The sequence below is a fragment of the Vigna umbellata genome, chromosome 4 (genome assembly GCF_029865625.1).
Source record: "Vigna umbellata cultivar VRB3 chromosome 4, Vumbellata_1.0, whole genome shotgun sequence".
In the NCBI taxonomy this organism is placed as follows: domain Eukaryota; kingdom Viridiplantae; phylum Streptophyta; class Magnoliopsida; order Fabales; family Fabaceae; genus Vigna; species Vigna umbellata.
In genome coordinates this window covers 5864904-5936245 of record NC_142168.1, presented here as the reverse complement: position 1 = coordinate 5936245, position 71342 = coordinate 5864904, and the positions used below count along the sequence as shown (strand labels likewise).

General features: G+C 35.5%; 5 protein-coding genes, 1 long non-coding RNA gene, 1 other non-coding gene and 3 pseudogenes across 8 annotated transcripts; 6 read left to right on the top strand and 4 right to left on the bottom strand.

Annotated features, from left to right (window-relative positions):
• Window positions 1–2130: 2130 nt before the first annotated feature.
• Window positions 2131–3139, top strand: LOC124820628 (uncharacterized; annotated as a pseudogene).
• A 14214-nt stretch (window positions 3140–17353) lies between these two features.
• On the top strand, window positions 17354–35492 carry LOC124826497 (acyl-CoA hydrolase 2-like). Its single transcript, XM_088113318.1, has 17 exons — window positions 17354–17500; window positions 17663–17755; window positions 18231–18298; window positions 18455–18536; window positions 20165–20211; window positions 20284–20409; window positions 20557–20634; window positions 20732–20819; window positions 27285–27397; window positions 31263–31325; window positions 31399–31454; window positions 31586–31690; window positions 31912–31968; window positions 32411–32512; window positions 32987–33035; window positions 33275–33343; window positions 35193–35492. Exons 1-17 carry the CDS (start codon window positions 17485–17487, stop codon window positions 35268–35270), a joined length of 1290 nt encoding a protein of 429 aa, XP_087969444.1. The 5' UTR covers window positions 17354–17484; the 3' UTR covers window positions 35271–35492.
• Window positions 23078–26843, bottom strand: LOC148199130 (uncharacterized; annotated as a pseudogene).
• A 140-nt stretch (window positions 35493–35632) lies between the features above and the next one.
• LOC148199129 (uncharacterized) lies at window positions 35633–38517 on the top strand. Its single transcript, XM_088113319.1, has one exon. It carries the CDS (start codon window positions 35892–35894, stop codon window positions 36852–36854), a length of 963 nt encoding a protein of 320 aa, XP_087969445.1. The 5' UTR covers window positions 35633–35891; the 3' UTR covers window positions 36855–38517.
• Window positions 38518–39999: 1482 nt separating this feature from the next.
• On the top strand, window positions 40000–40073 carry TRNAV-CAC (transfer RNA valine (anticodon CAC)). The gene has a single exon. It is a non-coding gene; the product is annotated as a tRNA-Val (tRNA).
• Window positions 40074–45700: 5627 nt separating this feature from the next.
• On the bottom strand, window positions 45701–54975 carry LOC124826498 (uncharacterized). The gene is made up of 3 exons (XM_088111959.1): window positions 54729–54975; window positions 46691–46745; window positions 45701–46188 (listed from the first exon to the last, which is right to left on the bottom strand). The coding sequence occupies exons 1-3, from the start codon at window positions 54861–54863 to the stop codon at window positions 45899–45901; spliced, it is 480 nt and encodes a 159-aa protein (XP_087968085.1). The 5' UTR covers window positions 54864–54975; the 3' UTR covers window positions 45701–45898.
• On the bottom strand, window positions 53410–54352 carry LOC148199128 (uncharacterized; annotated as a pseudogene).
• A 140-nt stretch (window positions 54976–55115) lies between the features above and the next one.
• Window positions 55116–57020, top strand: LOC124831199 (uncharacterized). 2 transcript variants are annotated; one of them, XR_015785679.1, is made up of 6 exons: window positions 55116–55593; window positions 55705–55831; window positions 55939–56019; window positions 56156–56234; window positions 56340–56459; window positions 56812–57020. It is a non-coding gene; the product is annotated as an uncharacterized LOC124831199 (long non-coding RNA). The 2 variants fall into 2 exon arrangements; XR_007028243.2 differs by lacking the exon at window positions 56812–57020 and having other exon boundaries at window positions 56340–56724.
• A 2887-nt stretch (window positions 57021–59907) lies between these two features.
• LOC148199127 (seed trypsin/chymotrypsin inhibitor TI5-72-like) lies at window positions 59908–60453 on the top strand. Its single transcript, XM_088113829.1, has one exon. The coding sequence runs from the start codon at window positions 59954–59956 to the stop codon at window positions 60317–60319; it is 366 nt and encodes a 121-aa protein (XP_087969955.1). The 5' UTR covers window positions 59908–59953; the 3' UTR covers window positions 60320–60453.
• A 731-nt stretch (window positions 60454–61184) lies between these two features.
• On the bottom strand, window positions 61185–63673 carry LOC124831200 (uncharacterized). The gene is made up of 3 exons (XM_047305113.2): window positions 63453–63673; window positions 62082–62136; window positions 61185–61665 (listed from the first exon to the last, which is right to left on the bottom strand). Exons 1-3 carry the CDS (start codon window positions 63606–63608, stop codon window positions 61403–61405), a joined length of 474 nt encoding a protein of 157 aa, XP_047161069.1. The 5' UTR covers window positions 63609–63673; the 3' UTR covers window positions 61185–61402.
• Window positions 63674–71342: the final 7669 nt, after the last annotated feature.

Here is a 71342-nt window from a genome sequence, read left to right as displayed (position 1 = left end):
CCACGTCACAGTAAGTTAGGATAGACACATAATGTGTCGAGTCTAGATCAGCCAAATCACAAGTTAAGATAATCAAAATCATGTTTAACTAAGTCGAGTAAACTCAAATCAAATTAATTTGATCGTGGCTCAAATCAAGCCGAGTTAGCTTGGGCTGGAGTCAGATTAGGTCCAAAGTTAGATTGGACCTTAGTCAAAAAATGTTAAATTGGACCTTAGTAAAAAATGTAAGTTAGAATCAATTTGGATTGAAATGAGACTAATTAATATGGATTGGGTTGAATCTATGTTAAGTTGATTTGGGTGTTGTGATTAAATTAAGTTAAGCCTAGTTTAATCTGGACATCCTAAGCTAAATTATTAAGTTGAATCATGTTGAGTGCAAGTGAGATTAGATTTAAGTAAAAAATACATCAAGTTAGATAAGCCTAAACCATTAAAAGTCGAAAGTCGAATCAAAGCTAACTTATGTTAAGTCAAATTCGGTCTAGATAGATTGTGCTAAACCTTAATCTTGCAATTAATTTTCAAATAATAAAAATTAGTCAAAAATCAATTTTTACAATTAATATAAAATATTTAGAGATTAATTTATAGTTTAAAATATTTTTAAAGTTTATACAATTTTAAAAAATATTCATAAATTAATTAAGATTTTGTTTTAATAGCTAATCCATTTTGGTTCTAACTATAAACGAATTTATGTAGGAGATTTGATACTATAACTTTTTTAATTCACTCATCTAACAAATAAAAAAAAGTTTTATTTTAAAGGTTAGTAGAAATTAATCTGTAAACCATGAATCAAATTAAATTATATTATGGTGAATTTTAAGTGCTGTATACATTTCACAATTCGTTTTTCTTCTCTTTGACTATAAATTATTATATTAAACCCTTGGTACTATATTTTGAGTCAAGTTGTTTTATAGGATCCAATTTTGTATTTCTCTTTTTTGGAGATGATATGTTCTGTATTAATTTAACCTCAATTTAAGTTTAAACACAATCAAACCATAAATAAGTATTCCTCTACAAAAATAACAACAACAGTGCATAAACATTAACATTTCAAAAGATATAAAATTGATTTGAAAAATTAAAGAAAAATGTTAGAAAAATTATAAATTCAACTAAATCTAACAACAACTTAGGGATGACAAAAAGATCTGCGCCCGCGAATATCCGCGGATAAAATCCGCGACGGATAGTTGGTACCCGCGGATATTTACTATCCGTAGGTAGCGGGTTTTTTAATACCCGCTTATAAACGGGTTGGGTGCGGGTATTATACTATCCGTACCCGCAGATATCCGTTACCCGCAAAAAATAAAAATAAAAATTTAATTTATATTTTATTAAGTTAAATTTAATTAAAATTAACATTAATTTATATTTTATAAGGTTAAATATAATTAAAATTAAATTTTAATTTATATTTAATATAACATATATTATTTATATATGTTTTGTAATTTTATTTAAGTTTTATTATAATATTTTATAAAAATATAATTTTTTAAATATTTGCGGGTATTCGAACCAGTAACAAGTGAATTTCTTTTTGTCGGGTCGGGTTGCTAGTAGACACTATCCGTGTCCGACCCAATCCGTTGTCATCCCTCCAACCAATAATTACCTATTTAAAAACATAAATTGTATAAATCTCCACATCAAGCTTTCTTTCACGAGTGCTACACACGAGATCATGACCCCTTTCTTTCACTCTTAATGAGATGAACTTTTTTAAACTAGTTTATATAATTCTTTTACAATTTTTTTTATCATGTTATTTTATTTAACTAAGTGAAAGTTTAATTATATTTTTATTTTTTTACGTATTCATATGTGTATTAGTTTTAGTGTATATATATATATATATATATATATATATATATATATATATATATATATATATATATATATATATATATATATTGTATAATTTTATGTAGGGTTAAATATGTTTTTAGTCCCTGAACTATCAAGCGATTTTGGTTTTAGTCCCTACTCAGAACTTTGATGGTTTTTAGTCCTTATTGTTTTGAAACTCTGAGTAATAGTCCTTAAAATTGGACGGTGTTAAGTTTCGGTGGATGTGGCAAACGGCGTTGCCACGTGATCACTGATATGCTTTATTCTCTGTCTGCCACGTTGGATGTTTAAGTGTTTGAACTGAGATTAAGTTAGTTAACCACTTAGTGATCTTTTATAAATCAGATTTGAAGAAGTTGGGTTCTTCTTCGTGACTGTGAGGACCGCCGCACGCTCGGTCTTGTACTCCTCCGCGGCGAGGAGGTCATCTCCATGACCGTCGAGGAACCACCTCCGCCGGAAGAGTCCCACTCAAAGGCCGTCGGTGCCGCCGCACTCGTCGGCCCCGGCATCGGTCGTGCCGCCGGAAGAGGCATTCCTCCCGCTCTCGTTGTCCAGGCCCAACCTGGTCTCGCCGGCCCAGTTCGCGGCGTTGGCGGCCCTGCCCCGGGCATGATGCAGCCGCAGATCTCGCGTCCACCGCAGCTCAATGCACCGCCGTATCCTGGCGGTCCGCCGGTTATGCGTCCACCAGGGCAGATGCCAGGGCAATTCGCTCCTCCCCCCATGGCCAGGGGTCCGCCTCCTCCGATGCCACCCGGACAATTTGTTCCTCCAAGACCTGGTGGCGGTCCACCTCAGTTCTCCGTTCCTCCCCCGCAGTTTGGACAGCGCCCCATGGGACCTCCTCCTCCGGGATAGATGGTGAGAGGACCTCCGGCTCCTCCGCGCCCTAGTATGCCTGCGCCTCCTCCACCTCGCCCCGGCATGCCCCCACCACCTGGCAGCGGTGTTCCGGTGTTTGGTCCTCCTCGACCTGGCATGCCTCCTCCCCCAAACCCTCTAAACCAACAACAGTAACGAAATAATGGATTGGTAGGTTGTATCTGATGTGTTACTCATTCCCGTCTTTTAGATTTTGGTGAGACTGAGTGCCTCTGTATTTGTGCTTGAGTTTGCGTTTGAAAAATTTACTGTGAAAACTGATTTATGCCTGGTCGAGTTTACTGTAACAGTAAGTTTGATGTAAGATCTAATTTTTGTCTTTCTCATTCCTCTCTTTTAGATTTTGGTGAGACTGAGTGCCTCTGTATTTGTGCTTGAGTTTGCGCATTTGAAAAATGTTCAAACTGATTTATGTCTGGTCGAGTTTACTGTAACAGCAACCAGCTGCAGCCACGAAGAAGAACCCAACTTCTTCAGATCTGATTTATAAAAGATCACGAAGTGGTTAACTAACTTAATCTCAATCCAAACACTTAAACATCCAACATGGCAGACAGAGAATAGAGCAGATCAGTGATCACGTGGCAACGCCGTTTGCCACATCCACTGAAACTTAACACCGTCCAATTTTAAGGACTATTACTCAGAGTTTCAAAACAATAAGGACTAAAAACCATCAAAGTTCTGAGTAGGGACTAAACCAAAATCGCTTGATAGTTCAGGGACTAAAAACATATTTAACCCTTTTATGTATTTTTGTGTAACTTTCTTGAAGTTTGAAATATTATTTAAGAGATTTAAAACTGTAAAGAGTGTAAAAAAAATCAATTATGGCAATAAGAAAATGAGATAATTGTAATAAAAAATACTATGGACATTTAAATGTGTGTGCAATTTTCACTCCTAATAATAGCTAACAACCAAAACAGTATAAGGAAGTGTTTTCCGTTATATAAATTTGGCTTAAATGTTTACTTCGTGCTTATGTTAAGAAGGTAGAATTTCTGTTTACTACCCGGTTTTAAAAATGAAGACATTAGAGTTTTTATGTTATGAAAATTGTATGAATAAAACCGGTACTAAACAGAAATTCATCTCTTAATATGAAGACAAAAAAGTAAGCATTTAAGCCTATAAATTTTTTTAATGAGTAATATTTTATTTTAATTTTCAAAATTACAAACATAGAAATGCATGTGCCCTTTTGCTAATGGTAATAAAATATAGGGAAATGATATTTGAACAACAAGTTTTGACAACATTTTGACACGGGACACGTGTCAAAATGCTAGTGGTCCACATGGAAAATTGAATTGAAAATTTTAAATGACGTGAAAAGGGAGTGCAGAAGGGGTTTCAAGTTTGGCGGATCAAATTTCACTTTTCAGATTTTCAATTTGGGACATTCGTAGAGAGAGAAGAGAAGCTTGAGAGAGAGAATCGAACCTAGAGAGAGAGTTCGAGAGAGAGAGCTCCGACGGAGTGCCGTCGGACAACGTTGAACGCCGTCGTCTTTCTTCCACCCCTCCAGCCAGTTCCGATTCAGGGCCGCCGCAGCTCCGACGTTGGCCGACGAAACGAAGATGGCATCGTCTTCCCTCCGACCCAGCCAACTAAGGGCGCGTTCTGAGTCTCGGTTTCTCCCACCCAGCCAACTAAGGGAACAATTACTTAAGATTTTATTAACAAATTCGTGCCACAAAAACCACAATTTGTAAGACTCATGGTGCAGGAACAAATCTGGCACCAAAGGCAAAATAAGTGAGTACTTGGGTTGAAGTTTTTGCACAGCAAGGTCAACTACGTCCACCACACTCATTTTGGGGTGCCTTATTTTTTTTCCCTGATTTGTTCTAATTCTAAGTAATTTTGGAACAATTACTTAAGATTTTATTAACAAATTCGTGCCACAAAAACCACAATTTGTAAGACTCATGGTGCAGGAACAGATCTGGTACCAAAGGCAAAATAAGTGAGTACTTGGGTTGAAGTTTTTGCACAGCAAGGTCAACTACGTCCACCACACTCATTTTGGGGTGCCTTATTTTTTTTCCCTGATTTGTTCTAATTCTAAGTAATTTTGGAACAATTACTTAAGATTTTATTAACAAATTCGTGCCACAAAAACCACAATTTGTAAGACTCATGGTGCAGGAACAGATCTGGTACCAAAGGCAAAATAAGTGGGTACTTGGGTTGAAGTTTTTGCACAGCAAGGTCAACTACGTCCACCACACTCATTTTGGGGTGCCTTATTTTTTTTCCATGATTTGTTCTACTTCTAAGTAATTTTGGAACAATTATTTAATATTTTATTAACAAATTCGTGCCACAAAAACCACAATTTGTAAGACTCATGGTGCAGGAACAGATCTGGTACCAAAGGAAAAATAAGTGGGTACTTGGGTTGAAGTTTTTGCACAGCAAGGCCAACTACGTCCACCACACTCATTTTGGGGTGCCTTATTTTTTTTCCCTGATTTGTTCTACTTCTAAGTAATTTTGGAACAATTATTTAAGATTTTATTAACAAATTCGTGCCACAAAAACCATAATTTGTAAGACTCATGGTGCAGGAACAGATCTGGTACCAAAGGCAAAATAAGTGGGTACTTGGGTTGAATGTTTTGCACAGCAAGGCCAACTACGTCCACCACACTCATTTTGGGGTGCCTTATTTATTCTCCCTCATTTGTTCTACTTCTAAGTAATTTTGGAACAATTATTTAAGAATTTATTAAAAAAAAATCACAAACAAACCATATTTCGTAACAGTCATGGTGTAGACACATAAATTCCAAGGGCAATATAAGTGGGTACTTAAGTTAAAATTTTAGCACATATATAAGTGGGTACTTAAGTCAATTAAACACTACAAACTGAATTTGAACTGCCAAATATATTTGTCAACAATTTGTGAAATAAAAAGTGATGTGCAACCAATAAAAAATATGAAATGTAAGAACAATTGTTCTTTCATCAATATTCCCCAACATTCTACAAAATGCCTAAATCTTGCAACACTTGATTCCTCCGCACGTTGTCGACATCCAAAATCCATTGACAAACATATTGCTCCCTAACTTGTTGTAGTTCTTCCTGCAAAGACAATAATGCACAACACATGAATCAAATGCAACATTTGTATGAAAGATCCACAACATATAAATTTTTACAACTTATAGTTGTGTAAGTGGGTATTGTGTTTCTTTCGTATTTCTCAATGTCATCCCACAAAAAAATAAGGCACCCAAAAATGAGTGTGGTGGACGTAGTTGACCTTGCCGTACAAAAACTTCAACCCAATTACTCACTTATTTTGTCTTTGGTACCATATTTGTTCCTGCACCATGAGTCTTACAAATTGTGGTTTTTGTGGCACGAATTTGTTAATAAAATCTTAAGTAATTGTTCCCTTAGTTGGCTGGGTGGGAGGAATCGAGACTCAGAACGCGCCCTTAGTTGGCTGGGTTGGAGGGAAGACGATGCCGTCTTCGTTTCGTCAGCCAACACCGGAGCTACGGCGGCTCTGAATCGGAACTGGCTGGTGTAAGACCCATGAAAAATATTTAAATTTAATAAATAGTTGTTTTATTTTTATTTTTATAAAGTTAATAAAAGTATGGTAAAAAAAAAATTAAAATTTATGATAGGTAACAATAATAATAATTTCAAAGGAAGGAGTTTAAAAATTTGAGAATTTATTTTAAAAGTTAAAAAAAAAAAAAAGAATGAATAGTAAATAGTAAATAGTAAATAGTGAATAGTGAATAGTGAATAGTGAATAGTTAAAAAAAAAATATTAAAATAAATTGTGGAAGAGGACACTCCACGTAGAATCAATTATTCAGAGATAAGAATGGTGAATAAAAAATAATTTTTGAATAGTAAAAATGAATAGTAAAAGTGAATAGTAAAAATGAATAGTAAAAAAATGAATAGTAAAAATTTTTGGCTATAAATAGCCAAGGGGGGGAGGATGAAGATTTGCACCAAAATTCTAGGGAAATTGTGAGAGGAGAGAGTTGGAGGAAATTCTAGTTGAAGAGGGGAAATTCTGGAAGTTTCTGGAGAACGGTTTGAGAAGAGGAACCTAAGTCTGGAATAGAGGTAAGGGGAGTTACATTTTGTTTGGTATTATTTTGAGTCTTGTATATGTTGCTTTTGGTTGATCTTAAATCTTGAGTGTGAAGTATTTTGTTTCTGTATGATTTTGAATTTTTGATGAGAACATGCTTTTGTGCTTAGATCCAAGTGTGATAGTTGTAAAATGTGATGTTGATTATGTTATGCATATGTATGCTATTAATTGCCTATGGATGGATTAGAAGTTGTCTAACCGGCTCTGCCAGATTCAACTTCTTGTTTCCCCATACTTTATATTGTTTTCCTTTTTCGTTTTTATTTTTTGAAAGGATTAGAAGTTGTCTAACCGGCTCTGCCAGATTCAACTTCTTATTTCCCCAAACCTGTTATTATTCTTATTATTTAATTACGTTGTATTCTTGGAAGGATGAGAAGTTGTCTAACCGGCTCTGCCAGATTCAACTTCTTGTTTCCCCATACTTTATATTGTTTTCCTTATTCGTTTTTATTTTTGGAAGGATTAGAAGTTGTCTAACCGGCTCTGCCAGATTCAACTTCTTATTTCCCCAAACCTGTCATTATTCTTATTATTTAATTACGTTGTATTCTTGGAAGGATGAGAAGTTGTCTAACCGGCTCTGCCAGATTCAACTTCTTGTTTCCCCAAGAGTTTTTATTAAGTTTATTTTAATGATTGTCAAACATTTGATTCTTCTCCGTTGACTATTTATAGTAAGATTTTATTATTGTTAATTTGTTTGTAATACATTTATCTTGTATGATTTCTGTGTTGAATGTATTTTATGATGTTGATATGAAATTATGAATCTGAACATGATATGAGTTTTATGAGGAGATTTTGTAATAGTATGACATGAGTTGAGGAAAATGAGCATGATATGAGTCTTATGGAGAGATTCTATATTGGTATGGTATTAGTGTATATGTTGATGTTGAGGGTCCTGTTGTTGGTGGTTATCCTAAAACTCTAATAATCTTCCAGTATCAATTAGAGAAGGATGTGTTATGTGGTGAGAGTAGTAGGAGGTCCTAGTCTATGTTTATAGACATTAATGGATTAACCTTGTGGGTGATATGATATATTATATTTGGCCAAAATTTTTGTTGTTGAAATCACCACAAGTGCATGACCACCCGAGACTTCCATCAACATTATATCCGGATAATAGAGTCTAGAATGATAATTGCATTTTACATGAATTTATGGTGAATGTATTACGTATAGCAATAGTGTAATGTTTTTCTTTGAATGTTGCATGGTAGCTCACCCTTACTTGTTTGTTTGTGCCGGAAAAATCTTATTTTTGCGATGATCGTATAATGTTTTTGTTATACGGGAGCAGATGAGGGAACGACGTCTGAACCAATTCAAGTGAAGGAGGAAGCAGCAGAAAAATGAAGAATATTTTAAGAAAAAAAAAATAAAACATAAATAAAATTAAGAGTGTTTTATTTATGTGTGAAATTATAATGTATTTCTAGTGTGAACTATGTTACTCCTAAATGGAGGATTGTAATATTGTACGATGTTTTCTTTATTAATGAAATAAATTTGGGTGTGAGATGTTTTATATTTTGGGGTGTTACATTTAGTGGTATCAGAGCGGTTCGTCCTTAAGACGACCTAAGAGTTGTGGATTAATCCTACAAACTCATATTATAACTCATAATAACAAAAATTCTCTGTGTGAACAGAGAGAAATGGCTCGTAGACAACCCAACCGTGAAACCCCTGAGGTACCCAGCCTTGCAAGGGCTTTAGAATCTATCGCATCCGCTCTTCAACAACAAGGAGCTGCTTTAATGCAACAACACACAACGGCCCTACAACAGTTAGAAACGGCCAGACTAAATTCTGAAGCAAGCCAAAGACAACATGTGGAAACCTTAAGACAACTAGCCGAGAATGGAACCCATGTGGAAACTCAACCTCAGAGAGTTCAAGAATGGACCTTAGAAAATTTTCTGCAACATCGTCCAGCTATTTTTAATGGGAAAACAAGTCCGGATGAGGCTGATCTCTGGATAAGGAACATGGAAAAGATTTTTGAAGCGAAAAGGTGTCCACCCGAAACTAGGTTGGCATATTCTGAGTATCAGCTATCTGGGGAAGCAGTACACTGGTGGAACAACACAAAGCTAGTATTAGAGGAAAGCGGTGAGATTATCACTTGGGAAATTTTTAAGAGTAAATTTTATGCTGAGTACTTTCCGGACAGTGTGAGACATTTGAAAGAGGTGGAGTTCTTGCAGCTGGTGCAAGGCAACAAATCTGTAGCTGAATATGCAGACAGGTTCAAACACTTGGTTCGTTTCTACACCCAACCGTCAAATGAAGAATGGAGGTGCAGGAAATTCAAAAATGGATTGAGAGCAAACATTCAACTAGCTGTGAATCCTTTAGTTATTAAGGAGTTTGCTGCTTTAGTGGAACATGCCAAAGCTGTGGAAAAGGTTAATAAGTGAGATTGAAGTTCAGAAGCCACCAAGGGTAGGAGGACCATCTGGGTCACGAGTTGGACAGAACATAAGGATCCGTCTTTATGAAAGACCGCAACCTCAAAGGAATCCTCATCAACAACAACCCCAACATAAAATAATCCGATGTTTCGTCTGCGGAGGACCTCATCTGAAGAGCGTCTGTCCACAAGTTAATATGCACAACAAATGTTTCCTTTGCGGAGCAGAAGGACATTTTGCTAGAAACTGTCCCTCTAAAAGAGAAGCAACTCAACCTCAACAACCGATTCAACAGAGAAGGACTGACAATAGGCCCCAAGCAACTGGAAGGGTCTATGCTTTGACTGGAGCAGAAGCTGCAAAATCAGGTAATCTCATCATTGGATGTTGTATGATAGCCGGTAGAGAGTTAAATGTGCTATTTGATTCTGGAGCGACACACTCCTTTTTGTCTGAAACTCTTATTCAAGAGTTGAACCTACCCGTGAGAGAGTTACAACATGATCTCATGGTATCTGCACCAGCCTCTAAACTGATAAAAACATCGAGGATGTGTCCTCAATGTCCGATAGTTATAGAAGGACGTAGGTTCAAAGTACATCTTATATCTTTACCCTTACAAGGTTTAGATGTAATCTTAGGAATGGATTGGTTATCTGCCAATCGTATCCTTATTGATTGTAGCAAAAAGGAGTTGATTTTTCCTAATCCTGAAGAAGTAGAATTGCTGTCAGTACAACAAGTATTAAAGGAAGTCAAAGAAGGATCTTCGTGTTTCGTTATCTTGACTCATGTGGAAGTCGAGAAAAATGAACAAAATCTCGATGTTCCTATAGTTAATGAGTTTAGTGATGTGTTCCCAGAAGAAGTACCAGGACTGCCTCCTCAACGAGAAATAGAATTCTCCATTGATTTAATACCCGGAGCTGGACCAGTATCAGTAGCCCCATATCGAATGGCTCCGGCGAAGTTAATTGAATTGAAGAAGCAAATTGAAGAACTAATGGGGAAGCAATTTATTCGACCAAGTGTGTCACCTTGGGGAGCACCTGTACTCTTGGTAAAGAAGAAGGATGGAAGCTCTAGATTGTGTATCGACTACAGACAGTTGAACAAGCTAACCATCAAGAACAAATATGTGTGAACAGAGAGAAATGGCTCGTAGACAACCCAACCGTGAAACCCCTGAGGTACCCAGCCTTGCAAGGGCTTTAGAATCTATCGCATCCGCTCTTCAACAACAAGGAGCTGCTTTAATGCAACAACACACAACGGCCCTACAACAGTTAGAAACGGCCAGACTAAATTCTGAAGCAAGCCAAAGACAACATGTGGAAACCTTAAGACAACTAGCCGAGAATGGAACCCATGTGGAAACTCAACCTCAGAGAGTTCAAGAATGGACCTTAGAAAATTTTCTGCAACATCGTCCAGCTATTTTTAATGGGAAAACAAGTCCGGATGAGGCTGATCTCTGGATAAGGAACATGGAAAAGATTTTTGAAGCGAAAAGGTGTCCACCCGAAACTAGGTTGGCATATTCTGAGTATCAGCTATCTGGGGAAGCAGTACACTGGTGGAACAACACAAAGCTAGTATTAGAGGAAAGCGGTGAGATTATCACTTGGGAAATTTTTAAGAGTAAATTTTATGCTGAGTACTTTCCGGACAGTGTGAGACATTTGAAAGAGGTGGAGTTCTTGCAGCTGGTGCAAGGCAACAAATCTGTAGCTGAATATGCAGACAGGTTCAAACACTTGGTTCGTTTCTACACCCAACCGTCAAATGAAGAATGGAGGTGCAGGAAATTCAAAAATGGATTGAGAGCAAACATTCAACTAGCTGTGAATCCTTTAGTTATTAAGGAGTTTGCTGCTTTAGTGGAACATGCCAAAGCTGTGGAAAGGTTAATAAGTGAGATTGAAGTTCAGAAGCCACCAAGGGTAGGAGGACCATCTGGGTCACGAGTTGGACAGAACATAAGGATCCGTCCTTATGAAAGACCGCAACCTCAAAGGAATCCTCATCAACAACAACCCCAACATAAAATAATCCGATGTTTCGTCTGCGGAGGACCTCATCTAAAGAGCGTCTGTCCACAAGTTAATATGCACAACAAATGTTTCCTTTGCGGAGCAGAAGGACATTTTGCTAGAAACTGTCCCTCTAAAAGAGAAGCAACTCAACCTCAACAACCGATTCAACAGAGAAGGACTGACAATAGGCCCCAAGCAACTGGAAGGGTCTATGCTTTGACTGGAGCAGAAGCTGCAAAATCAGGTAATCTCATCATTGGATGTTGTATGATAGCCGGTAGAGAGTTAAATGTGCTATTTGATTCTGGAGCGACACACTCCTTTTTGTCTGAAACTCTTATTCAAGAGTTGAACCTACCCGTGAGAGAGTTACAATATGATCTCATGGTATCTACACCAGCCTCTAAACTGATAAAAACATCGAGGATGTGTCCTCAATGTCCGATAGTTATAGAAGGACGTAGGTTCAAAGTACATCTTATATCTTTACCCTTACAAGGTTTAGATGTAATCTTAGGAATGAATTGGTTATCTGCCAATCGTATCCTTATTGATTGTAGCAAAAAGGAGTTGATTTTTCCTAATCCTGAAGAAGTAGAATTGCTGTCAGTACAACAAGTATTAAAGGAAGTCAAAGAAGGATCTTCGTGTTTCGTTATCTTGACTCATGTGGAAGTCGAGAAAAATGAACAAAATCTCGATGTTCCTATAGTTAATGAGTTTAGTGATGTGTTCCCAGAAGAAGTACCAGGACTGCCTCCTCAACGAGAAATAGAATTCTCCATTGATTTAATACCCGGAGCTGGACCAGTATCAGTAGCCCCATATCGAATGGCTCCGGCGGAGTTAATTGAATTGAAGAAGCAAATTGAAGAACTAATGGGGAAGCAATTTATTCGACCAAGTGTGTCACCTTGGGGAGCACCTGTACTCTTGGTAAAGAAGAAGGATGGAAACTCTAGATTGTGTATCGACTACAGACAGTTGAACAAGCTAACCATCAAGAACAAATATCCTCTACCTAGGATTGATGATCTGCTGGACCAGTTGCATGGAGCTCAGGTGTTTTCAAAGATAGATCTCAGGTCTGGATATCATCAAATTTTGGTGAAGCCAGAAGATGTATAGAAGACCGCTTTTAGATCCAGATACGGACACTACGAGTATGTAGTTATGCCATTCGGTGTAACTAATGCTCCAGCTCTATTCATGGATTTCATGAACAGAATCTTTCAACCATTCCTAGATAAGTTTGTCGTAGTCTTTATAGATGACATACTTATCTATTCTAAGACTCAAGCAGAACATGTTGAACACTTAAGGACCATCCTTGGGATCTTGAGGGAGAAGAAATTGTATGCAAAGATGTCAAAATGCGAGTTTTGGATGCAAGAAGTGAAATTCTTAGGACATGTTATATCATCTCAAGGCATAGCGGTGGATCCAACAAAAGTTGAAGCAGTGTTGCAATGGGAAAGACCGAAGACTATAACAGAAATAAGGAGTTTTGTGGGATTAGCTGGCTACTATAGAAGGTTTATAGAGAATTTCTCTAGAATAGTAGCGCCTTTAACACAACTAACTCGTAAAGATCAACCTTTTGTCTGGACGGATAAGTGTGAGAAGAGTTTTTTGGAGCTGAAGCAGAAGCTGACTAGTGCACCGGTTTTGGTAATCCCTGAACCAAGTAAAAAGTTTGAAGTTTATTGTGATGCTTCTCATCAGGGATTAGGTTGTGTGCTCATGCAAGAAAGAAAAGTGGTGGCATACGCTTCAAGACAATTAAAAACTCATGAGAAGAACTACCCTACTCATGATTTGGAATTGGCAGCAGTGGTATTTTCCTTGAAGATTTGGCGGCACTATCTCTATGGAGCTCAATTTCAAGTATTCAGCGATCACAAAAGCTTGAAGTACTTATTCGACCAAAAGGAGCTGAATATGAGGCAAAGACGGTGGATGGAATTCTTGAAGGATTATGATTTTGAACTCCTATATCATCCAGGAAAAGCAAACGTGGTAGCCGATGCTTTGAGTAGAAAGGCAATTCATGTTTCTCATTTGATGATCAAAGAACAAGAGTTGGTGGAGAAGTTCAGAGATCTGAAGTTACAGATGTAGTTTGGAGAAGATTTCATTAGATGTAGTAGTCTGACTATATCTAGTGATTTTCTTATTTTAATTAAAGAGAAGCAATTGTCGGATCCTGGCTTGAAAAAGATAACAAAAATGATCGGTACAGAAAAGGCGAAAGAATTTAGGCTAGGATCTGATGATGTATTAAGATTCAGAAGTAGAATATGTGTACCAGACAATGCCGATATAAAAAGACTAATCTTTGAAGAAGGACACAAAAGTCGTTTTAGCATACATCCCGGTATGACTAAAATGTATCAAGATCTCAAGGAGTCCTTTTGGTGGCCAGGAATGAAGAAGGAAGTAGCACAATTTGTAGCGGCTTGTTTAATTTGCCAGAAGGCAAAAGTGGAACATCAGAGACCTGGAGGATTGCTACAACAATTAGACATACCAGAATGGAAATGGGATAGCATTGCTATGGATTTCGTCACCCATTTACCACAGACAACAAGAGGTAATGATTCTATCTGGGTTATCATTGACCGATTGACAAAAACTGCTCACTTTTTAGCAATAAATCTGAGAATGTCGATGGCTAAGTTGGCACAACTGTACATAAAAGAGATAGTAAGATTGCACGGCGTCCCTTCAAGCATTGTGTCAGATCGAGACCCAAGATTCACTTCTAGATTCTGGAAAACTCTACAGGAAGCTATGGGCAGCAAGTTACGAATGAGTTCTGCGTATCATCCCCAAACCGATGGACAATCTGAAAGAACCATCCAATCGTTAGAAGACCTACTCAGAACGTGTGTATTGGATCATCTGGGTAGCTGGGATGAAGTACTTCCTCTAGTGGAGTTCACCTACAACAATAGCTTTCATGCTAGTATTGGAATGGCACCTTACGAGGCTCTGTATGGAAGACGATGTCGAACTCCTTTATGCTGGTACCAGGACGGTGAAAAGGCTCTGATAGGACCTGAATTACTACAACAGACCACGGACAAAGTAAAGTTGATACGAGAAAGAATGAAGGCTTCGCAGAGTAGACAAAAGTCATATGCTGATCAAAGGAGGAGACCATTGGAGTTTGCAGTCGGAGATCATGTCTTTTTGCGGGTGACTTCAACTACAGGAGTAGGAAGGGCTCTTCGTTCGAAGAAACTTTCTCCTAAGTTCATTGGTCCATATCAAATTTTGAGAAGAATTGGGCTTGTCGCTTACGAGATGGCGTTACCTCCTCAGTTAGCCAAACTCCATCCAGTTTTTCACGTTTCTCAACTAAGAAAATATGTTCATGATCCTTCTCACATTTTAGAAGTAGAAGATATTGAAATCAGAGAGGATCTATCTCTAGAAGTGCAACCTGTTTGTATAGGAGACACTAAAACCAAAGAGCTTAGAGGGAAAACTATCAACTTAGTCAGGGTAGTTTGGGATAGGAAAACAGGTGACTCTACCTGGGAATTAGAAGATGATGTAAAACATTCTTATCCCCATCTTTTTTTGTGAAGTGTCGAATTTTCGAGGTCGAAAATTTTTGTTGTTGGGGAGAATGTAAGACCCATGAAAAATATTTAAATTTAATAAATAGTTGTTTTATTTTTATTTTTATAAAGTTAATAAAAGTATGGTAAAAAAAAATAAATTAAAATAAATTGTGGAAGAGGACACTCCACGTAGAATCAATTATTCAGAGATAAGAATGGTGAATAAAAAATAATTTTTGAATAGTAAAAATGAATAGTAAAAGTGAATAGTAAAAATGAATAGTAAAAAATGAATAGTAAAAATGAATAGTAAAAATTTTTGGCTATAAATAGCCAAGGGGGGGAGGATGAAGATTTGCACCAAAATTCTAGGGAAATTGTGAGAGGAGAGAGTTGGAGGAAATTCTAGTTGAAGAGGGGAAATTCTGGAAGTTTCTGGAGAACGGTTTAAGAAGAGGAACCTAAGTCTGGAATAGAGGTAAGGGGAGTTACATTTTGTTTGGTATTATTTTGAGTCTTGTATATGTTGCTTTTGGTTGATCTTAAATCTTGAGTGTGAAGTATTTTGTTTCTGTATGATTTTGAATTTTTGATGAGAACATGCTTTTGTGCTTAGATCCAAGTGTGATAGTTGTAAAATGTGATGTTGATTATGTTATGCATATGTATGCTATTAATTGCCTATGGATGGATTAGAAGTTGTCTAACCGGCTCTGCCAGATTCAACTTCTTGTTTCCCCATACTTTATATTGTTTTCCTTTTTCGTTTTTATTTTTTGAAAGGATTAGAAGTTGTCTAACCGGCTCTGCCAGATTCAACTTCTTATTTCCCCAAACCTGTTATTATTCTTATTATTTAATTACGTTGTATTCTTGGAAGGATGAGAAGTTGTCTAACCGGCTCTGCCAGATTCAACTTCTTGTTTCCCCATACTTTATATTGTTTTCCTTATTCGTTTTTATTTTTGGAAGGATTAGAAGTTGTCTAACCGGCTCTGCCAGATTCAACTTCTTATTTCCCCAAACCTGTCATTATTCTTATTATTTAATTACGTTGTATTCTTGGAAGGATGAGAAGTTGTCTAACCGGCTCTGCCAGATTCAACTTCTTGTTTCCCCAAGAGTTTTTATTAAGTTTATTTTAATGATTGTCAAACATTTGATTCTTCTCCGTTGACTATTTATAGTAAGATTTTATTATTGTTAATTTGTTTGTAATACATTTATCTTGTATGATTTCTGTGTTGAATGTATTTTATGATGTTGATATGAAATTATGAATCTGAACATGATATGAGTTTTATGAGGAGATTTTGTAATAGTATGACATGAGTTGAGGAAAATGAGCATGATATGAGTCTCATGGAGAGATTCTATATTGGTATGGTATTAGTGTATATGTTGATGTTGAGGGTCCTATTGTTGGTGGTTATCCTAAAACTCTAATAATCTTCCAGTATCAATTAGAGAAGGATGTGTTATGTGGTGAGAGTAGTAGGAGGTCCTAGTCTATGTTTATAGACATTAATGGATTAACCTTGTGGGTGATATGATATATTATATTTGGCCAAAATTTTTGTTGTTGAAATCACCACAAGTGCATGACCACCCGAGACTTCCATCAACATTATATCTGGATAATAGAGTCTAGAATGATAATTGCATTTTACATGAATTTATGGTGAATGTATTACGTATAGCAATAGTGTAATGTTTTTCTTTGAATGTTGCATGGTAGCTCACCCTTACTTGTTTGTTTGTGCCGGAAAAATCTTATTTTTGCGATGATCGTATAATGTTTTTGTTATACGGGAGCAGATGAGGGAACGACGTCTGAACCAATTCAAGTGAAGGAGGAAGCAGCAGAAAAATGAAGAATATTTTAAGAAAAAAAAAAATAAAACATAAATAAAATTAAGAGTGTTTTATTTATGTGTGAAATTATAATGTATTTCTAGTGTGAACTATGTTACTCCTAAATGGAGGATTGTAATATTGTACGATGTTTTCTTTATTAATGAAATAAATTTGGGTGTGAGATGTTTTATATTTTGGGGTGTTACAGCTGGAAGGGTGGAAGAAAGACGACGACGTTCAACGTTGTCCGACGGCACTCTGGCGGGCACTCTGTCGGAGCTCTCTCTCTCGAACTCTCTTTCTAGGTTCGACTCTCTCTCTCAAGCTTCTCTTCTCTCTCTACGAATGTCCCAAATTAAAAATCTGAAAAGTGAAATTTGAATCACCAAACTTGAAACCCCTTCTGCACTCCCTTTCCACGTCATTTAAAATTTTCAATTCAATTTTCTACTTGGACCACTAGTATTTTGACACCTGTTCCGTATCAAAATGTTTTCAAAACTTGTTGTTCAAATATCATTTCCCTGAAATATACTATGGACATTTAAACGTGTGTGCATATTCCACTAGTAATAATAGCTAACAACCAAAACAGTATAAAGAAGTGTTTTCCTTTATATAAAATATTACATATACAAGTTATTGTCACTACATCAATCACAGTCCTCCGAACATCCAATTCAATCACTGTAATGGCGAAGGAAGAAGGTGAGTGGAGCCTCTTGCGATTTTTGTTTCTGCTAATCCATGATTTATTTGTAACTAATCAGGACGGAGTATTTCTGATACTTTTATTAATTTTCAGTTTAATGCTTCCGAGTTTCTGTTGCGATCTTTAGGTTTGGTTTTGTCTGTTTGATCTTGTTGCAGTGTTTGAGTTTCTCGGGAACGTTCCTCTGCTACAGAGGCTTCCTGGCTCGTCTGTTCGGAAGATATCTGAGCTTGTAATTCCCAAATACTATGGTAATAGAAAGTTGTTTTTGAAGTTTTAACCTCTTTTGCTGTTGAATTAGATTTTTTCTTGCGAATTAGGTGGGAAAATGTTAAAAAATATGTTCGCGTAATTGTAGTTTCATTATTATTGCTATTTGGCATGATTTTGTTTTTGTCCAGAAATTTGTAATAATAAGTTTTTGTCACCAAAATTAAATAATAAATTCATTTTAATTTTTCAGATATAAAAAAACAGTATTTTTTAACATTTGAAGGACTAAAATGATAATTTTAATTTTTAATTTGGGAACCGAAAGTTAATCTCAAATTTCAGGAACTAAATAACGTAGTTAGGTGTTGTGATTATTTATAGTATTTTGGAAGATTTATATTGTGCAGAATTTCGACAATCAATTGCAAGTGATTTTTCATTTCTGGAAGGATGCCTGATGAACTGGTATTAGCATTAATGTTTTCAATTCTTGAATGGTGAATTACTACGTAGAGCCGAGAGAGTATGTTGTTCGTGAGGGGGAACGTGGGGATGGTCTGTACTTCATCTGGGAAGGAGAGGTATGCTCATTTTTATTGTTATATTTTAGAATTGAAAGTTATGTACAAAATGGTCATTGGATCAGTTGAAGTGATGTAGATTCAGATCTAAAGATTTTGTTTATGCAATTTCAAAGTTTCAGTTATGTGCTGAATATTCAGTTTCCTGGCTTGCAGGCTGAGGTTGTTAACTCTGTTAGTGCTGATGATGATGATCATCCAGAGTTTCAATTGAAAAGATATGACTACTTTGGTTTTGGTAATAAACTTCATTCTTATGTAGATATGTTTCAAGACTGTTGCTAACACCCTCAAAGGTGTAGGCTTGTTAAGTTTAGGAGTTTGGGTCATCATGATTTTGTTATTCTTAATTGTATCGGTTAGATATTCTGGAAAATATCTTGTCATATTTTTATTGTATCTTTTAGACAATTTAGAGCATCTTAGATGTACTAGTAGTGATTTCTTGATTTTGTTTCATTTCCTTATTTAATTTGGATTAAAGTTCAGTAATAGTACATATAAGGTTTAGTGGTTCAAAATTTAACACATCTTTATGTGCAAGAATATTCGTAAATCACCTTTCTATTAATGAAAGACTATTTTTCTCCTCTACCTGAACTATTTAATTTTAACTTGGTGGGCTATGACTCAGTCGTCAAGAGTTCTAACCGTGCCACTTCCATTCCTTGACTGGTATCCATTAGTAATACACTTTTATCCACAATCAAAAGAATAATTCCACTTCCATTGTCTCTGCAATTGTATTCTTTGGATGCCTTTGTGGTGTTTGTTTTCTCTGGGTTCTACCCTTTCCTGGATGTCTGTTCTTCGAACATTCTTATGTTGTTTGGTTACCTTTTTAAATCATGATCTTTGCTCTATTCCCTTTCTGATTTGTTGGTTTTCCAATTCTGACAGTATGGAGAAAAGAGTGAAACTGATAAAATTGTCTTTGATAATTCTGACAAACCTTTCTATTGATTAGTATGCCTTCCTGTCGGCAACCATTTTGGCTTTCCACTAACAATCACACTAGTGGTGACTTTTTTGTCATGTTGACACACCATAATATACACATATCCTGTACTTGATGATCTTGGAGAACAACTTTTAGTTCTTGCTGTATAATTGCTTGCCAGGAAATTTTTGTTGATGTTCATGCTGACAAAATCTCTTCTTTATTGGTCATGAAACACTCTGACGCACTGTCATAGGGTGACGATCATTACAACCATCTTGCTGAATTAGTTTTTTGGAGGTGCCTATCACTTTAGTCGAGAATGCAGTTTATATATCAGTTGGACAACTTTTCTTACTATGAAATTGGTTTTAAGATAAAATCTGATAGTGTTGATATCTCTTGCGTCCTTGAGTTGTCTTTCAGCCATTTTTTATGGAGCACATTTTATGTTTGTGTTGTTTTCTTTCTTTGAGTGATAGTTTGACTGTTTAGAAAATATCTTTATTATATCGTACCATATTTTAGGGTATCTAAGATCATCTTCTTAGAATGGCTTCTAGAGTTTATTATATTTCCAGACTTGTTTATTTATTTGTTAGTATGAGGAGTTCAAAACTAGTGTCAATTGATTTTAATGTTTTGTAATTTACACATACACAAAATGATATAAATAAAAAGCCCCCTTTCTCTCTTAGTCCATACCTAGTTTTGATTTAAGCCTTACAGTTTAAACAACTATTAGTTTTAAATTTTGTAATCTTACACAAATGAGGTTTGACTTCTCTATAATGCATGCATCTAATTTGATACTTTTGTGAATAAGCTTTTTGTCTAGAATTATCATGTTACGTTAAGGGCAGTGAGAGATAATATTGCTATATAACTATAATTACAGAAGACTAATGTGAATTCAAAACTTGCAGGGTTATCAAATGAAGTTCACCATGCTGATGTCATAGCTTTGACAAAGGTGCCTTTTGGTTTCTTTCCCGTTGCATTCCAATGTTTTATCCTATAGCAATTGTTTATGTTGATGTGACAGCTATCGTGCTTGGTACTGCCCCACGAGCATTCAGCATTGCTGCAATCGAAGTCTATCTGGAGTGCAGAAAAATCTGGTGATACATGCTCACCTGTGGAGCATATATTGCATTTGGAACCTATAGAGGTATCCATTCATATAGTATATAATGTAATAAACTGAGATGGAAATGGAAACTAGACGGAGATCGTTGTCCTAGTTTATCTTTGATATTAAGTAGGCTATGTTTTGTATGGTTCCTCCTTATATCAATGTGTTCTTTCTTTTTGGAAGGTAGATATCTTCCGAGGAATCACTCCCCCAGATGCTCCAAAATTTGGAAAAGTATTTGGTGGACAAATAGTTGGACAGGTATGAAAACACCTCGTTATGCCATAAACAGAATTCTACTCATGCTAGCATCACTTTCTAGGAAATGATTTCTTACAAGATAATGTATAATTGACAGGCACTGGCTGCAGCATCAAAATCTGTTGATTGTCTTAAAGTTGTTCATAGCTTGCATGTCTATTTTCTTCTTGTGGGGGATTTTAATAGTAAGTGAGCTTAATCTGAACTTCATTGACAATACTCCCATATAGCTCATTCTTTGTCTCTTTCTACTTTTCTCCCTTGAAAGATTCATTTTCTTTTCTTGGTCCACCTGCTACATTGTTTTGTAAAAGAACCTTTTTCATCTAATTATTTTTGTGATTTAAATTTGCAAATGACAGCTGTTTTTTTAAACAATTGCTGTTCAATGACTTTCTTGCAGACAAATCACACTCCTGGCTTTTTCATGTTTTCATCACCAGTTTCTTTTTACTTCTGTGCATGTTTATAATGGTTGGATGGCTTGTACTGCATATTTGTGCTTAAAAGGAAGTAAGGAATTTGAACTACGTTATGGGTTATTAGCTAAACTCAGTACTGTCAAGTAATTTCCTGTTCTAGAACAATTGCAGGCTCTGAATAGTTCTTGAGTTAGTTTTATCTTGACTTTCTATAGTCATCTAACAAAGTTTCTATTATCTAAGGCTACAAATCATATTTAAGTATATCATCTAGTGAATGGTGTGTTTAAAAGGGAAAAATGTGGGAGTACCAAAAATGAATATGTTAAGATGAACGTGTGGCTACACAAGAAATTACATGAGATGGAAAATAAAATATTACTGTGGCACTATTTGGACTTAAGCGCAAGACAATAGCTCAACCCATAGGAGTAATCCATTAGGTAGGAGAGTCTCAAGGCTTTAGTATCATATCAAGTAGTTCATCCTACTCAATGTATGATAGGTTTCTTGTTAAAGAATTCCTATCTCTCACTCAACAACTCTCGGAAACAATACAGAAAGTATGTATAACCTCTGATATTATTGACTTTCAAGAAAGAATGCAAGAATAGGAAGAACAAAGGAAGCTTAACCTTCCCCAACAAGGATAACCAAATCCTGTTTTAGAAACTACGAACAGTCAAAAAATCCCCTCCCCTTATTCCCCTTAACGATTTATACAACAATAAGTGTTCCCCTTTCCTAACTGTCAGACAATTAGGCCAGCTAATGCAACTAACTACTCACATACTCTTCTTTCTCCTAACATACACCCTCATCATCCTATCATTACCCCCCCCCCCCCACTCCATCCATAACCTTGTCCTCAAGGTTAAATTCTGGAAACTGTTCCTGGATTGTGGTTTGATCTTCCCAAGTTGCTCCTTCTTTTCCCCCTGTCTGCCATTCTACCAGAACTTGGTGACATACTTCATCTTCTTTTTGAATTTGCCTACACTCCAAAATTCTTGCTGGCCAAAAAGCAGGACCATCAGCTTGCAACTCCTCTAGCAACATCTTTTCAATCCCATGGTCCCCCACCGCTTTCTTTAACTGCGCCACATGAAACACTGAATGAATCCTGGCAGATTCAGGTAACTCCAATCGAAAAGCTACACTCCCCACCTGCTGTAACACCTTGTAGGGCCCAAAATAACGTGCCGAGAGTTTTGGGTGTAGTCTAGTTGGCATTGAAGATTGACGGTGTGGTCTAATCTTCAAGTACACCCAATCTCCTACTTTTATATCTATCTCCCTCCTCTTCTTATCTGCTTGCTGCTTCATTAATTCCTGAGCCCGATTCAAGTGATACTTTAACTGTTTGAAGGCTTCATCTCTTGTCATCAAATCCTGTGCCACTGCCTCCACTGGTGTTTCCCCCGGAATGAACCTGCTAAATGAGGGAGGTGCTCTCCCATATACAACTTCAAACGGCGTGCATCTTGCAGCTCCTTGATAGCTCGTGTTATACCAAAACTCAGCCCAAGGAAGCATAGCATACCAGCTCTTTGGTTGTTCAGAGCAAAAGCACCGCAAATATCCTTCAACAATGCGGTTAACCACCTCAGTTTGCCCATTTGTCTCTGGATGATACGCTGTGCTCATTTTGAGCTGTGTTCCCTGCATCTTGAATAATTCCTTCCAGAAAATACTCAAAAATAAGGGATCTCTATCACTCACCATAGAAACCGGAATCCCATGTAGCTTGATGATCTCTTTGGTGAACACATCAGCTACGGTTTTAGCAGAATATGGGTGTTTTAACGCCATAAAATGCGCGTATTTACTCAACCTGTCCACCACTACCATAATGGCATCATACCCCTGGGATTTAGGTAACCTTACTATGAAATCCAAGCTGATTTCCTCCCAAACAGCTTGCGGAATGGGTAGGGGTTGCAACAGCCCCTGAGGATTTGCTGCCAAGTACTTATGCTGCTGGCGTACTGCACAACTCGCCACAAATTCAGTGATTGTCTTCTTCATCCCCACCCAATACAAAGATTGGGCTATCCTCTTATATGTACGGTAGACTCCCGAGTGCCCCCCAGTTTTGGTTACATGGAATTCATCAAGTAACTTTGGTATCCAAACTGAACTGGACGATATCACCATCCGGCCTTTGTAATGCAATCTTTCATTTTCTAAAGTGTAAGCTCCATGAGAGTTTGAATCCTGTTTCAGATCAGCAATCACTTTCTGCAATGTCACGTCCTCCTCTACCTCTCGCAGGATGTCGTTAAAATCTTGCCAAAAGGGCCTGGAAATGAGCTATAATTCTCTTTCTTCCCTCTCTCCTTCATCTTTCCTCGAGAGGGCATCAGCAGCCCTATTGGTACTTCCCTTTTTATATACGATCTCAAAGTCATATCCCATTAATTTTGCCAACCAGTTTTGCTGACTTTGAGTGGTAATTCTCTGTTCCATCAAGTATTTCAAACTGCGCTGGTCAGTGTGCACGGTAAATTTCCTTCCCACCAAGTAAGGTCTCCAGTGCTGAATGGCCAAAACGAGAGCCATTAATTCTTTCTCATAAATTGACTTACTTAGAGAAGCCGTAGACAAAGCCTTGCTAAAAAAAGCTATCGGTCTCTTATTCTGGGTCAACACAGCTCCCACCCCACCTCCAGAGGCATCACACTCGATGTGAAACTCTTGTTCGAAGTTTGGCAAAGCTAACACGGGAGCTGAGGTTATCGCAGCCTTCAACGTATCCATCGCTTGCTTTGCTTGCTCGGACCAGTCAAACTTACCCTTCTTCAATAGCTCCGTCAACGGTCTGGCCAATTTTCCATATCCAGCCACGAATCTTTTATAGTAACCCGTTAACCCCAAGAAACCCCTTAATGCCTTCAAGCTCCTCGACTCTCCCTATTCCACCACGGCTTTCGTCTTATCACCATCCATCTCCACCCCCTGTTCTGAGATTTGATGGCCTAAATATTGGATTCTCCTTCTTCCAAACTCACATTTCTTTTGGTTGGCCACCCATCCATTCTCCTCTAGCACCCGTAGCACTCCGTCTAAATGCACCAAGTGGTCTTCCCATGTGGAACTGTAAACAAGGATATCATAAAAAAAAACTAACACCCATTTCCTAAGATACTTTCGCAATAGCTCATTCATCGTACTCTGGAACGTAGCAGGGGCATTGGTGAGCCCAAATGGCATAACAAGGAACTCGAAATGGCCGAGGTGAGTGCGGAAAGCAGTCTTGGGCACATCTCCTTCCTCCATTCTAATCTGGTGATATCCAGATTTTAAATCAATTTTCGAAAAGTAACGTGCACCGGTCAGCTCATCTAGCAATTCTTCTATCACGGGGATAGGAAACTTATCGGGGACAGTTGCTTTATTTAGGGCCCGGTAATCTACACAGAACCTCCAACTCCCATCCTTCTTCTTCACCAAGATTACCGGACTAGAGAATGGGCTCGTGCTCGGACGAATGATGCCTGCCTTCAACATATCTTCCACCTGCTTCTCAATCTCCCCCTTCATGAGGTGAGGGTAGCGATATGGCCTCACATTTATGGGGTCTATTCCCTCTTTTAGTTGGATGCGGTGTTCTCTGTTTCGGTTTGGAGGCAGCCCCTGAAATTCACGAAAAACGGAATAGTGCGCCTGTAGCACCGCCTGTAATTGTTTTTTCTGCTCTTCCGTCACATCACTATCCCACTCACTGCAGTTTTCCTCCTCCACTTTGCACAGATTCCAAACCACAGCCCCTGAGTCAGCTTCAACTAGTTTAAGCAAGCTCCTGGCATTCACCACCTGTCTCGATAATGATGGATCACCCTTTATACATATCTTCTTGTCCCCCACTTTGTAAACCATAGTCATTTTTCCCCAATTGGTGCTTACTTCTCCTAGTTTGGCTAGCCATGCAACTCCCAAAATTACATCTACACCCCCAGCTCAAAGACGTAAAAATCTTCCTCCACATCGACTTCCTCCAGCTTCACCGTCACCTTCTCACACCGGCCCCGTGTCATTCTCCGATGGCCATCACCCAAACTCACGCAGTACGCCGGGGTGTCCGTCACCTTCAATGCTAATTCCTCCGTCAGCTTCCGGCCTATGTAGTTGTGACTGGCGCCGCTGTCTATCAGCACCACTACCCTCCTTTCTCCGATCATCCCTGTCAATTTTAGCGTTCTGGTCGACGTTAGCCCTTCCGCAGAACAGGCCGATAACTCCAAGAGCTTCTCTCCTTGGGTTTCGGGTTCTTCTCCCACTTCCTCCTCTTTGTCTTCCGCTAACAATAATACCCTCAAACTCTTCTCATCACAACGATGGCCAGGCGCGAATCGGCCACCGCACCAGAAGCAACGACCCTCCTTGCTTCTCTTGAGAAACTCCGGATATGGTAGGTTTCTCACCATTCTTCCACGGTTATCGTTCCCACCCGCAATATTCGGTCTCGTATTCGCGTTCGCGATACCCCATCTCTTCTTGCATTTCCCGCCGTCTCCACTCGGCCTCCTTGGTTTGCCGGATTACGAATCGGGTCTGTTCGTATCACTCCTCCCGATGATCCCGCCCCTACAGGGTTCATTCTGAACCCACTCGCAAAACCCCCTTGCGCTCTCACCATCGCATCCTCCACGTCCCGAGCGACCCTCATGGCCTCCCTTAAATCCCGCGGGTTCTGGATTCGAACCTGCCCCTTTATGTCCTCCCGCAGTCCGGCGAGGAAATATCCGAGTACTTGCTCCTCCGGAATGCCCCTCGTCTGTCTAGTCAATACCTCAAAGGTGCGCACAAATTCCTCCACCGTGCCCTCCTGTCTCAACGACGCCAACCTCTCAAACACCGTTCCTCTAAATCCCCCACCGAACCGGTTGATCATCGCGACCTTCAAACCGTCCCAGGAGCGATTTCTTGCTTTCTCTTTCCAGAACGTAAACCAGTACGCTGCGCTTCCCTCCATACTCACATACGCGATTTCCACTTTGTCTTCATCGCTCATCACCTTCTGAATGTCGAAAAACCTTTCCGCTCTGTTGAGCCAACTCAAAGGCTCGTCTCCATCGAATGTCGGCAATTCAATCCTTTTCCGCCACGGCTTTTGTTCCTCGCCTCTGTTTCCATTCCCTCCATTCTCATTTTCCCCCACGACTCGGTGTCTGTTGTCGTTCACCGAACTGTCATCAGAACTCCCCTCCGGTGGATTAACGCTCGTACCCAAGACCCTCATAATTTACTGCAAGTCTCGTCGTACAACTGCTGACTCAGCCTTCATTCCCTCCATCGTGATCTCAATTGCCTCCAGTCTCGCATCCGTATCGTTCTCCATCTTCGTTCACTTCTCGCAAAATTGGAATCCGGCAGGTCGGACCAAATTGATAGGTTTCTTGTTAAAGAATTCCTATCTCTCACTCAACAACTCTCGGAAACAGTACAGAAAGTATGTATAACCTCTGATATTATTGACTTTCAAGAAAGAATGCAAGAATAGGAAGAACAAAGGAAGCTTAATCTTCCCCAACAAGGATAACCAAATCCTGTTTTAGAAACTACGAACAGTCAAAAAATCCCCTCCCCTTATTCTCCTTAACTATTTATACAACAATAAGTGTTCCCCTTTCCTAACTGTCAGACAGTTAGGCCAGCTAATGCAACTAACTACTCACATACTCTTCTTTCTCCTAACATACACCCTCATCATCCTATCAATGTGGGACTTCTAACATTGCCACCCTATTTAAGGATTGATGTTTATGAAGGCTTCACTCTATTGATATTAACTCAGCAGTAGCACCTTTCTCCATGGGAGGGCTTCTATCATCTTTTCGTAGCCCAACTCTCAATAAAAAAGCCAATTGCTAACTCAAAAGATTAGTCCATTACGTAGAAAAGCCTTATGGCTTAAGTACCAAGTAGCTCATCCTACTCACTATTATCATTTTATCATTATTTGAAGTGTTAAACTTGGTGTTTTATAATCATTTTACTGTTATTTGAAGGTTTTAACTTGCTATTGTTGTTAGTTATGTGGCTGTTTTTTTTTATTTCTTCATTGAAAATTTATTTTGGCATTCTTATATAACTATATGTACATATTGTATTTTTATTTCTTCCGGCATGCATTCTGCAACAAACCGCAATACCATCTACCATATTTCTTTGTGGACTTCTGGCTTGCCGTTGATAACACTTGTGCTGTAAATTTTTGTCTTCCAGTACCCATTATATATCAAGTTAGCCGTCTCCGTGATGGGAAGAGTTTTGCTACTAGGAAAGTGGATGCAATTCAAAAGGGAAACGTCATATTCACTTTGCTGGCTTCATTTCATGTATTTCTCAATTCCACATTTTTCTTGACTTGGAATAAGACAAAATCTCTGTTTATTTAGCTCTGAATCTGGTTAAGTAATGTTTTGTCTCTATTTTATGTATTTTCGGTTATGATTCTTAATTGCATATTAAGGTTAATCATTTGGTTTTCATTAGTTTAATATTTGCAAGGATGACACAATATTTCATACAAGCGAATATCTAGGGGTAAAATCTATAATGGATACTAAATGAATATCTTCAATGATACTTACAAATAATGGGTATGAGTATTTTAATTGTTCGTTTGTTGATGAGGTAGGTACGACTATAATATCGAACCTACTAAATCATGTTATCTGCATGTCATTGTTAGTGATTTCTTTTGGATATTTTAGGAAAAAGAATTAAGTGATCAAAACAAAGTTATTGATGAGAGAAGTTTTAACCATGAAAGAATTGTTTATAGTTGAATTTTAGATATTTATATATAATTTATATCTATGAAATTGAAGTTGTTTTTAAAAATATTATTTGTTTAAAACTTAAACTTTGTGGTGCAACTTATTTAAATTTGTTTTCTAGACAGACCAAATTTATTTGCACTAATATTTTATTATATAGTTTTATTTGAATTATGCTTTAAAACTATTTTTTTATCTTAGTTTTAAGGAATTATTTTTAAATAATCTTATTTAAAATTTAGAAAATATAAAAAAGAAAAATATTTCTGCGTGTATCCACCCACTTATACTAAAGAAGATATGTAAGTATTGTGTTTCGGTAGGATTTTATGGGACCGAGAGACTAACCTGTTCTGATGCGTCTTTCTTCCTTCCGAAAGCTGGGATCGCTTGAGCTGCTTGCCTTTCTGCTGTCGGAGCCGTTCGGTTGATTTCTGTCTGGGCCGTTCGGTCACGCCAGTCTTGGCCGATCGGTTGCCTTCGTGCTCCGAGGGGGAGGTACCTGCAAAAGATACTCCGACGTTCAAGTTAGGCGTGTGATTTGAAGAGCCTCGGCTCTTGGTTGAGTATTTAGTGAAGGATTATCACTACTGAATGTTTGGGTGTTATGAAGTATCAGTTGAACGTGGATGGAACGTACCTGGCTTTTGGCCCTGTCAATGTATTTATAAGTGATTCATAGATCAAATAAAAACAATCTTACCTGGAGATCCGGTTAGTTACCCATAAACGACTTTATCAATATCTTCAACCAAATATTTTGGATTTGGTTTATCGAATATCTTTAACCAGATATCTTTAATTATTTTATCATCCACTGGACTATTGGCCCAGTAACAACTTAAGCGCTGGCCCAATTACCATTTGAAGTGGCTTATTAGCGCCGTAGGCCCAATTACGGCCGAAACCATTTGACCAGGTTGACCAATGGCGAATAGACCGATCGGCCTTATTCAATAACCGCTCGGTCCATATTTCATACGATACATCATGCCCCCCAAGTCCGAGTGTAATCGATCGGCTTTAGCCTTGATTAACTATAGGACTTATGGGTTTGAGAGAGGTCGTATTTGCTGATTACCTGTACCAAGGAGGAAAAATAATCGAATTAAAAGAAAATAGATGGTTATACCATGTAATCAAGACAGTTTGGCTGCGAATGGTCGATAATGATCGTCCCACTCGCTTCTACTATCCAGGGTTGCTGGGTGATTGTGGTGTGAATGACCGTTCGGCTTTGACGTAGGAGTTCCTGGAGAACGTCCTAGCGAGAGGTCTTTACCTCTTTGCTTTGACTTTGACCTAGGAGTTCTTCCTAGGGAACGGGCTTTACCGTTCAGCTTAGACGAGAGTGAGCGTTCATTTAGAACGTTCCCCACCGCTCGGTTTGGACTAGGTGTTTTTCACATAACGTCCCTAGGTTTTGTTTACGAGAGTGACAGTTCGTTTAGAACTTTTATCACCGCTCGATTTGGACCAGGTGTTTTTCACATAACGCCCATGGGTTTTGTTTACGAGAGTGAGAGTTCGTTTAGAACTTTTATCACCGCTCGGTTTGGACCAGGTGTTTTTCACATAACGTCCCTGGGTTTTGTTTACGAGAGTGACAATTCGTTTAGAACTTTTATCACCGCTCGGTTTGGACCAGGTGTTTTTCACATAACGCCCCTGGGTTTTGTTTACGAGAGTGACAGTTCGTATAGAACTTTCATCACCGCTCGGTTTGGACCAGGTGTTTTTCACATAACGCCCCTGGGTTTTGTTTACGAGAGTGACAGTTCGTTTAGAACTTTTATCACCGCTCGGTTTTTGCCCTCCTCTTGGACGAGTGGTCTGCATGGTCCTGTCACCTGTATTGTGAAACCGAACGGCTGAATACCAGTGAGGCCGAATGGCCAAACTGTTGCACGGTTGATACTTGATGCCAAATTTGGCTAAGTGGTGAGTGCATTATTGGACCCTTAATAAATCTTGAACAATATTATAATATTGAATTAAGATATTTAAATTAAATTAAATAATAAAATGAATCTACATCAAAATAATTATCTGTAAAGCCGTAGAAGCTTGTTGACGTTGATGGTGAGACTGCATCCTTGTCCAGTTCCTTGTGGTTATAAGGGATGCCCCCGGCCCCACGGTGGGCGCCAAAATGTTTTAGTAGGATTTTATGGGACCGAGAGACTAACCTATTCTGATGCGTCTTCCTTCCTTCCGAAAGCTGGGATCGCCTGAGCTGCTTGCCTTTCTTCTGTTGGAGTCGTTCGGTTGATTTCTGTCTAGGCCGTTTGGTCACATCAGTCTTGGCCGATCGGTTGCCTTCATGTTCCGAGGGGGAGGTACCTGCAAAAGATACTCCGACTTTCAAGTTAGGCGTGTGATTCGAAGAGCCTCAACTCTTGGTTGAGTATTTAGTGAAGGATTATCACTACTGAATGTTTGGGTGTTATGAAGTGTTAGTTGAACGTGAATGGAATGTACCTGACTTTTGGCCCTGTCAATGTATTTATAAGTGTTTCATAGATCAAATAAAAACAACCTTACCTGGAGATCCGGTTAGTTACCCATAAACAGCTTTATCAATATCTTCAACCAAATATTTTGGATTTGGTTTATCGAATATCTTTAACCAGATATCTTTAATTATTTTATCATCCACTGGACTATTGGCCCAGTAACAACTTAAGCGCTGGCCCAATTACCATTTGAAGTGGCTTATTAGTGCTGTAGGCCTAATTACGGCCCAAACCATTTGACCAGGTTGACCAATGGTGGATAGACCGATCGGCCTTATTCAATAACGGCTCGGTCCATATTTCATACTATACATATTGTTTTGTAGATACCTTAGAGGTAGTGAGGCAGTTAATGGAATGAATATTTTTAGATGGGGCAGATAGTAAGAAAGTACTTTCCCTTCCCACTTCAACCTGTTGTCATCCGTGCTTGTATAATATGGAAGTAAAAGATGAAATGCCATTTGGAGAACTGAGGGACAACTGAGCCAGTGCAACTATATATCATGGCATCCTTGTCATTGATGCAATAAAACACCGATGCATAAGTGGAATACCATCAGTGATTTTGGGATGACAAGCATTTATATTTATTTGGGTTATGGTCATTAAGGTTTTATTACTGTTAGGAGTAGTAGGTATGTCGATGCAATATTAACTTAGTACATGAAATGCTATCTAGCATTGGAAATATTTGGAGGAATATGAATCTATGGTAAGTTTCGCTGTTCTAGTATTAGTTTTTAATGATTACAAAATATAGCATACAATGAAGCATTCTTTAAGCCGTTTTCATTTTGATTGACGTATGATCTTTTAACATGAATATATGCTCTTGCTGTTGTCAATGATTATTCTAGAAATTCAGGAGCACATTTAACTTTGTTATTATTCTAACTCTACAGAAGGAGGAATTAGGGTTTCACCACCAGGAAGTGTCCATCCCATCAGTCCCTACACCAGATAAGGCAAGTGACTAACTTATATTCATAAAAACAGTTTTGGGTATTAGACTGTCATATTTTGTTCTTTGTTATATAGCTTTTGTCTTTGGAAGAGCTTCGGGAGCAACGTCTTACCGACCCTCGCCTTCCAAGGTAGTAATTACTATCTAGCATATTATGCTTGATGCTACAGTTTTTTATTTTACTTTTTATTTGGTTCTGCTCCTAAGAAGACTGTATGAAGATTTTTTTTGCCTTAATAACTTATAAAATTGTTGTTTCAGAACTTACCGGAACAAGGTTGCTACAGTTGAATTCATTCCCTGGCCCATAGAGATACGGTTCTGTGAACCTAGAACTTCAACAAATCAGACCAAATCTCCCCCTAGGTTAGCTTGATACTCTGTCAATTTGTGCTTGGGCTTTTTTACTGGTCTTATATGCTACGTTGGTGACAGAGATTTGGAGAGAGAAGAGAAAGGATTGGTGTACCATTCGAGAGACATCATTATTCAATCCTTTGCCTTCTCCGTAAAACATTTTTGAAGACTTAATGTCATGGGACTTTAATGCTGCATATTATAATATCTTATTAAAATTTTGACTGCAGTTTGAGATACTGGTTCAGAGCAAGGGGAAAACTTTCAGATGATCAGGCCTTGCATAGGTACATAATTTCTATTTACCTTTAAATATGTCCAGTTCTTTGTGAAATTGGCGTATGGATGAGCTAGGAGGGCTTTTATTGATGTGCTAAGGCTTGCATTCCTTGGATAGCTTGTTACTGAAGTTCTGTTAAATTCTGTGTCGTCTTGGGAAAAGGAAAACTTATGTAGTAAGAAAGACCAAGCTTGGAGAGTTTGAGACACAATGCATAGGGCCATTTTAATTTACCGAAATTCAACTCTCACTTAGAAGAATGAGAGAGGCAATGATGAAATTAATGACCTATTGTGCATAGTGGTTCTTTTTTATTGATTGATGGTCATAGTGGGTTAGTACCATATCAAGATCAACTAGTCCAAAAGCTTATTAACGCTTTTGTAGTGAAAGCTCTTCAGTGCTTGCTTTTATATCTAATAGTAAGTGAATCGGGTTTTGTGTTGCAGGTGTGTGGTAGCATATACTTCAGATCTAATCTTTCTTCAAGTGAGTTTGAATCCCAACCGTAGGAAGGGCATGAAGACACGCGCTGTGAGTCTGGACCACTCGTAAGTATCGGAGTGTAATGTTTAATTTGTACTTCTTCCGTCCCACAACGACTATAGTTTTAGTCATCTAAAATTTTCCAATTGATTTATTTACTCACCTTCCAATGATGCATTAGTTTTTTTCATCCTAATTTGTCTTCAAATTAATTACACCCTTCATCTCAGTCAAAAGTAATGCATTTGCTAAAAGAATGATGCTATTTTAGTAAAATTGTTTAAAGTGGTATATTTATTGTTGTTTGTCTGAAATGACCTTAAACTACAGTCACTGTGAAACAGACAGCGTAAATTAACATGTTTTTTGGTGTAGAAGGGAGTATAGTAACATAACACTGAGACAAACTAAAAGTTTTCAACTAATAAGTTGTTGCTAGTATCAATAACATAATTTGAAAAAAAAATACAAGTTTTCGAGCTACGATTATAAATATTCTCTCTTATTTTTTGTTTAATGCTTTGTTGGTTTTATTTCAGCATGTGGTTTCACAGACCTTTAAGAGCCGATGACTGGATTCTATTTGTGGTGAGTACCGTTAAGTTTTTCATTATTTAGGAAAGATAAAACAACAAAATTCTTATTAAAAATATTTTTAGGAACAATAAATCATTCAATCCGCGAATAAGTGGCTACTCGTTAACCACTCTTTGAACATCATTAACTATCTAATTAGTTCATTTTTCATAAATTAAAAAATACTTTTCCCCAAAATTCTTTTTTTTTTCATTCCGTGAAGTTGTTAATACGTTCAATTTGTTTTACAGATCTTCAGTCCTACTTCCTGTAATGCCCGGGGCTATGTTACTGGCCAAATGTTCAATCAAAAGGGAGAGGTAAGGGATTATCTCTTCACATCACTTTGTCTACACACTCTTGATTATCCATGTTTGGTTGTTTGATCAATATTTATTTATTTCACGTTCTCAATAAATATGCCCCCTATATGCATGCGTGCAAGAGGGGTTGGGGAGAAGACAGATTGAAGAATATATAAATTTTGATGATATAACTATGGTTTTGGTTAGATAAACCTTTTGAACACCTTCATGAGAAAAAAAAAATGAGAGGGTGCTTGTTTAAGCTATCTTCTTTTGTTTCCAGAAAAATGGGGATGAGAATAAATATAATTTTTTAGTTGAGAGACCATGAAAATATAATATCACCAATGTTTATTCTCTCGAGAATTATACCCTAACATTTTAAGCTGTTAATATCTAAAAGAAGGTGGATATTTCCTTTCCACTAGTTATTATAACAAATAACTACTCATCCTCACTACATTCTACTTTTCTTTCGCTTTTAATTTTTAACGTAGTAACTTTAATGTATTTCTTTTGTCTAAAATTACTAGATGATTAACAGTCAAACACGTCTATGGTAATATATTTTTGGGCATAATATTTTTAGGAATATAATTCTTGGGAATGTGAAGTTATATTGTGAAACCAACTTCCTCTAACAAAATGAATATTAATGTATTATATCTGTGTATGTTAAAATCAATGTATTTCAACTTTTAAACATCTCATTTAACTTTTTTCAAACTGGGGGTTGTTAAATTATTTTTAACACAGGAAAGTTCGATATATTTAACTTGTACAGAACATATTTGGGTCTACAAAATAGTCATGATGTTACGTATCTGAGTACGTAAACTAGCCAAATACAATCTCTCACACTCTCACAACACGTAACAGAACAATAAACGAATGATAATGAATGAATAATTGGGAGCATAATCTCTGTTAATTATTTGGGAGCATAACCTCCCTCACAGGGCGCATAACCACCTGTCAACAAAACTCAATAATCAAAAGCATACCTTTAACCCTAGACTCTCCCTTTATTTATACTAATTATTTCCTAAATAAAATATTTCCCTAAAATAAAATATGAATATTGTTCTAAATAAAATATTTTTCTAGAATAAAATCTTTCCCTAGAATAAAATATGAATATTGTTCTAAATAAAATATTTCCCTAATATATATTCTTTTTTATTATAATTATTTCTAAATATTTTCCGCCTATCCTAACTGTTGTCCCAGTTAGGATAGTCACTCTTCAACCGATTAGGTCCAGCTCCTGTTCGGCTTTGCTTCCCTTGCACCCTACCGTTCGGCGCCAGCTCTTCACCGCCTGCCACCGTTCGGCCTGACCTGACCTTTCGATGCCTTCCACCGTTCGGCTTGACCTCTCTCCGCCTTCCACCGTTCGGCTTGCTTCGCTCCTCGCCTTCCTCTGTTCGGCTTGTTTCCCCCTTGCCTCCTACGTTCGGCTCCCGCTCTTCACCACCTTCCACCGTTCGGCTAGACCTCTCCACGCCTTCCACCATTCGACTACCGTTCGACCTTTATGGTCAATACCGTTCGGCCTCACTTCCCTCCTACATTCCTTCTCTCATATACTTTCCAAACCTTATTATTACCCTCTACCTTATACCGTAACACATGACCTTTCAATATTCTAGCTGGTTAAATGAGGATTCCCAGTAAAACTTATTAAATAAGTTTTTATTACTTTATTTCAGTAAGCTTAACCATTAATTTTTTTTATCAGTTTTTATTTGGTTAAATTAGTCGAATATGCGATTAATGCATGAACTAACTTTTTCCGGCATTAGTTTTTCCTCTTTTCCCTGGTTCATTTTGTCTAAAGGTTTTTCCGTTTGGGAACTTGCAGCTTCTTGTATCAGCGGTTCAAGAAGGCCTAATGAGGAAAGTTATTTCTGAAAATTCAGCCATCAAATCTAAATTGTAAATAGCCAAAAGGGCAAAGGACTTGTGATTTTCTTTTTAGTTCTGTCTTGTTTTTAATGCATGGTCAGGACAATTATTTTGTTTTCGTTCTGTGATGAATTCTAGAGTGAACCATCTAATCGGTGGTTTATCTATACAACAGCACCATCCCATAAAGTTATTATGTGACTGAGAACTGGTTGATGTGTTAGATTATTTGTTTACAATTAACTGAATTTACAAACTGTGGCTCCTTTGTTGTCTGCTTGCATGATCCCCTACCAAAATTTACTCTTATATCACCACTTACTGTGATCTCTGCATCTTCACTGTCAGGTTTTCTTAAAGGGTTTTTTCTCTGTTTATTTGTTATGTTTTTTGTTGTTGCAAAACTTTCTCCTATTATGCAAGGTAGTTCCAATAAATTAGGGATCACACTCTAACGGGTGATCCAAACCGTTTTGCTTCAGTGTAAAGGACTATAAATGGTTTGTTTTTATTATTTGAATGATAAGTTTGGGCGTTTTGTTTCTCCAAGCACTGTACCTCTTTTATTTACTTGTTAGACTAACAATTGGTATCAGAGCTCTGTAAAGGGCCTGATCCAATCCGTGAGTGAGTGATTTTTTTCATTCTTAGTAAGATGACAATCCCTGAGTTTGTGCAACCCTCCATTTCCAAATTTGATGGTCATTATGACTTTTTGGCAATGACCATGGAGAATTTCCTTCGGAGCAAGGAGCTATGGAGTCTTGTGGAGGTTGGTATACCTACACTTGTAATTGGTTTAGGATCCAGTGGTAAGGCTCAAAAGGTAGTTGTGGAGGCAGCCGAATTCAATGACTTGAGGGTCAAAAATTTTCTCTATCAATCCATTGATAGGGAAATATTCGAGACTATTCTTGACAAAAGTACATCACAAGAAATTTGGAACTCTATAAAACAGAAGTACCAGGTATCTATTAGAGTGAAACACGCACAACTTCAAGCATTGAGGAAAGAATTTGAGCTACTCATCATGAAAGAAGGAGAAAAAGTGGACAACTTTCTAGGCCGCACCATGACTATAGTGAGTAAAATGAAGTCCAATGGAGAAGCAGTGGAACAGAGTGTTGTGGTGAGTAAAATATTGAGATCTCTAATCCCTAAATTCAACTATGTCGTTTGCGCTATAGAGGAGTCAAATAACATTAATATTCTCACCATTGATGAGTTACATACGAGTCTATTGGTGCATGAGCAACGAATGATCGAGGTACAAGAGGAAGAACATGTGCTCAAAGCAACCCATGAGCACACCAGTAGCAGAAGCACTCAAGAGGAGAAGCCTGGCAGAGGCAGAGGCCGTGGTGGGTTTATAGGCAGGCGTGGCAGAGGCAGAGAAAGACAACCATTCAACAAGGCCACCATTGAGTGTTTCAAGTGTCATAGGTTAGGGCATTTCCAGTATAAGTACCCTTACTGGGACCTGGAGAGCATCTCAACTCTACAAATATTCGGAGGGCCTATCCATCCAGCTTCACACAACAATAAAAGGTACTCTCTAAGCTTCATTGATGATTTCACTAGGAAGACTTGGGTATATTTTTTGCATGAAAAATCATAAGCACTAGCAAAGTTCAAGATGTTCAAGGGACAAGTTGAGAAGGAAGCAGTAGTTCCTATACTCTGCTTACATACAAATCGAGGTGGAGAGTTTCTCTCTAATGAGTTTGAAGAATTTTGTCACATAGAAGGCATTAGAAGACAGTTAACCACCCCTTACACTCCTCATACACTCCTCAGCAAAACGGTGTAATCAAACGAAAAAATAGAATGATTATGAATGCAGTTTGTTCTATGTTAAATGAGAAGCATGTTCCCAAGGTGCTCTAGCTAGAAGTTGTCAAATGGTGTGTGCATATCCAGATGCCCAACAACTGTTGTAGAGGATGTTACTCCAGAAGAAGCCTGGAGCGGCAGGAAACCAGTGGTGAAATATTTCAGAATTTTTGGGTGTGTGGCCCATGCACATATCCCAGACCAGAAAAGACTGAAGCTAGATGACAAAAGTAGAAAATATATTTTTCTGGGCGTTAGTGATGAGTCTAAAGCATGGAGATTATATGATCCAGTCCCAAAAACTGTGATCATTAGCAGAGATGTAATTTGAGGAGAAGGAAAGTTGGGACTGGAGAAATTTGAAGCCAAAAACTCAGCAAGAAGAGATAATTTATGAAGACAAAAATGACATTGCAGTAGAAAACACAATAGTTGATGTTGATATAAGTGAAAACAGTGAAAAATCAACACTTGATGCAGGACAACAAGGATGTGAAAAATCCCATGGTGCTAGGGACTCTCGTCTGACAGAATTCAGAGAAACAGTGTTGAAGAAACTTTGTTTAAACAACAAGTTGGAAGTATGATCTATTTGACTACCACCAGACCAGATTTAATGTACACATTAAGTTTTCTCAGCAGATTCATGACTAATCCCACTACAACACATTGGCTGGCAGCAAAACGAATTATGAGGTATATCCCAAGGAACAACTGGCCTTGGAATCTGTACAAGAAGGGGACTAACAGTTTAAGACTACTAGCATTTTCAAAAAGTGATTATGCTCGAGACTTGGATGATAGAAAAAGAACTTCTGGGTATGTGTTTATGTTAGGGATAGGGACAATTTCGTGGACATCCAAGAAGCAAAATGTGGTAGCTTTATCTACAACAGAAGTAGAATATATAGCAGCATCTCTATGTGCTTGTCATTGTATTTGGCTTAAAAGATTGTTAGAACAGATTGGGCTTAAAAATAAGACTGAAGTTGAGATTTTGTGTGATAATAGCTCTACAATACAACTGTCCCAAGACCCAGTATTTCATGGAAAAAACAAACATATAGATATAAAGTTTCACTTTCTTCGGGACTTGATGAATGATGGAGCAGTCAAGCTAAGCTTTTGTAGCTCTCAAGATCAGTTAGCAGACATTATGACAAAACCCCTAAAGTTGGACCAGTTTTAAAGGCTTCATACTTTGATTGGAATAACTAGTGTAGATGCATTAGTTTAAGAGAGGGATTGTCAGGTTTTTTGAAGGGTTTTTTTCTCTGTTTATTTGTTATGTTTTTTATTGTTGCAGAACTTTCTCTTATTATGTAGGGTAGGTCCAATAAATTAGAAATCACACTCCAACGTGTGATCCAAATCTTTTTGTTTCAGTGTAAATGACTATAAATGATCTGTTTTTATTATTTGAATGATAAGTTTGTGTGTTTTGTTTCTCCAAGCATTCTACCTCTTTTATTTACCTGTTAGATTAACATTCACCGTTGGCAGCAATGGTTCGATGACTCAAAGATTCTACAATTTTCTTTTCTTTTTCCATTGTGTTTCTTATGCCATTATGTGTGTGCTGTGCTCTGCCCGGGTAGAAAAGCTTGTGGAGCAGGATTCTGTTTTTCGTGCAGTTCAGTCACTTGATAAATTTGTGTTTGAGCTCTCTCTCCTGGAAATTGTCGCCACGTTGCTTGTTTCATTGGAGTAATGGAAATTTTGCCTTCTTGGTTCTTTAGGATTAGAGGTGCTCTATTTGCAAATTAATTTTGACCTGGAAATCTTAGTCCTGTTTCATGTCTTTCTGATTTCCCTTCTGTTAGATTTGCTTAGTCTTTGTTGTTTTTGTTGGAATGGGCAACCGGATTTTCAGTTCTATCTGAATTGAAAGCATGATTTGGGATAAGTGTCTAAGATAGTGTATATATAAGGCTTGTTAGCAGTACATAAAGGCACTAAAACAATTTTATTTGCTTGTTATTGAGAGGTTGCTCAGGTATGTTAAGAGAACAATATGTTATAGTTTAATGTTTCCTAACAAATTTTGCAGCCTCTGATCAGGGTATGGTCGGATATTCTGATATTGATCGGTGTATAAATAAGATTGAAAGAAAAAGCACTATAAGCAATGCATTCATAATTGAAGATGCTCCAATTTCTTAGTGTTCAAGAAAACAATATATTGTGGCTTGGTCTCCTTGTGAGATTGGGTACACGGCTGCTAGTATGGGTGCTTGCCAAGTTCTATTGCTAAGGACTTTGCTTGAAGAATTAAAGATAAGGATTGAGGAAAGCATTTTGTTGACAGTGGACAACAAGTGAACAATAAGTTTGGTCAAAAGTCCAATAACACATGGTAGAAATAAACATAAACATATTGAAACCCAATTGCACTTTCTAAAAAACCAAATTAATAAAAGAAGGGGAAAAAAAAACTGGAGTTCTGCAAATACTCAAATTCTTATTTCAAGTATGAATGCTTAGGAACAGTTTGCTATTAATTATAAATTAATCACTATATAAGTATGTTAAAAGCTTCGTTAGTATTATGAAATAATACATTTTTTTCTCATTATTCCATACATGATCATTTTTTGTGTTAGATATATTGTATTGCTATCTTCCACAATCTCTTGTATATAATATAATCTATATAATGTTAATTACCATGTCTGAACGCATCAGTTTCAAAAGTGAATGGGCAAACTAGTGTCAAATCTAATTTATATTCCTTTATCTACCATTCAATAAATTGGTGATAAAATGTGTACTAAAATCTAATTAAAACCCATACCAGAATTATCAATGTCAAATCCATATTTTACTATATCTATCTCTGCTTGGTTTTTTATTTTAAGTTGTTTATTGGGATTACCCTTTAACCAGTTGTTTTATATCAATTAAGTAATTGAAAATTGTGTAACAGCGGTGTCTGGGTGGTGTAGTTGGTTATCACGCTAGTCTCACACACTAGAGGTCCCCAGTTCGAACCTGGGCTCAGACAATCTTTTTGATTCAGTTTTATGTTCACTATTTCTTAAATCTTGTAATGAGATTAAACATAACATTTCCTAATTCTTTATACTCATTCTCTTATATATAAATTTTACCTACTTTTTAATGTTTGATGGTTTGATTTAGTTATGATTTGATGAATTGATCACTATTTTTTAATTAATTTAGATTGAAATTGAAAAATAAATTTTAAATATGATGTTGAATCAAATCATTTAATATGTTTGAATGTCAAAGATAATTTTAAATATATAAGTTCAATTTGAATTTAAAGAAAAGATTTATATGATGATTTGAGAAATTAGATGTTATAATTATATCCTTAGGAGTTTATAGATGGAGGGAATTGATTTAGAATAATTTTTGAATATCCAATAACATTATATATATATATATATATATATATATATATATATATATATATATATATATATATATGGGGTTTGCTAACGCGCGTACGCCTGTTTTTCAGTTGGTACATTTTAGCAATGTGTACCGGGTTTTAGTAGACAAAAATATCCTTATATATCATGAATTCTAAGTTTTAAGGTTAAGGGTATTTTAATAATTTTCATTCTCAAAACTAAAATAGAAACCCCCAAACCCTTACTCACCTCTCTCATTCATCTCAACCTTTTCTCTTTCCTCTTTCTCACTCCAATCTTTTCTCTCTCATCCTACTGTAGCCCCAATTGAAAAAATCAGAAACACTTGTTGTTAAACAATCTTACAAAAAAATGATTTTATAATGAGTTTTCATCTTATAATTTTTGTCTTATCTAATTTTATCCAATTTTCACAAACATAAAGGAATTGGTAATTGACCTGGAAAAAATCAGAAATACTTGCTGTTAAACAATTTCTTACAAAAATTGATTTTATAATGAGTTTTTATTTTATAATTTTTGTCTTATCTAATTTTCACAAGCAACTGAAAAACATGAATTGGTAATTGGCCTGGAAAAAAAATCAGAAACACTCAGTTGTTAAACAATTTCTTACAAAAAATGACTTTATAATGAGTTTTCATTTTATAATTTTTGTCGTATATAATTTTATCTAATTTTCACAAGCATAATAACATCCGAAAGAATTGGTAATTGGCCTGGAGGTTTTTTTAGAGATGATGATTCAACAAATACAGATGATGAAATTAGAGAGGTTAGTGAAGATGGTGAAATTGAAGAGATCTTGAATGAACCTTTGCCTTGAAGGTGAATATGTCAATGACTCAACTCTTTACAAAGGAAAATTTTTTAAAGGCGTGTGTTTCTGATTTTTTTTCAATTGGGGCTACAGTAGTGATGACAGAGAAAATGTTAGAGTGAGAGAGATGAAAGAGAAAGGATTGAGAGGAATGAGAGAGGTGAGTAAGGGTTTGGAGGGTTTCTTTTTTTTTTTTTAAGTTTTGAGAATGAAAATTATTAAAATACCCTTAACCTTAAAACTTGGAATCCATAATATATAAGGGTATTTTTGTCTACTAAAATCCGGTACACATTGCTAAAATGTACCAACTGAAAAAGAGGCGTACGCGCGTTAGCAAACCCCTATATATATATATATATATATATATATATTCAACTTATAAGTTTACTTAAATCCTAATCTCTTAGTAGAATGAGTCTAGATTTTTTTTATTAAGAGGTCAATCTTTTATAAACAAATTCATTTTATGAATTAGGGTTTAAAACTACTAATTGGTCAAGCTTCATTCCTAAATATAAGCTTCATTAAGTATCTTGTTTCAAGTTTAGGTTTCAAAAGATATTTTTTAACATCTAATGAACTAAGTATCAAACTATGAATGACCAAATAAAAACAAGCATCAAGTAAAGAAACAAGAATACTAACATTTAATGAAAGAGACATATATATATTTCAAATCATTTGCAAAATACTAAGAGTTTAACGATTACATCTTCCTGCAACAAAATGGGTTTAGTTCTCCATTGTCATGGAAAGTCCAAGATTACAAAATGATAAATGGATCCCACAAACACTAGGAGATCTCAAAGCTTACCAAAAAAGTGTTTTCATGTCTCCAACCATCAAAGATGAGTTTCTCTTCGAGCAACCAAGTAGAAATAGGGAAAAATTTCCATGTCAACAAATGTTGGCCAACCCTAGAATAGCTTGGGCTCTCTAACTTGCTAGTGCTCGATGCTATGTAGATGTCGCCCAACGCTGGCCAATTCTGGAACTAGATTTGGTTTCTGACTTTGTGGTGTTGGGAACAACTTTTATGGGGCTCGTTGCAACTGCACTTCTTTTAATTTAGGTTCTTGATTACTTCTTCATGCTTATGGGGATTGCAAACTCGTATGGTTTGAGACAAATAGCTTCCTAACGCAAAATCAACACAAAAGAATGAGGATTAGTGGTAAAATTATATTAGTATAATCCAAAATATAATCATTTACAAAAACAAGATAAAAATGAAAATTAAGAGAATTAAAAGACAGATAATTTTGTTAATAAAAGATAGCTAAGATAATAGTAAAAATTAACATCACCAAGGACAACCACAAAACAATGTCAATAATGCAAATCAAGGAAAATTAAGACAAAGCAAGTGAAGATGATAAACGAAACTGGTGGTGGTGGTGCACCTCCTTGATCCCCTGTTGTGAGTGACAACAACAATGGTATTGTTCTCCCTCTAGTCTCATACTTCCTTGATCCATATTGTGGCTGACAACAATAGTGGTCTTCCCTTTGGTCTCGCGCCTCCTCAATCTATTATTATCGCTGACAACAACAATGGTTTCGTTCTCCCTTTGATCTTACACCTTCTCGATACACAATTGTGGGGGACATCAATAGTGGTCGTTGAGGCAGTGTTGTGCACTGGTGATGTCACGTCACACATTGTTGCCTTTGTGCGACAGTGTCCTATGATATGAATAAGTGGTTGTGAATGAGTGCAAGAGAGATGACAAGGTTATTACGGACGTGAAGATTTATAAGATTTTTTACATGATCATAGTAGTTTTGAGGGAGGTTCTTAAGAGGGATCATTTCGGGTTACAGTTGGTGTGAAGAGAGTATCCGGTAAGCAGAGGAGCAAGGAAGTATGGAATTAGAGTAGCGCAGCGGATGTTAGTGGGCAGGTTCTTATCAGTAAGTGGCTTGTGCGAAGCGCTTTCTTAAACTTGGTTCAGTGGTTTGTGAAGATTGAGCTTCTTTAACAAGGTAAGGATGTAATTGTCTATTTTGAGTTAAGAGTGTGTGGTGTTTTTTGAAAGTTTTAAGTGAAAATAGATGGAAAAATTTGATAAGAGGCAAAGAAGACAAGTGAGCCTACAGTTTAATCTGCAGTGTAAACTTTGAAATGATAAAGTGTTATAGGACGTTGAACAAAGAAAGTGGGTCAATGTGATGAAGAAGAGAAACTGAGTTTTGGTTTCAAGTTGTAGCGTCAGTCACGAGGTGAATAAGCATTAATAGTGGTTGGAACAAACAAGAAGGTTCAGGTTGTTGGTTTGATAAGGGCATAGAATAAGAATTAGTTGACAAAGTGTGAAGGCTAGTTGTCTAAAGGGAATGTGGTGAAGAGAACTCATTAGTATAGTTGAAGTACTATAATTGGTGAGTTTCTCAAAGTGGTTCAGTTAGGACGGTTGGATAAATCCTAGTTTGAGAGGTATCTTAAGGTGGATAATTATTGATCAAGCTAGTGATTTTAAGTATGGGTCGGGTTGACAAGTTGAAGAACTAAAGATGGAGTGCTCAGGTTAGTTTTGTCACGACAACGGATAAGAGTTCTAGTTTGGTAATAGGATAGCATAGTTGGAAACTATGTTACTCAAGAGTGAAGATCAGGAAAGCAATGTGAAGTCATCATAAAGGTAGGGATTAAGGGTGATCAAGAGTGTTAACAGTTGGTAGAAAAATTAGAAGTTGTGTTGATCAAGCCAGTGGGATAATGGTTCTTAGAAGAAGCTGGATGAGGTAAAAGAGTATCAGTCAATAGTTGATTTGAATTCAAGATTAGCGGAGGATAGAAGCGGGGTTAGTAGTGTGGCAGACACAATAGAATTATTTATGTGAAAGAAAGATTCGTATTAATTGAGGTTTAGAGGTTCAGATTTGTTTTGAGAATGATGGCTAGACCAAATCTACATTATTGATCACTAGGGAATTTTAACACAGAGGCAAGGTTTTCATGTTAGTCAGGTTGTGAGGAGTAGTATCTTTGTCAAAATAGGTCGTTGTACTAGAGAATATGATGAGGATAGGTTGTTCTTTCTATCTGGTAAGCGAATTTTCGAGGACGAAATTTTTCGATGTTAGGGAGAATGTAAGAACCGAGAAAATAGCCTGTTAAGAGTAGATAGATGTATTAAAGTAATGAGATCGAGCATTTGTGTTAAAATAAGCCAGCAGTGTAAATAGGAATTTAAAACGCTCAGTTCATTATCTAAATACTTTCTATCTCTCTAAAAACACTATTCTCTACTCTTCCTCTCCCTTCTCTCTAGAAATTCTCACCGGTGGCTCATCTGTTCGACGATCAAGAGGCACCTAAAGGGCTTCCTGTTTCACCGTTTGGTTTAGCGTTTAGAACTGGTAAGTCTCGTTCGCTGATTTTTAGTGATTTATGGTTTTGTTGCATGCAAGGAACAATCATGTTTGCATGTGTTCCGCATTCTCCTTCTTCCTTTTCTGATGTCATTTTGGTTCTACGATTGGTCTTCTTTCACCAATCGATGGTTCATATGTGTTCTTAGAATTTTCTGAAAGAATAAGCAAATTTCTGAAGGTTGTAGAAGTTGTCCGTTCGGTTAGAGATAAGGGGGAAGCATTTTTCTCTTTGTTTGGTATGCACATATGAGTGATGAAAACTACACAAGACTTTCTTTTTGCATACTACACAACACAAACATTGCATCTATTTTATTTCGAAACCAGCCACAAGCTGGCCCAACTTGACTCGCTGGCTAACTCAACAGGTTGGGCAAACCAAGCTATTTCGAGTTGAAGAGTTGAAATCTCTATCTCGGCCGATCTTTTCTAGACAAAGTGACAAGTTGATCCATTCTTAGTTTGCTCTATACTTATACTTCAAAATGTTAAAACTAACATTTTAATTCTTGAAAATAATAAAATTAGAAAAATTCTAAACCATAGTTATTCATCTTGGTTCAAACTCAATAAATATCATGCAATTTTAAAATACAATATTGATATATTTTTAATAAACAAAGACAGTAAATAATTAAATTTAAAGACTAAGATGGTAGTTAAACTTTGTTCGAATTTACTTAAAAAACTATATGCCCTCAGCGCTTACTTTGAGGGCTAAAGAAGTGGTTCGGCCTAAAACCTAAATGAGAGAACTACTGCCATTCCCTTTTAATTTCCAAAGACACTTGAAACTTATACCGTTTAAGTAACAAAAACCTCAATACTTTCCTTGATTGAGAAGAAAATAAGAATATATGATGAATGCCTATTTCTTTCTTTAGTTGTGTAAAAATTATTTAATTGAAATATCAAGGTTGAGAATGCAGTCACACAAACCACATCCTAAGGAACAATATAGACAATATAGATCACGACACAAGACATGGTATAGGAACATCATAAATTACTTCAGACGCATAATTATCCTTTGAGCAAAACTTTTCACGTAAGATTCCATTTGCTTTCAATATTAAAATCTAACCAATCTCAGAACCACTACAGCATCAATCAAGTGCTTTGTATCTTAAAAAACGTTTATCATTAAAGAAAATGTTTAAGATAACCACTTACAACACTCTATTGTTCTTCCTGACCATCAATATAGGGGTTTAAAGTTCCATAGGATTACTTAGAAGCTTTTCCAGTTCGAAATTCTTCCTTTGACCTACCGCAATAGACAGGATCTTTGCCTGAAAAGGTGATAAAATTCCAGCCAAATGCAGATCCTCCAACTACATAGGTCCCTGGAAGACCATCTTCAACCGGCTGCTGCTGAAAGCCAGGAACTGGTGGAGTAAGCTTAATTTCAGATGGTCGAGATTGCTGCTCTTTGGGTGTTTTCTGATCAATGTTCTGACCAGCCTTTGACTGGTCATCTTTCATGCTATCACATAACCTTGACACGATCTTCAGCTCTGCAATTTAAGTCAAAAGGCATATTTCAAGCTACCACATGGAGTATTTTTACACAACCTACACCAAAACTACTAGAAATCATAGACTTGGTGGCATCATCAGGAACCAAGGTTCTGCCTGTATGACAATCACTAACGCGCCCACAGCCATGCAGACAGCAGAATTATGTATGCTCTCAGTGGAGAAACACATAAAATAGACATAAGTCAGAAATATAACAAATATATCATTAGCATTATATTATTTTATCAATCATGTAATACAATTTTTACTAAAGGAGCATAAGTCCTACCTATATGCCAATCATTAAAAAGGTGGTTTTGTTCAGACAAAATAGACACAATCAAAACACAGGTCCTCCAAGACAGACAAAACATTAGTTTCTGTTCAGAAGACATACCAAATACAAACAGACATCAATAGATTATCCAGTTTCATGATCAGAAGTATAATGTGTGTTTTCATTATGTAATGAATATAATTTTGCCTGGATGAACTTACTTTCTTGAATTTCACGGGCTGCCTTGCAATTTTTGTAGTCAGGTGTTCGGATAACCTTCAAGATCAAACATGAAGTTCATACAGTGTTTCCAGTGAAAAAAGGCCACTACTCTACACACCAGATAAAGGGCAAGAAATACATTGGAAATTTACTCAATCGATCTTAACTATTAGGAAAATGACTCAATAGTTCATACGTATCCAAATAAATTTCTAACATAATAACTTACTAAAATGCTAACTAAAAACTCATAACACCACCTTGGATCAAATAAAAGAAACCAGTTACTCAGTACACGGTAGTATAGACCAACCTATAGTCAATACATAATGATATAATTTATGTCATGAGTTAGTTAATGAAGCATCCACATAAAATGTACATGCAAGTATGCAACTATAAGAAATATTCTCACCTTCTTGGTTAGAGCATGACTAAAAACAAAAATTAAAAAGAGGAAACTTCCAAAATTTGCTTAATCAGCGTGTAACCAGAGACTAGCGTTGGCCATTTGGTATTTCAGAGGACTTTCTACATCCATTTTGCAGAGAGTAGTTTGCTCTGTCGAGCTTATGTTCTTAACTTTCACTTTTTTCTTAAGATCACTTTCTTGATTAGGGTTAGTCTTATTAAGCATGCTATTTCTAATTATAAAATGGATAAACCTCTATAAATGGTTCTGTTAGGATATTTATCCTATTTTATCATCATTATAGTGTGTCAAGGGTTACCCTATTTATCATGATTATAGTGTGTCTAGGATTACCCTATTTATCATGATTATATTGTGTCTAGGGTTACCCTATTTATCACGTACTTGTGTATCAATTTATTCTTATAAATAAAAGATTGTGAGAGGGATCAATCAAGCCCTCAAGAATTATTTCTTTTCAATCTTAAGTTGGTATCAGAGCGGGATCGACCCGCTCTGGTTTCTGTCTCGTAATATATATCTGTCCGGCGCCACAGTTCTTCGTCGCCCGCCACTGTCCGCCGCTGCCCGCCGCCGGCCACCGTCAACTGTCGGCCACCGTCGTCCGTCGCCGACCACCGTCGCCGCCGGCCACCGTCGCCGTCGGCCACCGTCGTCCATCGCCGGCCGCCGGCCACCGTCGTCCATCACTGTCACAGTTTCCTTCGTCTAAACCCTTAGGGTTTTCTTGTTCCTCACTAGTACTATTCGTCTTCTTCAGAAATGGCGTCTAGCAGTACTCTTTCCTTCTCTGGAAGTCCATCAATTACCTCCGAGAAGCTAAATGGAAAAAATTATCCATCATGGTCTGCTGCCGTTGAAATGTGGTTCCTTGGCCAAGGGCATTATGACCACCTTGAGCGAGATGGAAGCCATGTGCCTACTGAAAAAGCTGATTAGTGGAAACAAGCAGATTTCCAGTTGTGTGCCCTGTTATGGCAATCAGTGGAACCCAAACTTCTTGTATCTTTGAGGGCTTTCAAAACTTGTCACTCCTTTTGGAAGAAAGCCCAAAGCATTTATGCCAACGATATTCAACGTATCTATGACACTACGAACAAGCTTACATCTCTTAAAATGGCAGACCATGATATGGTGTCCTTCATGGCTGAAGCCCAATCTGCTGTCGAAGAACTTAGGATGTTTTTGGGAGTAGATCCATTAGAGGATATAAAAAAAAAACTAGACAAATTTTACATGGTGTTGATCCTTCGTGCCCTACATCCCGATTTTGATCATCTCATAGATCAACTTCTAACTAGTCATGAGGTCCCCTCTATGGAAACATTGACCACTCGCCTTCTGCGTGTCCCGGTATCTCAAATTCAAGAAGCGCATGAACTAGTGGAACCATCTGTCATGGTTGCCACACGAGGAAGAGGAGGACGTGGCACTAGAGGAGGACGAGGAGGTCGGGGACGTACTCAATGCACATATTGTAAAAGGATGGGTCATACTCAAGAGAATTGCTACTCCTTACATGGTTTCCCTTCCAAAACCGCCAATATTTCGAAGACTGAAACTTCCACTTCGAAAACTGAAACCTCCACTTCTATGTTTTCTGAGGATGAATATCAAGAGTATTTAAGGTTAAAGTCTAACAGCTTGGCACAACCATCTCAATCTCCCAATACATCAACAGCCTAGGTTTCTCAATCTATGGAATGTCAAAATTCATGGGTAATTGACTCAGGTGCTTCTGATCACATTTCTGGTAATACCTCTTTGTTTTCATCTATTTCATTTCGAGAAAAACCTCATTTCATAACCCTTGCAAATGGATCTAAAACTTCTTCCAAAGGAGTCGGTCATGTTTCTTTGTCTCCCTCCCTCAATCTCAACTCAGTCCTTTTTGTCTCTAATTGTCCTTTTAATTTAATTTCCTTAAGCCAGTTGACTAAAATGTTAAGTTGTTCAATAACCTTTGATCATAAATCTTTTGTTATACAGGAGCGTGGTTCGGGGAGACAGATTGGAGAAGGATATGAAGCTGGCGGATTATACCATTTTGGATCTCGTCCAAGGGTGTCGTGTGTTGCTGCTCCTAATCCTAAAGTGCTACATGATCGACTTGGTCATCCTCATTTGTCCAAATTAAAAAAGATGTGTCCTGAACTTAGTGGTCTCCAAACCTTAGAATGTGAGTCATGTCAATTAGGAAAACATGTTAGATCTTCCTTTCCTAAAAGGTCTCAATCAATATGTAATTCTAGTTTTTCCATCATCCATTCTGATATATGGGGACTTAGTCATATCTCCTCCTTTGGTTTTAGATATTTTGTTACCTTTATAGATGAATATTCAAGATGTACTTGGGTTTATCTTATGAAAAATCGTTCTGAATTGTTAGCTATCTTTACATCGTTTTTGAATGAAATCAAGAATCAATTTGGTCAAGTAATCAAAATATTAAGAAGTGATAATGCAAAAGAGTATTTCTCATTCTCCTTTTCTGCCATCTTGAGTTCCCATGGTATCTTACATCAGTCTACTTGTCCTCATACACCACAGCAAAATGGTATAGCAGAACGAAAAAATAGACACTTGGTTGAAACTGCTCGTACCCTTTTGCTTGGTGCCCATATTCCTGTCCATCACTGGGGGATGCCATTTTAACTGCATGTTATCTTATTAATAGGATGCCCTCCTCCTCTCTTGATAATAAAGTCCCTTTCTCCATTTTGTTTCTTAATGATCCTCTCTTTCATACATCTCCTCGAGTGTTTGGTTGTGTATGTTTTGTTCATGACATGTCTCCAGGTCTAGACAAACTCTCCGCTCGCGCTCTCAAATGTGTCTTCTTAGGCTATTCTCAACTTCAAAAAGGATATCGGTGTTACTCTCCTGAAACTAAGAAGTATTACATGTCTGCCAATGTCACATTCTTTGAACAGACTCCTTACTTCTCTCCATCTATTCAGGATGTTTCTATTCCAATGGCTGAGTCAAATAGCTCCACTGTCTCTGTCATTCCAAGTCTTGATCACAATCCTTCTACACCTGTTTCTCCACATACTGAGATCATCCCACACAGGGCCCCAATGGATAGTCCACCTCCCCAAGACAATGGTGAATCTCCTACTTCAGATTCTTCTCCCTCGTCACCTCCTCCCACGCCTCCTGGTGCAAATGATTCAGCATGGCCTATTGCCCTCAGAAAAGGTACTCGTTCCACTCGGAACCCTCATCCCATTTATAATTTTCTAAGTTATCATCGATTGTCGCCCTCCTATTTTTCTCTTTTATCCTCAGTGTCCTCTGTTGTTATACCCAAGAATGTGAAAGAAGCACTTGATCATCCTGGATGGCGACAAGCTATGATTGCAGAAATGCAGGCTCTTGACCACAGTAATACTTGGGAGCTGGTGCCCCTTCCCCCAGGAAAAAAGGCGGTTGGTTGTCGATGGGTGTATGCAGTTAAAGTTGGCCCTGATGGTGAAATTGATCGGCTCAAAGCTCGGCTTGTTGCAAAAGGTTACACTCAGGTTTATGGTCTTGATTATTGTGACACTTTCTCTCCTGTAGCCAAGATGACTACTATTCGTCTCTTTTTTGCCATGGCAGCCATTCGTTACTGGCCACTTCATCAATTGGATATGAAGAATGCCTTCCTACATGGTGATCTTGAGGAAGAAGTTTATATGGAGCAACCTCCTGGTTTGTTGCTCAAGGGGAGTTTGGTATGGTATGCAAATTGCATCGATCTCTATATGGCCTCAAGCAATCCCCACGTGCTTGGTTTGGAAAGTTTAGCTCCATTGTTCAAAAATTTGGGCTAAAACGCAGTGAAGCAGACCATTCAGTTTTTTATTGTCATTCTTCTCTCGGGAAATGTGTTTACTTAATAGTATATGTTGATGATATTGTCATTACAGGAAATGATGCTGTTGGAATATCTCAATTAAAAGAGTACTTGTGTAGACATTTTCAAACCAAGGATCTTGGAAGTCTCTAATACTTTTTAGGCATTGAAGTAGCACAATCAAAAGATGGAGTTGTAATCTCCCAAAGGAAGTATGCTCTTGATATATTACAAGAAACAGGCATGATTGATTGTAGACCGGTAGACACTCCCATGGACCCAAACCAGAAATTAAGGACAGAAGAAGGTGAATTATTCTCCGATCCAGAGAGGTATAGGAGGCTGGTTGGCAAACTGATTTATCTCACTATTACAAGGCCTGATCTATCTTTGCAATTGGAGTGGTTAGTCAGTTCATGCAGGCTCCATGTGTTGACCATTGGAATGCTCTCATTCGCATTCTAAGGTATGTAAAGAAGGCTCCCGGACAAGGATTGTTATATGAAGATAAAGGAAGCATTCATGTCTCTGGGTATTGTGATGCAGATTGGGCAGGTTCACTTATTGATAGACGGTCTACAAGGATATTGTGTTTTTCTGGGAGGAAACATTATTTCATGGAAAAGTAAGAAACAGAATCTAGTAGCTCGATCAACCGCGGAAGCCGAGGGCAATGGCATCATTAACATGTGAACTTATATGGGTGAAACAATTCCTTCAAGAGGTTAAATTTTGTGACATCCATACTATGAAGATGTATTGCGACAATCAAGCTGCTCTCCACATTGCATCAAATCCAGTGTTTCACGAGAGGACTAAAACATATAGAAATTGATTGTCATTTTGTTCGTGAAAAGTTGTTAACCAAAGAAATATGTACTGAGTTTATTGGGTCAAACGATCAACTCGCAGATGTATTGACCAAGTCATTAAGGGGTCCTCAAATTGAGTTTATTTGTTCCAAGCTTGGTACATACAATTTGTATGCTCCAGCTTGAGGGGGAGTGTTAGGATATTTATCCTATTTTATCATCATTATAGTGTGTCAAGGGTTACCCTATTTATCATGATTATATTGTGTCTAGGATTACCCTATTTATCATGATTATATTGTGTCTAGGGTTACCCTATTTATCATGTACTTGTGTATCAATTTATTCTTATAAATAGAAGATTGTGAGAGGGATCATTCAAGCCCTCAAGAATTATTTCTTTTCAATCTTAAGTGGTTCTATACTTCAGAAATCATCTATTAGCAGGTCTTTCTTCATTACAAATACCAATTGAAAATCTAGATTAAGCAAATTAAGGGTGTGCGGGTATATAAATCAAGCTACTTGAAATTTGTTTGATTTTTCAGGTCTTTATTATTGGACTTGAGACTTTACATAAACATAATTACAAATCATGTCCTTTTTTTGCATAGTAAACTCTCTTTGAAGGAAACAAATTTACAATTAAACACAAGACACCTATAAGAAAAAAATGAAGGAAGGGACCTTATTATGTATTTGCAAATCTCTCCTCAACACTTCTCTAGATTGATACGGTTGAAATAATTAGTAGATCTATGAAATCATTACGTCTAAGGATAGTGCTTTTGATGTTTAATCTCCCTATTGTATCAACCTTCAAATATATAAAAAGAGAACCATGGGAAGGGTTCTTCAACCCCTCTATAAATATATTTCTCTGTTTTAATCCCAAGTTGGTATCATAGCGGGTCGATCCCGCTCCGGTTTCTGTCTCGTCTTATCCACCGACACTAGTCATCGTTGTTCGCAACTGTCCACTGCCGTTTGAGACTGTCCAACACTATCAACCACTGTTCTCTGCCTTTTTGTCGTCATTTGTCACTGTCTACCGCCTTCTACCATCTCATTTTCATCTAGCAACCATCGAATCTGGATCACCTCTCCAAGCGATGACCAACCCTGCTGGTGTTGAGGGCCAATTCTCTGCCACATGCATCATCTCTTCTACTACAACCAGGCACGTGTTGTCCACGCGTTGTCGTCCACTCATTGGAACGTCATCGCGCCACCTCCATAGTTGTCACTAGACCCATCTCTTTTGACCCTCAAAACTTCATTTCAATGAAGTCCAGGAGCCACCCTTGTGGAAATCACCTAAGGTTTTCATTTTCCCTTACTGTTTTTGCATCCCCTCACTGTTTTTTGTTCCCTTGATCGCATATAATGACTAGAAGTGTTATTTCATTCTCTAGAAGCCCCTCAATTACTTCCGAGAAGCTAAATGGTAAAAATTATCTATCTTTTGAAATGTGGTTTCTTGGCCAAGGACATCATGACTGTAAAAGGATGGATCACACCTGAGAAAATTGCTACTCCTTGCATGGTTTTCCTTTCAAAACAGCTAATATCTTTGAGGCTAAAACTACCAACTCCAAGTTCACTGAGGATGAATATAAAGAGTATCTACGGTTAAAGTCCAATAACATACTTGTAGGGTCTCTTACTAATTGGGCCAACTCCTGGGACTAGAGGAATCTGATGGTCATGACCCAGTCTGCTAGGAGGTAACTCACTAGGTTCTTGAAATAGGTCAACAAACTCATCCAACAATTTGGCAACAGCAAGAGGGACTTCAGCAACAACAGCCTGAGTAGTAAGAGAATTTAGAAGACCACCTTGGCCATCACAAACTAGTAAACATGACAAATGAATACCAGTTGCCATAGCTTTCCCCAATTGTTGTTTCTTAACTGTTTTCAACCCCAAAGAGGTTCCTCTCAATACATTTCTCCTTCTCTGGACATAAAACTCCATATACAACTTGTTAAAATTCCATACAATATCACCCAACGACACTAGCACCCCAATGGAATGAGCCACATATCATAAGTGAATTGGTTTGATGGATTGTCCATTGAAATCCTCTAACTACTGTAGAAACATTTAACTTTGTGTCATCCACAACAACCACACTCAGAGAATCAAAAGCATCTATCCTGCAGTCCAACCTTTTAGCTACCTCAATGTCCAAAAATTAGTGGGTACTGCCACCGTCAATCAGAACTTGGAGAGGCTTCTTTTGGTGTTAAAAGGTCACACGCATGGTTTGGAAATTGGCAATTCCGGTGAGAGCATGTACAGAAATTTGAGGATATGTAGAATTGGGTCCCATGGAGTTTTCAAGCAGTACTTCTTTCTCTTTATTATCTTGTAACTCATCTACTTCCATCACATGCAACTGCAGCTTTTTATGGCTTAATCCATGCTCGGGAGTAAAGGGTTCATCACGGAAATAACATAACCCTTTTTCCCTTCTCTCACTCGTATAAGCAGGGGTTAAAGTTTTAGAGGTATGTTGTTTTGATTTGAAGTAGAAATACCCCCACTTCCCGCCTTGAGGACAAGTCTGAAGCTAAGGAGGGGATTTGTTACGGGATATTTTGTAAACAAGCAATAAGAGAGTATCTCAATTGTAATTAGTCAATGGATAGTCTGTCTGTGTAATTCTTGGATCCCATCCTAGAATTACCCTAACAGAAACCCTACTAACTACATATTAAAAAGCAATAGCGAAACTCGGTATGAATAATACCCCAAGCACAAAAGAGTACCGAATCAACAAGAGGAGTAAACTTGAGATTTTCACACCAATTAGCCACAGATTTGAAAATTGAAAAGTGGGAGAGAGTTAAAACACTGGCCAACAAGTTTTATGAACAACTATTACATTAAATATTCCAATGGTTGCTGTATGAAAGAAAAAAAAACAGAGATTTGGAATATTGAACCTCGAGAAACTGAGGACGAAGGTCTCGAATAACGGCACGAATCTTTAAGTAGGTGGAGTGAGCATTGGAGTCGAGCGGCCTCTTCTTCGTCGCCGGGGGAAAAGGAGGAGCCACCGCTGCTTTCACTTCTTCCATTGAAACAGAGCTTTTTCTGTGGCTTGGTGTCTCTTCTCTTCTGGAGTTCTAAAAGGTGACCACAAGGGTTTCACCGTTGGATTTTACAGATAGAAAAAGAAAATCCTTGAATTTGAGATTATATTTTTATAGGTAATCTATATATCAATATTTAAGAAAAACTACCATTAGGTAAAATAAAATATTCACCCTCCTTCTTTCTTATTCTGACACTTGTTCAAAACTCAAGGTTTTTGGTCATTCCAATTTTTCATTTTTGAATTGTCCATTCTGTCCTTAGCTTTTTACACCCATATCACATAACCCAACCCATTAATCTTTTTGTCTTTTGAACTTTCCCTGTTGCTTTCCGGTTCTGCACAGCTTGAATGGATTTTTGTTCTACGATTTTCTTAATCAAACACAAAGACAACGTTTAAAGTTAGTAAAAGGGTATTTTTTTTTTGTTGTAGAGGTCTGTTTGGTTTATTTTTGTTATGGTTGCAGTTCTTATTGTTGTTGGTTTGTATGGGTTGTGAATTTATATCTGTGTAGAACTTTTACATTTTGCTTGTGATTCTTTTTCTTTAGCTTTTTGGTGTAGCACTTCGTTGAAAAAGGTCCTATACGATCGGTACCTTTTTCCGAAAAGGTAAGTTTAGTGTTTGTGGTTTTGTTTCATTTCTCTATGTGCTAATGCTTTTCTGCAGGTGTCGTTTATGGTTACATTGGTGTTCTTTTGAAGTTTAAGGTAAGTTTTTTGTGTTTTTTTTCAAAGAAAAATTGGTTTTTGATTCATTTGGTATTCCTGTTGGATTCTCGTAGCAAGTGAACGCCTCTCTTCTTGTGTTGTCAACCCCAGATGCACTGAAGTCACCATATATTGCGACTATGGGGGTTTATGTATTCAAGACTGACGTTTTACTCAATCTTCTCAACTGTAGGCATCCACCTCCAATAACTTCAGATCTAAAACCATCCCTGCAGCTGTGAGAAAATTCGATTAATATATCTTCTTTCAAATGTTTTTGGACAATAGAGTTCTAATTGCAGCTATGGCAGAAGTAAACGAGTTATATGTATGTTATTTTTGCAGTAGAATTTTTTCATAGATTATTAGGAAGACATTGGAAAAATAAAATCCTCGTATGACGCTAACTTGGCTCTTACTGAAGAGGTAGGTTCAAGATATTTATGGCTGTCATTTTTCTAATTTAATAGTCTCATCCTGGAATGTTGCAAATTGTCATCATAGAATGTCATTTCTGTGTTGATTATAACTAACACCCATATGCTCTGTCGTTCTCTTGCAGAGTCACAAGTTCGAGTTTTATGACCCCAAATTTACACATCTCCAGGATCCTACCACCAACTAAGATTGACAAATGTCGGGTATGACGTTGATAAAATTCTATATTAGTAGCATCATGAAATAATTTGGAGAAAAAGATTTACATCATGAAATGTTTGCTCATTCTGTTTGTGTTGCTTTGGTAGATTATGGATGTTATTATTTCTCGTGGATGTTTCCTGCGAGAATAGATAGTCCAAGCAATATGGAGGAGTTGCAAAACGTAGCAGCTAAATTGTCAACAGAAAAGTGGTTAGATTTGGCATGTAAGTCAGGGTCGAAGCCTGTTAGCATTAGCATTGGTTACTATGTTTTGTTGTTGAAGATAATTGTTTCAATGACTATGATTCTCTAACAGTTATCAATATATATGTAAGAAAAACTACCATTAGGTAAAATACAATAGTGACCCTACTTATTATTCTCACACGTGCCCAAAATTCATGTTTTTTGGGCATTCCAATTCTTCATTGGCGAATTGCTCATTCTGATATCATTTTGTTGCGGTTAAGAAATTTGGGTTGAAAGCAACCATCCATGTGAATATTTCATTTTGTAAAGTGGATAAACTGAGAAAGGTAGATGTTTCTTCATTCTAATAGTTTTCAATTTTTCCAGGTGATGGGTCTGCAAGTTTTTGCTATGTCGTGTATTACTTTGAAACCTTTGGTTCCAAGTTTTTATGAGGGTTCACAAATTTGCTGATTTCGTTGTTTTACTCGGTTGCTTCAGGGTATATTGTTTACTTTGCTGTGTTAGTTCTTTTTTCGGTAGGTACAACATATACTTTTAAAAAAGAAGGAATAAGCACTTTCATTTCTCATTCACATTGATGTTTTTGTGGACACTCTTCCTTTTGCTTATGATTATTAGTCTAGAAGAGCCCTTTTATAAGTGATGGGAAGGGGTCTCTTAGCAAAAGTACAGAGCTAAATGATGCAAAAGCAATAACACAAATTAAGGTTCTAGAAGCTAGGTAAAAAAGGATCTCTTGAAATGGAGAGAAACCTAGCCTCCAAGCCTTCCAAAGCGGCGCCTTTGACCTTCTAGAGGCAAGGCCCAATGCTCTCCAAGACTCCAAAGGTGCTTGGCTCCAAGCCCAAGCTTCTCCTCCACTCCCATTAGTGCTATCCTTTTTCAAATTGGATCTAACTTATTCTTACAAAACAAATAATTAAACAAGAAAATCAACCCGTTAACTCAAATCAAGTTAACAAGATCAACTCAACTTAATCAAATCAATAAAATCAACTTAATTTAAGTCGACAACAAGAAAAGTCAACACAAAATTAAACCAAAAGAAGATAAACAAAACTCTTCTTTTAAATATGTTTATTTTTCTTAAGAATGTGCCTCCATGGTAGGGGTTTGGAGCTCGTCATTTACTGTCACAACAAAACATGATTATGTCAATTGAGACTTCAAAATGTTTGAGTAATTCTAGCTGTCAAACCATTTCACTGGCTACTAAGGATTAGGCAAGATATTCTAATTATGCTAAAGACTTGGGCACAATACCTTTTTACAACTTTTAATTGCCCCAGTCTATCATCCTAATTGAAAAGATGCAATTTTGTGTTAGATGGAAATAAGAGACATTTACTTATAGTGAACTTTAAGAACTATATCAGGTGATCGATGCAGTTAAATGTATGGTTAATGAATTCTCTATGTACTGACTTAGTTTGTGTGCAAAGGTTTTGGTCTTGAAATAGTGAAGTCCATGAGTCTTCGAATTAGTTTTTATATACAGAGGAATCCTGAGTAGGTCATCACGATTAAGTCTAAGTTGTAAACTATGATTCATGAGTAATGTGATTGGATTGCTACTAAGATACCAGTGTCATCAAGCAAAGTCAGAGCATATTTTCTTTTATACTCAAGGAAACACTCTTGTATTTGACAATTTCTAAGCCTAAGAAGCATTGGAGAGAACCAGAACCTTTATTTTGAACAAAGAACTTGATGTACTTTGTTAGCTTAAAAAGAATTAGGGTATGCTAGGATTATGTCACACACCGTTAGCCAACAAAATCAACAATGAAGAAATTGATCTACAAGTGAATAGAGAGTAAAATCATGTTGTAATAATGTTGAGGAGAACTTGCAGAACCATCATCAAGAGGTCTGTCATATATAGACTTTAGTTAACTAATCCTTTTGTTGTTGGTTTGTAACTTTGGAGAATATTCATATATACTTCTACAAATATAACTCATTATTTAAGAATGTATTCTTGATATATTGTGGTGGATTTGTATGATTTGTGTCTCTAAAAAACTTTCTTATAACCACCAAAAGTGAAGGGAAGTACATGAGAAGTAAATTTCTTTATGAAAGAGAGAAAGTTGATGTATAAATCAAACAAGAATTGGTATTTTGAAAGAAAAAAACAAGATTTGTATTAACGGTAAAGGAAACACAACTAATGAATATATAATATCTGTTTTAATTAGTTATTAAAAGAATAATATAACTAATTAGGTGAGATTTTCTCAGTGATATATCTATAATATTAAAGAAAAAAAAGTCAAGGAATGAGTTGTATAATTACCCACCGGAATCAGTGATCCAATTATCTTTAAAATAAAATTAGCAGCAGAAAACTATACAATTAGAAAGAAAAAAACAAGGTCATAATATAAACATAATCATAAGGTTTATGGTGTAAACATAAACATATTCATACTATTAGAAATAGTCTATTAAACATTAAAAATTTCATTTCTAATAGCATGAGCTAAAGAAGTAGAAGTAAAATTATTTATTAGTTAAAATAGAATTAGATATGATATAATAATAATATACTAATAAATAGAACAAATTTGAACAATAAGAAACTCATTTGCATGACCTGTCTTTGTTTGAAACTTTAGAAAGAAAGCATTCCAGGAAAATCTAACCTTATTTTTATTGTTTTTTTTAGAAGTTTCAACAGTGCCCTTTGTAAACAAAGAAATTAATCACATTCTTGGTTGAATTAACTTTCTCATCAGAAAACATGAGCAAGCATTACGAAAGTCCATTCAAACATCACTTCCACTCTGTGGTCAGTTTTAGTTTGTGGGTACTTCTATTTTATATATTACAAAATTAATTTTTTCAAATTTAAACTAGATGGAGGTTGGTAAGGGTAATTTTGTAATAAATTTAGCTAATTCGGTGATCTAAAATCATAAAAATAATAGTCAATAACTTGTAATGATAATGTTGTAATAAATTTAGCTGATTATGTGATCCAGAATCATAGAAATAATAGTCAATAATTAGCCTAACAACGCCGCCACCGTAAATGAAGACTTTATGGATCATCAAATTATTGAAGTTATGTGCACGACGTGTTTGACTAAACCACTTGTGACTCCATCGAATTAATGAAGCTATCTTTAGCATGAAAATTAGATACAATGAAAGGTAAAACATTTAATGGCCACAAAGTAGAAGTAAATTAAGATTTAGAATTAAATTTGCCCGAAGAATTAAAATACACTTAAAATTGCATAGCAAATAACAAAATTAACACATAAAAAGTGAATTATAGTTGAAAATAAATTATTTTTATAGTTAATGAATGAACATATTTTTTTTTAATTCTATACAAAGAAAGTAGATATTGTAGTAAAGTTGAAAAATATTTGAAGACAAGAAAAGAAAAACAGGGACTCATTTATTTACACAAGCACTCGGTGGTTATAAATAGACCGATTCTTTGGTGGTAAAAGAAGAGGCACTATTGGTTAGAATTTGTAGTGAGAGAAAGATGGATTTAAAGACGAAAGGGTTGCTGAAAGTAGCTTTTTTTATTTTGCTCCTAGGGTTCGCCGGGACAACAGTTGATGCTCGCTTCGATCCGAGTTCCTTAATCACTCAGTTTCTCTCCAAAGAAGATGTAAACCTGTACGTGAAATCTACAGAGAAAGCGTGTTGTGACACCTGCCTATGCACAAAATCAATTCCTCCACAGTGTCGTTGCAATGATGTTGGAGAAACTTGTCACTCTGCATGTAAAAGTTGTGTTTGCACCAAATCGATTCCTCCACAGTGTCGTTGCCAGGACATAACCGATTTCTGCTATAAACCATGTCACTCAGATGAACCCAAGCTATCTGGTAATGGTCAAACATAACTCAGTATGGCTTCTCCACCTCAAACCGGTCATAGAGTTCACCTACTTTTCCCTTTCTGTATGCATGCATCAACATATAAGTAATAATTATATATATCTAAATAAAAAAATACTTGACTAAGTATTTGTTTGAATTGCTGGTCATGGTGCTTATTTTAGTTGTGTCAATTTTCTGCTTTCTATATATTTCTATATATATCTATCTATCTATCTATATATATATATATATATATATATATATATATATATATATATATGTGGTGGGACTTTTAAAGGACTTAGTCTATGTTGTGATACTCTTTAGCAAATCCTATGTGATATTATTAGGACAAATTTAATATACTGTTTTTAAACAGCTGCAAGATTTAGAATTAGTTTGCTCTATACTGATATTTGAAAATGTTAAACTTGACATTTTAGTTCTTGAAAATAACAAAATTATAAACATTCTAAACAATCGTGATTCATCTTTGTTCAAACTCAAAATATCGTCTAATTTTAAAGTATAAGATGGATATATTTTTAATAAATAAAGACAATAAATAATTAAATTTAAAGACTAAGAGGACAGCTAAACTTTGTTTGAATTTATTTAAACATATGACCTCTTTTATTTTGAGGACTAAAGAAGTGGGTTGGCCTAAACCTAAATGAGAGAACTAATACAATTTCCTTTTAATTTTCAAAGACACTTGCAACTTATACAGGTTAATTAACAAAAACCTCAATATTTTTACGAGAAGAAAATAAGAATATATGTTGAATGGCTATTTCGTTATTTAGCTGTGTAAAAATCACTATTTAATTGAAATATCAGGCAGTCAAACAAACCACAGATCCGAAGAAACAATATAGATAATATAGATCACGAAACAAGACATGGTATAGGAATATCATAAATTACTTCAAATGCATGAGTTTCCTTATTGAATAAAAGTTTCCACATAAGATACATTTGCTTTCAATATTAAAATCTAACCCATCTCAGAACCATAAAGTGTCTTGTATCTTAAAAGGAGTTTATTATTAAAGAAATGTTTAAGAACTCATACATTATTAAGAGGGGTTTAAAGCTTCGTAGGATTACTTAGAAACTTTTCCAGCACGATATTCAGCCTTTGACCTACCATAATAGACAGGTGGTTTTCCCAAAAAGGTGATAAAATTCCAGCCAAATACAGATGCTCCAACTATGTATGTCTCTGGAAGTCCATCTCTAAACAGCTTCTGAGAGCCAGAAACTGATGGTGGATCAAGCTTAATTCCAGATCGTCGTAGCTTCTTCCCTTTCGGTGAAAAACCCTCCGCTTGCAAGCTTTCATATAAATTAGTTAGCATCTTCAACTCTGCAATTGAAGTCAAAAGTCATGTTTCAACCTAGCACATGGAGTATTTTTACACGGTGACATCATCAGAAACACTAACACACCACCCACACCCATGCAGACAGCAGAATTATTTATGCTCAGTGGAGAAACCCGTATAAATAAAATAGAAATAAGTCAGAAATAAAACAAATATATCATTAGCATTTGACTAAAGGAGCATAGGTCCTACCTATATGCCAATCATAAAACACATGAATCTCCTACATATATAAATATATAAATATATATATATATATATATATATATATATATATATATATATATATATATATATGTGTGTGTGTGTATATGTGTATATATGTATGTGTATATATATATGATTTGATTATGTAATCAATCATGAAATGAATATAACTTTGTCAGGATGAGCTTACTTTCTTCAACATCACGGGATGACTCGCACTTTTTGATGTCAGGATATTTGAGAACCTTCAAGATCAAACAGCAATGTCAGGAACTTCATCCAGTGTTTCAAGTGAAAAAAAGGCAACTACTCTACACACCAGATAAAGGGAAAGAAATACATTGGAAATTTACTCAAATGATCTTAACTATTAGGAAAATTATTCAATAGTCCATGCGTATATCCAAATCAGGTTCAAAGATAATAACTTACTAAAATACTAACTGAAGAACTCATAATACCACCTTGCATCAAATAAAAGAAACTGGTTACTCAGTACATGGTAGTATAGATCAACCTATATAGTCAATACATAATGATATAATTCATGTCATGAGTTAGTTAATGTAGCATCTACTCAAGATGTACATTCAAGTATGCAATGATAAGAAATAATCTCACCTTCTTGGTTCCGACATGACCAAAAACAAAAAATAAAAGAGGAAAGTTCCAAATTTTTTCCATAGTAAACTCTCTTCTTTGAAGGAAAGAATCTTACAATTAAACACAAAAAATGAGGGAAGGGACCTTATTATGTATTTGCAAATCTCCCCTCAACTCTTCTCTAGATTGATACTATATTAACCCAAACAAAGATGCACATGCAAAAACTATATAAGACAATTTTAACTAATTAATCTTAACTTATTCAAAACATCGAAGAAGATCCCCAAATATTAAAAAAAAGAAGATCACCAAATATTAAAAAGAAAAAAAAAAGAAGATCGCCAAATATTAAAAAAAAAAAAGATCGCCAATATTAAAAAAAAAAAGATCGCCAAATATTAAAAAAAAAACATCTCCAAATATTAAAAAAAAAAATCTCAGAATATTAAAAAAAATATATACATCGTGAGTGTAAGGTGGAAGAACAGGTAAGAGGAGTAATGAAAAGATCTTGGATCACAGCCATATTTCAATAGCTTTACTATTTGACACTTCAAAACGAACACTTTTGACATTAAAAGAGCTTAGAAACGCAAGTTACTTTGAACTACATGATACTGAAAACGATCTAGTTGCTAGTTCAGAACTTTAGAACTGCATGCAACTATTTTCAATCGGAACATCTCTAACTAATTAATCTGTTCTACTAAAGAAATGATATCCTATAACTTGGATCTGGTGATGATTACATATTTACCATAGTTCCAGTTCCTTAAGAGTGACATGCAAAACTTCATTCTTTTCTTCAGATTTTCACACCAAGATTTGAAGATATAGAAGAGGGAGAGAGTTAAAACACCAGCCAACAAGTTTCATGAACAAATACTACATTAAACATTCCAATGGTTGCTGTATCAAAAAAAAAAAAAAAGAGCAGAGATCTGGAATATTGAACCTCTATAACGTGATGACTAATCTCTTTAACAAGAGCACGAATTTTCACGTAAGTGGGGTGAGGATTGGTTTTGAATGACCTCTTCTTCGTCGGCTGTGACCTCTTCTTCGTCGGCGAGGGCGAAGGAGGAGCCACCGCTGCTTTCATTTTTTCCATTGAGACAGTTTTTTTCTGCGGCTGAATGTCTCTTCCCTTGTCTGGTTTTTAAGAAGTGACCACAAAAGACTTCACTGTTGGATTTTATAGACAAAAAAATAAACATCCTTGGTTTTGAGATTGTCTTTTTAGGTTAATTAAATTTGAAGGTGAGAGAGAAGTCACCTCGGGAAGATAAAAATAATAATTTAAATATTTAATGAAACAATTATTTTAAAACTTAAAACGTAATTAAGTTTTAATTACATATCTTACCCCTCCATTTTCATTGTCTAGCAATTTTTATTATTTCAATTTTATTATCATGTTATACAATTTTCCCATATTTTACTATTCTTTAAATTTGTAGTGGCATCCTGACTTGTCAATAGAAATAAAATTAAAATATCGTTTTATTCATTTGTTTTAAACTTATAGATGCATCGTTATATATTTAATGAATGGGTTAAATTTAATGTGTGAGAATTAAAATATATGAAAAAATAAGCAATAAACTTATAAACTGTAATAATTTAGTCATAAAATGTAATTGACTCAAACAATAAAGTAACTAATTAATAAAGTTTATCAATTTTTAATAACTTATCTTTATCTTCCCATCTACCTATATGTTGATAAAATTGATGCTAAAGAATATTTAGATAATATTTTTAAATGATGTCATTGACAACCTTGGAGGTAATTTAGTGTATACAATGTTTTTAAATTACTTGACTTTACAATTACATAGGGTATTAATTTTGTTTTTAATTTTACCCAAATGATGTCATTTAGGGTATATTTTTAAATGATGTCCTTTTTTAATTTTAAATTGTGTATCATTGATTAACTTTAGAGATAATTTAGAGTGTATTTTATGTTTAAGTCATTTGAGTTCATAATTATTTAATGTATCGCTTTTATTGAATTTTATTCCAAAATAATGTTTGAAATACTTTGTTACCTTTTGTTAATATTTTTTTCATCTCTCCATATTTTTTTTATCATATTTTATATGTAATTAATATTTTTTTCTTTTTTTTTGTTTTTCGAACTTCTTTAAACATCTCTAAAAAAACCCTAATCTCTAAAATAAATTATCTTATCTTATTTTATATCTATTCCACAAAATACTTTGTAATTTATTGGTTTGCTCCACATAAAATTTACTCTATTTTGGTAAGGATGTTAATTGGATCAGGTTTTATATGATAATCCAATTTAACTCAATTAGATTAGGTTGAGTTTCATTTATGTTCAGCTCAAATTTGACCCAATCCAATTAACATACTCTTATAGAAATTTGGTGATGGACTTAATATTGGTTACTCAAAACTCAATCTTTTATTTGTCTCACATTCCATAATCCTAAGTAAACATAAAAACTCTCATGACCTCCGTCTGCAACATTCAACTTTGTTGCATCTCAACCCTAACATCAAAAACAAAACTAAACATCCTTACATCAACCCTAGCATTTTCAAATTTTTCATTCTCCCCCACCATTTTCCTTCATTATAATTGTTTGCCTTCGTTATTTAATTTTTTTTTGTTAGTTTTGTTCACATACATTATTTGTCTCTATCACCTCTTCTCCAATCTTATGTGTTTTAAGTAAAATGTTTTATATTTTCTAATTTTTCATTTTTTTAAACAGAGTTGTCAACTTGACTCCTAGTCTATGGACTGGCTCTAACCTATTCTTGAAAAAGTATCTTTTTAGGAAGCCTCTCAGTGGGACCAAAAAAAACTCTAACTTCTCAAAATCCCCTCTCAAGTGAGTTAGGGTTAGAATTAAGGTGGGTTTAGTCCCATCACAAAACTTTAATTCATTTTTAGAAACTATATTATTTATATATACATATAAAATTATATATTTTATTAGATAGTTTAATATGTTATAATTTTATTAACTTTAAATCAATATTTTTATATCATACTTATTATTATGTTATTAAATAAAATATGTAATAACACTTCATACTTTTTTGAGTTTTATATTAAATAACATATATATTTTTATATTTTTATATCATACTCATATATAACCATCTTCATCTATGAAATAATACTTCATATATATATTTCTCATATATCGTCATACGACCACATCAAATATTTAATGATTTTATTAATTACTAATTTCTGTTAAAAAAACTTAATCTATCACTTCTAAAGTATTCTCTAACTAGTCTTTGTCAAAAAAAATGTTTATGTTAAATAAATAAAATGATTTTTCTTTGTCTTAATTAGGTTTTAATTTTTTTGAAATCAAATAAATAATTTAAATGATATAAATGACTTGCTTAATTAATAATAAGTAATTTTTTATATTGTGATAAATAATTGATTTTTTATATGTTATGTATTTTTTATAACATTTTAATAGATTTTTAATTTCTTTTAATTCTATAAAGAAGAAAATCAACATGGTTAGAAATTTAAGCATAAAAGATAAAAGTTTTATGTTAAAACACAATAAAAAATAAATAAAATTATATTTTAAAATTTTGAGTTAAAGATAACATTTTATATTATTTTTTTTATTTACTTTTTTCTATGATGATAAAACATATACTTTGAAAGCGAATCAATCAACATAAAGAATAATTGAAATATATATGCATGATTAAAAAAATTACAAGAGTAGAAAAATAAGAAGGGTTAAATATGTTTTTAGTCTCTAAACTATTGGTCGTTTCTGATTTTCGTCCCTCTTTCAAAATAAGGTACAATTTGGTCCTCATTCTTTTCAAAATTTTGGTTTTAGTCCTCGAAAACTAACACCGTTAAAAATGTGGTAGTTTTCGAGGTTAGTTTTCGAGGACTAAAACCAAAGTTTCGAGGACTAAAACTAGAGTTTCGAAAAAAATGAGGATCAAAGTGTACCTTATTTTGAAAGAGGGACGAAAACCAGAAACGACCAATAGTTTAGGGACTAAAAACATATTTAACCTAAATAAGAAACTAATAAACTGTGTTGGACAACTAGAAAATGCATATAATCTTTTAAGTATTCATTCGAATATTCACAAATTTAGTGAATATTCAAAAATGATACATCATAAACCACTTAATATTGTAAATAATTTATTGTTAATTTTGATAAAAATTCATTAAAAAAAGTAAGAAATTACTTAAATATATATATATATATATATATATATATATATATATATATATATATATATATATATATATATATGAAGTTTTTGCACAACAAAATTAAATGACTATTATATACTTTAAAAATATGTTTAGTCAGTCAAGGATTTCACCATCCTTGCTGCTTAATTTTCCTATATAAGCAAGCAATCAAGTTTATTGAAATCTTTTACGAAGTCTATTTAGTCTCATTAAAATATTTGTATATAATTATTTGACAAATTAAAAGCACTTAGATTTGTAACAAATTAAGAACTAATTACATTTTTATTATTCAAAATGAACACTTTTTTTTAAAATAAAGCTCATGGGTTGATCTCTTGATCCACAAAACTTTTGTAGATAGTTTGGTCCTGTAAACTTTTTTTATAAGGAACTTTTCGGCCTTATGAGTTTTTCTAGGAGTGTCACTCCCTCCACCACCACACACTGCTCCCTACACTTCCTCAATTTTTTTAATTCTAAAAATACCCTTATTACTTTTACCCTTTACCTTTTTTAACTTTTTCTTAAAAGCCTAATTTTTTACACTCTTATTCACTCAGTCGCACACCACACCCCACCCCTATACTCTTACTTTCTCTCTTCCTGTCTTATTCTCCTCTTTCTCTTTCCCCAATTTCCAATCTTCATCTTTCCCTAATTTACCATTTTCATCAAGGTTTTCTTCTCCTTTGCTTGGTTCGTGCTTGTCCTTGGTTGGTGGTGGGTTTGTGTTGTTGCTTGATTCATGGTGGGTTCATGGTGTTTGGAGTTTGGTGCTTCATTTTTGTTGTCTTCGATCCAGGTTAGTGTTTCTATATGCGCCTCTATTATGTGTTAAACGAAGAAGAGAAACGCCAAAGGCGGCAACGGATATGGGACATTCGTTGAGCCTTCAACGAATCTCGATATCTGACGGATCTCAAGATTCGTTGAAGGCTCAACAGATGTTCCACATCCGTTGAAGCCTTTCAACGTTTTGGGTGTTTTTCCTCTGTTGAAGGTCCAACGGATATCCCATATCCGCTGAGGCCTTAGCGTTTCGTTTTCTTTTTTTTTTTTTTAGGTTATTAATTTAATTTTATTTAGGTTGTTAATTTTTGTACATTTATTTTAATTTAATATTTTCTGTAGTATTATTTACTTATAAATGAAGTGTTTGTAAAAAAAATAAAAGAAAGCATTGAAAGTTGAACGAATTCTTTTATTTTTTTACTTTTTAGTTTATTAATTTATTGATTTGTAAATTAATTTTTAGATAGTTAAGTAATTATATTTTAATTATAATTATCTTTTAAGTAAATTATGTATTTATAATTAAATTAATTTTGTTTTATTTAATTAATTAATTATTATTAATTTAATTAAAGTTAACTGATTTTGCTTTGAATTTTTTTTTATTTTTAAAGAAGAACATTTAGACTAAAAAAGAAAAGAAGAGGAATTTGATTTATGTAGAAATGGTGGAATGTGGAGGTGCATTCATATATATTGGTGGGAACTATTAATGAAGAGGTTGGAAGTTGGAGAAAGTTAAAATTTTTAACCACCACATTAAATATCAGGGAAGGCAAAAGAGGGATGGGAGGCACAGAAGGCACAGAAAACACTGTGTTGTGGTAAAGCTCTTTTTCTAGCCTTAACCCATGTGAATCAAGACAGAACCATATAAGAGGATCAAATTGATGGATCTACTTCTTTTAAATGAAAACATTTTGTCTTCTTCACCTGTCTTCTTTTTGATAACTCTATTAAATTCAATAAAAAAGAATTGTTATAACTTTACTTATTAACTTATATTAATTCCAAAATTTATTTTTTTAATATTTTATTTTCTTAATTAGACTAATACTGAAAATCAAGACTAATTTTTAATAGGTTTAATCATCTCGAACATCCATATTTCTGTACGATTTTCTCAAATAGGTCCTCGTATTGTAAATGCTCTCGATTAGGTCCCTTATTGTGAAAATTTGAATCAATTTAGACCTCGCCGTTAGTTTCGTACTAACACCGTTAAAGGAGGTGACACGTGTCAGTTCGTGGTTTTTTTGAATTTTTTATTTATTTTTAATTTTTTTTAAAAAAAAATTTTAATGCCACGTGTCAAACTGATATTGTGCCACGTGGCAATGACAATGTTACATGACACTAAGAGTGCCACGTGTCATTATCAGGCCACGTGTCATTATATTAGTCTCAATTTGGTCCCTGTATTTTTATTCTTTCTCAATTTGATCCCCGGATTTTTATTTTGTCTCAATTTAGTCTTAATTTTAAAAATTAAACAATTTTGTCCCTCCACAAATTCAAACAAAATTTAAATTGTATACAAATCTTAACAAATATTTTTATTAAAATTGATATTTTTGTTAAATATTTTTAACAAGATTAAGTTTAATTATATTTATATTTACTTAATCATATAACTGTTAATTATGTTATTTAAATATAACTATAAGGGTTTAAAAAAAGAGTGACATAATATGTTGGTGTGAATTTTCGTAGTGAAAGTTTCCATAGAAAATCATGAAAGAAGAAGCCACATTTAATTATTGTTTTCACCAAAACTTTCTCCAATTTTTTATTTAAAAAAGCAGTGAAATTTCACATTAATAATTTGTTCAATGGGCTAATTCATTTGGAAAATTCACACACCATGTTATGTCACTGTTTTTTAAACCTTATAGGTATATTTAAATAACATAATTAACATATATATTATTAAGTAAATATAAATATAATTAAACTTAATCTTGTTAAAAATATTTAACAAAAATATCAGTTTTAATAAAAAAAATTTGTTAACATTTATATACAATTTAAATTTTATTTGAATTTGAGGAGGGACAAAATTGTTTAATTTTTAAAATTAAGACTAAATTGAGACAAAATAAAAATACAAGGATCAAATTGAGACACAGTAAAAGTACAGGACCAAATTGAAACTAATGCAATGACACGTGGCCTGACAATGACACATGGCACTGTCAGTGTCATGTCACACTATCATTGCCACGTGGCACAATATCAGTTTGACATGTGGTTTTTTTTTAAAATTAAAAATAAATAAAAAATAATTCAAAAATTCAAAAAAACCACGAATTGACATGTGTCACCTCCCTTAACTGTGTTAGTACGGAACTAACGGCGAGGTCTAAATTGATTCAATTTTTTCACAATAAGGGACCTAATCGAGAGCATTTACAATACGAGGACCTATTTGAAATAAACCTACAGAAATAGGGATGTTCGAGATGATTAAACCTTTTTAATATTTAGGTTAATTGAATTTGAAGTTCAGAGAGAAGTCACCTCGAGAAGATAAAAAATAATAATTTAAATATTTAATAGAGCAATTATTAAATATTTAAGTAACATTTTATATTATTTTTTTTATTTACTTTTTTCTATGATGATAAAAAATATACTTTGAAAGTGAATCAATCAACATAAAGAATAATTGAAATATATATCCATGATTAAAAAAATTACAAGAGCAGAAAAATAAGAAACTAATAAACTACATGCATGTTGGACAACTAGAAAATGCATATAATCTTTAAGTATTCATTCTAATATTCACAAATTTAGTGAATATTCAAAAATATATATCATAAACCACTTAATATTGTAAATAATTTATTGTTAATTTTGATAAAAATTCATTAAAAAGTAAGAAATTACTTAAATATGTTTCTATGAGAAGTATATATATATATATATATCAAGTTTTTGCATAACAAAATTAAATGACTATTATATACTTTAAAAATATGTTTAGTCAGTCAAGGATTTCATCGTCCTTGTTGCTTAATTTTCCTATATAAGCAAGAAATCAAGTTTATTGAAATCTCTTACGAAGTCTATTTAGTCTCATTAAAATATTTGTATATAATTATTTGACAAATTAAAATCACGTAAATTTGTAACAAATTAAGAATTAATTACATTTTTCTTATTCAAAATGAACACTTTTTTTTAAAATAAAGCTCATGGGTTGATCCTGACCTACAAGACTTTTGTAGATATTTTGGTCTTGTAAACTTTTTTTATAAGGAACTTTTTGGCCTTATGAGTTTTTCTAGGAGTGTCACTCCCTCCACCACCACACACTGCTCCCTACACCTCCTCAATTTTTTTATTTCTAAAAATACCCTTATTACTTTTACCCTTTACCTTTTTTTAACTTTTCCTTAAAACCCTAATTTTTTACTCTCTTATTAACTCAGTCGTACACCACACCCCACCCTCATAATCTTACTTTCTCTCTTCCTATCTTATTCTCCTCTTTCTCTTTCCCCAATTTCCAATCTTCCTCTTTCCCTAATTTACCATTTTCATCAAGGTTCTCTTCTCCTTTCCTTGGTTCGTGCTTGTCCTTGGTTGGTGGTGGGTTTGTGTTGTTGCTTGATTCATGGTGGGTTCATGGTGTTTGGAGTTTGGTGCTTCCTTTTTGTTGTCTTCGATCCAGGTTAGTGTTTCTATATGCGCCTCTATTATGTGTTAAACGAAGAAGAGAAACGCCAAAGGCGACAACGGATATGGGACATTCCTTGAGCCTTCAACGGATCTCGATATCTCACAGATCTAAAGATCCGTTGAAGG

What these genes read in the sequence shown, in the direction of transcription:
- LOC124826498 (XM_088111959.1), bottom strand. Translation starts at nt 54,863, where the DNA reads ATGGAAGAAGTGAAAGCAGCGGTGGCTCCTCCTTTTCCCCCGGCGACG. An exon ending in TTCGTCCTCAGTTTCTCGAG is followed by an intron (nt 46,746 to 54,728) that starts GTTCAATATTCC and finishes TTGATCTTGAAG; the next exon opens with GTTATCCGAACACCTGACTA. An exon ending in AGCCCGTGAAATTCAAGAAA is followed by an intron (nt 46,189 to 46,690) that starts GTAAGTTCATCC and finishes CTTAAATTGCAG; the next exon opens with AGCTGAAGATCGTGTCAAGG.
- LOC148199129 (XM_088113319.1), top strand. Translation starts at nt 35,892, where the DNA reads ATGACAATCCCTGAGTTTGTGCAACCCTCCATTTCCAAATTTGATGGT.
- LOC124831200 (XM_047305113.2), bottom strand. Translation starts at nt 63,608, where the DNA reads ATGGAAAAAATGAAAGCAGCGGTGGCTCCTCCTTCGCCCTCGCCGACG. An exon ending in TTAGTCATCACGTTATAGAG is followed by an intron (nt 62,137 to 63,452) that starts GTTCAATATTCC and finishes TTGATCTTGAAG; the next exon opens with GTTCTCAAATATCCTGACAT. An exon ending in ATCCCGTGATGTTGAAGAAA is followed by an intron (nt 61,666 to 62,081) that starts GTAAGCTCATCC and finishes CTTCAATTGCAG; the next exon opens with AGTTGAAGATGCTAACTAAT.
- LOC148199127 (XM_088113829.1), top strand. Translation starts at nt 59,954, where the DNA reads ATGGATTTAAAGACGAAAGGGTTGCTGAAAGTAGCTTTTTTTATTTTG.
- LOC124826497 (XM_088113318.1), top strand. An exon ending in TCTTGTGGGGGATTTTAATA is followed by an intron (nt 20,820 to 27,284) that starts GTAAGTGAGCTT and finishes TTTGTCTTCCAG; the next exon opens with TACCCATTATATATCAAGTT. An exon ending in TGTTCAATCAAAAGGGAGAG is followed by an intron (nt 33,344 to 35,192) that starts GTAAGGGATTAT and finishes GGGAACTTGCAG; the next exon opens with CTTCTTGTATCAGCGGTTCA.